Raw genomic sequence first — 72089 nt, 5'->3', positions numbered from 1 at the left:
TCAATAACTTTTAACTTGTACAATTCGCGATCGCAACGCTCGAGTACGCCGTCTAGCGGGAGCCTGTAAATATCAGACATTAATTTATCACGTTTTCATTCAGTTCCACCAGAATCACTGTCAGAGTCGGTCGCCATTTTCTTTGCACGAAATAAGAAGCAAAATTTCCCTAAGGAAAAAGCCGAAAAACTTGAAAAAACTCTCCAGAACATTGCTAAATCTTTCAGAAACAGAACACGCCAAACATTTGAAGAAAATTCCTCAATAATTTTCAACTTCTATTATCAACAAACTTGCAACTGATAACTTCCGATTTCGCTATGACATACTGTTACAGATGTGTGTTTCAAGGTAAAATGCATTTCTTCTGTCTTCAATTCATTACAAATTAAACTGAAGTCAACATTGCTTTCGTCATTTCAATAAATAAATGTGAATTCTGAACGTCAAGAACAGCAATTGTTATAGAATATTCTTCTTTGTTATAGAACGGTATATATTTCTGTATCTATATAATTCGGAAAACAACAATAAAGAATCATCCAAATTACTTGAAATAGTGTCATTTGTGCTGATGATTAATAAATTTTTTTATCGTTTTTTTGGTAAGTATTTCTTAGTTTTGAAAGAATAGACAATTTCAACTAGAATTCAGCTGTTCTGTTTTTAAGCTACATATTCAAATTCATATCGAGATCTTACAATTATAAAATTTTGATGTGTGGTATGTTATCTAAAAGTAATAAAGGGATAATCTATGTACATATTATTTGAAAATAAAACTTTCAAACGAAGAACATTTCGTTTGGAATTCTGCGGATTTTTAAAGAAGGTAAGTGTCATGATTTTAATAATAAAAAATTAGCTTGTATAATTTTTTTTTCTTATTTGATAATAGTTCTCTACAGAATGCCTTTTTACGTCTGATTAAGAACTATAAGAATGAAGAGAAAAACAATATGGAAGTCTTTTATTTCAATATGAGGAATTTTTAAAATCGTTTTTTTATCCTAAGATTTCTTTATTTTACTTTTTTTAGTTTATAACTTTTTGATAAAAATTGTTGCTAAAATAATTGTTTTGAAAAATTAAATGGTATAAAATTATGTGCCAATGTATACTTCTTGCATATACTAATGTTTGAAGTAATATGTTTCCGTACTTACGTAATAACGTCACCGCAACTACAGATTTGGCGGTTTTTAAGTGCCACCAATCTACACCAACAAATCATAAAATAAAACACTTTATTTAAAATCAAAGTAGTTTATCGGATTTCGGTGGACAATGGGCAAAATATTTCGCTCCTGAAAAAATAAAATTGCATCTTGTTCTATTTTTGGCAATTCCCAAAGACGAATTTTCATAGCACTAAAAAATGGTAACAAAAATCGAAGAGCAAATCATTTTGGAATTCTTCTGATTTATAAAGCAGGTAAGTGTTGATTTTTATAAAATAAAAAATTTTACTTTTAAGTAATTTTTTTCTTATTTGATTTAAATGATAGTTCTCTATAGAATGGTTTTCTGTGTCCGATTATGAATCAAAAAAGAAAAAACATGAAAGTTGTTTATTTTAATGTAAAGAATTTTTAGAATTGGGTTTTTCATTTTTGCTTTGTATCGTAAGCATTCCTTATTTTACGTTTTTTAGTTTCTAAATAATGATTTTTATTGAAACTTGAAATTTTTCAATAAAAATTGTTTTCAAAAAACCTTTTTTACTGAATTAAATTTCATAAAATTATGAGGCTTATGTATACTTTTTGTTCATTTTAATTTTTGAACTAATATGATTCTTAAAACTATAGAATGTAAAGTTTAAATAGGCCTTTCATGTTATATCATTAAATTTAGTAAAACTATTTTTCGGGCATTAGGTTTTAACTCTTATAAGAATATACATATTTTTTTCTGTTTATGTGCAAATATTTTTCCGATGTGTTTTGGATGTTCCTTCTCTAAAAAAAGAGATACCATTTTGTTTTCGTTTGCATAAGAAAGGATATTAAAAATTTTTCTTTTTTAAATTTAATTGGCCACGATAGAAAAGGAACGTTGCAAAGTTACGTGCTACATTAAAGACGTCTCTAGAGTAACTGAATGACTGTTCATATCGAAATCGCAGGTATCCGTCTCATACAACAACGCCCCCTATAGTTCGTTGCGATCGCGAATAGAACTCTAGCTTAAGTTTAGAAATATGTAGAACATTTTTTGTATTTCTTTTAAGAATTTGGTTAAATAAAATATGGGAGTGGAAGAAATAGGGTATATTTCTTGCCGTATTCAACATTTGTGGTAACCCCGGACTTGATAAAAGGCAATAGTAGCAGGTTAGTTGTAAACACGTTTGTTACGCGATTTATTTCATTGATCAAAATTAAAAGTTAAGTTTAATATCATAGTTAAGAATAGATGTAATATTAAGAAAACGTGGAGCAACAAGAGCTTCCTTTTCCGAAACGTTTAATACTTTATTCGAAGAATTAAATAAAGAGTTACCAGATGATGGAGTATTAAAAATTGAAAGTGCCACGTTAGAACGACTGTATGGAATATTTAATGAATTTGACTCAAGAGTACTAGAAAAAAAAGTTTGAAACTGATGAAGAATTTGAAATAGAACATACAAGTACAGAAGAGTATAGTGAAAAAATGGATCTCGCTCGTGTAGAAATTGCAGACTATTACAATAAGAAAGTTGAACCTTCTTTGGCTTCTCTTAGTTCGTCGCCAAAAGCTAAGCAGACGAAAATTAAAATTACCCAAGATTGAATTGAAACAATTTGGAGGTGACATTAAGGATTGGCTTGCATTCTGAAATCAGTTTAAGCGTATTCACGATGACCTAGAAATGGAAAAAGAAGATAAATTCCATTATTTATATCAAGCTACCGTAGTTGGTTCCAGAGCTAGAAAAATCATGGAGAGTTTCCCCGCCACTGCTGAGAATTATGATAAAGTTATTGAATGCTTAAAAAATAGATTTGGTGCTGAAGAATTATCAATCGAATTTTATGTCAGAGAATTATTGAATCTAGTTATTAAAAATGCCACAGAACTACCGAGAAGAATAAATGTAACTCATTTATACGATAAGTTGGAATCCTACCTTCGTTCTTTAGAGTCAATAGGTATGACCAGTGACAAATATGCAGCAATGTTATTCCCTTTGGTTGAATCGTGCATTCCTGAAGAGATTTTAAGATTAAATTGAAGCAACTGCTATCGTTTCTGAGAAACGAAGGGGAAGGAGAACAACGAATTTCTTTGGTGAAACTGGATTCAAATTTATCGCTGCTGGTACTAAGAAAGAAAGGAGGACTAAAGCTGATCTATTTATACCAACAGCAAATGGGTTATTTTCTGGAAGTAAAAGGTCGAGGACTGTGGTAGATAAAAGCTGTCTATTTTGCGACAAAAACCATGACAGTAAAGACTGTTTTACGGTAGCCAAATTGGCTTACCATCAGAAGCAAGAACTAATTAAAAATAAGAAAGCTTGCTTTATATGCCTTAAGTTTGGACATTAAGCAAAATATTGTTAATCTGTTAAATGTCTAATTTACTCTAAGAGACATTGGTCGATCATGTGTGCAGAATTATCGCCAAACAAGCCGGAAGTAAAAGATGAGAGTGAATGCCAAAATGTAATACTTGCGAATTCCTGCTGTTCTGGAGAGATATTCCTTCAAACTTTAATGGTAAATATTGAGAGTAAAGAAGGAAAATATACTATAAGAGCATTAATTGACACTGGCTCTCAACGCTCATATATTCTGAAGAGCACTGTTGAGGAACTGAAATTTCGTCAAATTGATACTCAAACATTGATTTATAACTTATTTCGAGGGTCAAAATCATGCAGCGAAATTCATAACCTTTTTTTCTATTAAAGTTACCGATTTGAAAAATAGTTATAGTTGTAATATGCAAGTTTTGGATCAACATAAAATTTGCAGTTTTGTTCCACGACTTCATGATGGACCTTGGGTACAAGAAATGGTACTGAAGCGCATCTCACTTAGTGATATTGGGAATCATCGACAGCCTTTTGAGTTATTAATTGGATCCGATGAAGCAGGAAAACTTTACACTCGGAAAGTATGCAATATGGAGTGTGGTTTAACTGCAGCAGAAACTTATTTAGGATGAGTCATTATGGGGAAAATGAAACCCTCAGTAATTGAGGCCAATCATTCGAATATTTTGATTTCTCTATTAACTCAGAATACTGTCATAGGACCTTTGAAAACTTAAAGCAATAGGTATAACAGATGCACGTGAAATAAAAGATCAAAAGGAAATAGAAGACGCAGTTCAAGTGTACTTCGAAAGAACAGTTAAATTGAATTCTGAAGGACGGTATGAAATTTATTTACCGTTGATCAAGGAAGCGAACATCTTACCTGACAATAGAAAAGTAGCCGAAAAAAGATTACTATCTACTACAGCAAAACTTAATGAAGCTAATAGATTTTTCGACTACAATACAGTTTTTGAAAATTGGTGTAAAGAAGGTGTTATAGAAGAAGTCCCTGAACAACTTAAAAGCAGTAGTGCACATTACCTTCCTCACAGAGCATTTTTTAAAAACAGCTTGACAACTCCGGTGAGACCCGTTTTTGATGCGTCTGCCAAGCAGAAAGGATATTTTTCATTAAATGATTGCTTAGCCAAGCAGCCAAATTTGCTGGAACTAATACCCGTTATAATTCTACAATTTAGAGAAAACAACATCGGGGCAATTTCCGATATAAAAGGTGCCTTTTTTCAAATTTCAGTAAGTGATAAAGATCGTGACTACTTACGTTTCTTGTGGTGGAAGGATGATAATCAGACAGAAATAAAACTTTTCAGACATTGTCGTGTAGTGTTCGGAGTAAACTGCAGTCCGTTTCTTCTTGGGAGCAGTTATCAAATTTTATTTGAGACAGTTTGACTCTGAAATTGCCGAGAAGTTATTATCTTCTTATTATGTGGATAATTGTGTTTCTTCAGTGAATACTGAAGTGGAATTGCGGAACTTCATTAATAAATCGACCGAAATGATTGTCAAAGGAAAATTTGACTTAAGATGCTGGGAGCTTACGAAAATACATAATGATGAAGATAAAGCTGAAGTAACTAAAGTATTTGGATTACTGTGGGACAAACGAGAAGATTCCTTGTTTTGTGATGTACCAAAAATGAAGATGAAAGATATAAAAATCACACGGCCTACAGTGTTCAAAGCACACAGTGATAGCTCAAAGAATATTTGATCCACTTGGATTTAGTTGTCCAGTCACATTGATACCAAAATTGATTCTGCAAAGAAGTTAGCAAGAAAAACTAAATTTGGACACCGTATTAACAGAAGGTTTGAAAAAGGAATTCTTAGTTTGGCTTGAGGATTTACCTTTATTATCATCAGTAAGAATTCCTCGCCAAGCAACAGCAGTTAATAAAATTAAGGGTAGTTTGCATGTTTTTGCTGACGCTTCAACGAATTCGTACGCAACCGTCATTTTTCTTAGAAGTGAATCGCAAGATGAAATTAAAGTGCAACTTTTACAGGCAAAGTCAAGTGTTTCACCACTGCGAAAAATTACGATTCCAAGACTTGAATTATTAGCTTGTTATATTGGAGCTAAGTTATCTGAATTCGTCACGAAAAGTTTAACTCTTAAATGAAACATATTATTGGACGGATTCAACAACTGCCTTGTTCTGGATTAAGAAGAATGACCTTCCCTGGGGAACATTCGTTTGTAACAGAGTGAAGAAAATACGCGAATGTAGTGATCCCAAACATTGGAAACATGTTCCTGGTATTAGAGCATCTAGACAGTGCATCCAGAGGATGCACTGTTTCAAAGCTATAAAAACTAAATGGTGGGAGGGACCACTTTGGTTGTTCAAGTCTAAAAAAGAGTTGCCTAATTCTAACACAATAGAAAATGAAGAGGAAATATACTTAGAGCAGAGAAAAGCCGTTGTAGCAACTCTTACCTGCGAGAACACTGAAAATTCATGGATACTAGCATATTTTTCGAGTTACATAAAAATCTTAAGAATTACGGCATGGATTCTAAGATTCCTTAAAAATGCTCAGAAAACAAGAACCGAACGAGAGATTGGTGAGCTGAAGTTGTACGAATTGAATGAGGTTGAAAAAGTATTAATGAAGCAGATTCAGCAAAAGTCATTTAAAGACGAAGTAAGCGCAAGGTTTTATGCATCTTTAAAGACGAAGTAGGTATCATAAGAGTAAGCACCAAGTTAACTGAAAAAGAAGATTTTGAAAGCTTTATCAGTCTTATACTGCTTCCAAGCACACGTAAACTTGTGGAATTAATGATTTTTTACATGCACGAAAGTATGTGCCATGCGGGGATTCAGATATTGATGTCTAAATTAAGAGAACGATTTTGGATTATAAGAGCTCGCAAGACGATTCGCAAAGTTTTAGCTCGTTGCGTGAGATGTAAAAGACACCAGACTACGAGTATCGAATGCAATCCAGGAATGTTACCTGAAAACAGAGTCAAAGATGCATTGGTGTTTCAAGCAACAGGAATAGATTTGGCGGGACCTTTGATGCTTGGAGAAAAATGCAAAGCATGGATAATTATATTTACATGTGCTGTCTACAGAGCCATCCATTTGGAATTAATAACTTCTCATTCAACACAAAGTTTTTTGCTTGGTTTACGACGATTTATAGACAGAAGAGGAAGACCAAAAGTTATTTATAGCGATAATGGCACCAATTTTACAGGAGCTAACAATCTATTTAAATCATTAGATTGGAAAATGATCGAAATCGAAGCATCTGTGAATAGGATTCAATGGAACTTTAATCCTCCTGCTTCTCCATGGTGGGGAGGATTTTGGGAAAGAATGGTGCAAATGGTTAAAAAACTTCTTCGTAGAGTTTTAGGCCAATCAGTTTTAAATTATGAAGAAATGATGAGCGTCCTTTGTGATTGTGAGCAGTAGTAAATTCTAGACCTCTCACTTATGTCTCGGAACAAGGACTCATTCCATTGACGCCAGCTATGTTCTTGACAGAAATAGATGATGTCGGAGTGCCAGATTTAGATCAACTTGATGAAGCAAATTTGAATAAAAAATTAAGGTACCAGCAAAATTTGCGCATTGGTTTAAGAGAAAGATTTCGAAGTGAATATCTTGGGCAATCATTACAACGACCATCAAGGAGTAAACCGGCAGAACCTTTGAAAGTAGGAGATATTGTTTTAATCGAAACTGACGGTAAAAAAAGAATTTTATAGCCAATGGCTAAAATAATTGATGTTTTTCCTGGTAAAGATGGGCAAGTACGAGTGGTTCGCCTTAAAACTCCATCCTGTGAACTGGTCAGGAATGCGCAGAAGATTTTCCCACTCGAAATTTACTCATCAGCTGAACCTAATCTAATAAATAATGAAGCATGTAAGAATAAACCAGAGAATGACTTTCAGGTAGAGGAAGACCACGAGTGTTGAGTACCGGAAGAACGAGAAGTGGAAGACTAATTAAAGTGCCAATTAAATTTTTGAACTGAAACTTGGACTTTCGGAACAATAGTTTTTAACTTTATAATTTTCATTCATTTAATTCATAAAAATATAAATAGTTTTGATTAGTTAAGCAAACCACCAATCAAAACGGTGGGAGGATTGTTACGTTATGAAATAAGAATTAGATAATTTTTGTATTGTGGAGAATTAGGTAAAAGCGTTTACTTATGTCTTCAATAACTTTTAACTTGTACAATAGAACTCTAGTTTAAGTTTAGAAATATGTAGAACGTTTTTTGTATTTCTTTTAAGGTTAAGTAAAATATAGGAGTGGAAGAAATAGGGTATATTGCTTGCCGTACTCAACACTCGTCCTCTCCGTGTAACGCAAATGCGGGTTAGCTCCATCAAAAAGTCCTCCACGAAGGCAAATTTCTCTCAATACTCGATCCAGGAGCTCCCTCGTCTTCTGGATTGGGTTCTAAATTGCAAGAAAGATAGAATTGAACATTAGTAGTGGTAAATCCAAAAAACTGGGTTGGCTGTTCCACGACGGTTATAAAATAAAAAGTGCATGTCCCCTCTGGCTTTGTTTTCCTTTAGTTTAACCTTGGCAATACATTGACCCACTTGTCAAATTTTTTTACTAGAGAGGAGTATAGAGGAGAGGAGGACCTTTTGAAATATATATTATAGTATAAATATATATTTTAAAAATCATGCCTGAAGTTAAACAGAAGAATAACTCAAATTAGGATTTAGGAGATAAAATAAAACGATTCTTTCATACTTTACAGAACATTAGTTATGTTAATTTGGAATTTTTGTATAAATATTTACAGGGATTTTAAAAATATCTGTTTGGGGGTGGATTTTGCGAAAAACACTGCTAAAATACTAATTGTGTAAATCTAAATATCAAATCTATGTAAATTATGACTCCTTGTGTATTCGAAAAATTAAATAAATTCACTCTCCAACAATTGCTATTGAGTTGGTTTTTAAAAAAATTTTTTGTGTACACCATTGTTACAACAAAGCTAAAAGATGTAGTTAAACAATTACAGTGAAAAGAAATAAATATTATTAGCTGTAAAAGTATCCATTGTTGCCAGCTAATCTGAACAATATATAAAAATCATTATTAAGATCATTTTACGTTTGGATTTCGTGTGTGAAGGTTATTTTTTGAAGTTGAGAGAAAGTTTTTGAAGACTAACTGAAGAAATAAAAGATGCCGTTGAAAAAAGAAAATGTAAAGGTTAGAAAGATGGCTTAAAATTGTAAGTCACAGCATTTCATTAAATATTTATTTCATTAAATATAAAAGAAAAAGAAAATAAAGTCAGCCAACGGTTTAATGACATTCACAAATTAATGATATTCTTTCTTTACAATGCATATAACTAATTTTAAAATTAAACTACTTAAGCGTTTGCTTAGTGTTTTCAATAATACAATAGAGCTTAATAAATATAATTAATATATGTGAAACTATAAAAATTACCTAAACGAGCGAAGCAGTAATCATAAAGAAATACAATGATTTTTTTCCTTTTCGTTTAACTTGCAAGCATTTCTTACTTTTAATTAATAACTGTCACTATAAATTATCGACAACTATTTCTGCTTAAGGTGACCAAATTTATTTCTGATATTATAATTCTTCATTTTTTTGATTTACTCTCCTACAGAGAGTAAAGAAGTGGTAAAAATTTAACGGGAGGCAAAAGTATTGCGTTGTTGTTGTTGTTGTTGCTAATTCCCATCTGGTCTGACGGGGTCAGACCAGATCAATGAATCCGTTGACATTCAGAAAATCCGAAATCAGAATGGGAGAGGAATGAATGTCATTCCAGTCCAGCCCTAAACAGTTCAAGATGTGCTCAGGTGATGCCTGGTTTTGTTGGCATTTAGGGCTAAGAGGAAAGATTTTTTGATTTGCAGAAAATTTGAGACTTTTTAGGTGTCCACTGGCCAGTCGGGATAAGCAGGTGTTGGTTTGCCTATCACCAGGGAGAGATAGAGAGAGTCCTGGTCTTTCTGCTTTATACCAGTAGTGAATAGGTGGAAGCAGCCACTTTTGTTTGTTCTGGGCCTTTTGCCTTGCAAAAAGTTCAAGGTATGTAAGCTCTGAGGTGGAGGGAACTGGATGGTCTAGTCCCTTCTTTGCAAGAGTGTCAGCCAACTCGTTGCCGTGGATATCGACGTGGGACGGGATCCATTGAAAGTGGACCTCATGCTGTTGGGAAATGAGCTTTACTTTTTGTAGGATCGAAAAACTGGTTTTATCTCCAATGAGGGCCCAATTTTTGAGGTGTTGAATTGAACTACGGCTGTCAGATAGTATCCAAGTATTTCCAAGGTGCCCTTCACTCAAGATTTTCTCTAGTCCCCTGTTGATTGCAATTAGTTCGCTTCGAAAGACGGAGCAAAAATCGGGGTTTCGTTGATGAAGAGTGTAGTTCTCTCGAGGTGTTTCAATAAATACCCCACTGAAAAGTATTGCGTAAAATGTTTTACCAAAGTCGTATTTTGGTTAAATTCATATTTTAAGGATGACAGTAAACACATATTTTGAGTGTCAAAAAATAAAATCGCCTGTCCATTTAGAACAATTATATGCGTAGAGATAATTATATTTCCTGAATTAGAAAATTAGCGTATTTAAGAAGCACCATTTACATTTTCATTACATTTACATTAAGAAGCACCGTATAACATTTGCAATTTAATATGTGATTTTCCGATTGCAAGATCGAAAATTAACACGGGTTAGTGATCGGAATTAATTTTTTAAGACTAGCATAATATGTAGAAGATTGATAAAATTGTCGACAATTTCGACTTCAATAATGTTTCTCAAAGGATTATTTTCATTAGTACCAGTAGCTACTGATTTTATGTGATTCCCTAACAAACATTATTTTTCAATTGCCATTTCACTACTTTCCAACCTGGGTTGAACAGTTCTTTGGTTTCAACATATATATTTAGTACCAGTCTGCATTAGTGCCAGCAGTTGCAGTAGATCATCGATTTTATGATCCTTAACAAACATTATTTTTCAATTGCCATTTCACTATTTTCCAACCTGGGTTGAACAGTTCTTTGGTTTCAACATATATATTTAGTACCAGTCTGCATTAGTGCCAGTAGTTGCAGTAGATCATTGATTTTATGATCCTTAACAAACATTATTTTTCAATTGCCATTTCACTATTTTCCAATCTGGGTTGAACAGTTCTTTGGTTTCAACATATATATTTAGTACCAGTCTGCATTAGTGCCAGCAGTTGCAGTAGATTATTGATTTTATGATCCTTAACAAACATTATTTTTCAATTGCCATTTCACTATTTTCCAATCTGGGTTGAACAGTTCTTTGGTTTCAACATATATATTTAGTACCAGTCTGAATTAGTGCCAGCAGTTGCAGTAGATTATTGATTTTATGATCCTTAACAAACATTATTTATCAATTGCCATTTCACTATTTTCCAATCTGGGTTGAACAGTTCTTTGGTTTCAACATATATATTTAGTACCAGTCTGCATTAGTGCCAGCAGTTGCAGTAGATTATTGATTTTATGATCCTTAACAAACATTATTTTTCAATTGCCATTTCACTATTTTCCAATCTGGGTTGAACAGTTCTTTGGTTTCAACATATATATTTAGTACCAGTCTGCATTAGTGCCAGCAGTTGCAGTAGATTATTGATTTTATGATCCTTAACAAACATTATTTTTCAATTGCCATTTCACTATTTTCCAACCTGGGTAGAACAGTTCTTTGGTTTCAACATATATATTTAGTACCAGTCTGCATTAGTGCCAGCAGTTGCAGTATATCATTGATTTTATGATCCTTAACAAACATTATTTTTCAATTGCCATTTCACTATTTTCCAATCTGGGTTGAACAGTTTTTTGGTTTCAACATATATATTTAGTACCAGTCTGCATTAGTGCCAGCAGTTGCAGTAGATTATTGATTTTATGATCCTTAACAAACATTATTTTTCAATTGCCATTTCACTATTTTCCAATCTGGGTTGAACAGTTCTTTGGTTTCAACATATATATTTAGTACCAGTCTGCATTAGTGCCAGCAGTTGCAGTAGATTATTGATTTTATGATCCTTAACAAACATTATTTTTCAATTGCCATTTCACTATTTTCCAACCTGGGTTGAACAGTTCTTTGGTTTCAACATATATATTTAGTACCAGTCTGCATTAGTGCCAGCAGTTGCAGAAGATTATTGATTTTATGATCCTTAACAAACATCATTTTTTAATTGCCATTTCACTACTTTCCAACCTGGGTTGAACAGTTCTTTGGTTTCAATATATATATTTAGTACCAGTCTGCATTAGTGCCAGCAGTTGCAGTAGATTATTGATTTTATGATCCTTAACAAACATTATTTTTTAATTGCCATTTCACTATTTTCCAACCTGGGTTGAACAGTTTTTTGGTTTCAATATATATATATTTAGTACCAGTCTGCATTAGTGCCAGCAGTTGCAGTAGATTATTGATTTTATGATCCTTAACAAACATTATTTTTCAATTGCCATTTCACTACTTTCCAACCTGGGTTGAACAGTTCTTTGGTTTCAACATATATATTTAGTACCAGTCTGCATTAGTGCCAGCAGTTGCAGTAGATTATTGATTTTATGATCCTTAACAAACATTATTTTTTAATTGCCATTTCACTATTTTCCAACCTGGGTTGAACAGTTTTTTGGTTTCAATATATATATATTTAGTACCAGTCTGCATTAGTGCCAGCAGTTGCAGTAGATTATTGATTTTATGATCCTTAACATACATTATTTTTTAATTGCCATTTCACTATTTCTTACCTAGGTTGAACAATTCTTAGGTTTCAGTTTATAAATTTAGTACCAGTCTGCATTAGTGCCAGCAGTTGCAGTGGATTATTAATTTTATGATCCCTAACAAACATTATTTTTCAATTGATATTTCACTATTTCTTACCTAGGTTGAACAATTCTTAGTTTTCAGTTTGTAAATTTAGTCCAATCTGCTGGCAAGTATCAACATTTGTTGTAGCTACTGATTTTATGATCATTTACATACATTATTTTTTAATTACCATTTCAATATTTTCTAACCTAGGTTGAACATTTCTTTCGTATCAATTTACTGTTTTTCAAATTTACTTTTTTTTATTTTTTCATTTCACCTGTTATTTCAGAGTTAATTTTTTAAAATCTAATTTACCAGTTTTGTACTTACAACGAGAATCGTCTTTATGTATACAGATACTTCATTATATTACTTATTATATTATATATGCTTTATTATATACTTTTTTACCACTTTATTTTGCGTTGATACTTTTTATTGATGCCTTCATTCACTTTAATTTACTTAATATGTAATCAACCTAATCAAAACGTGCTAATATTTACATTTGGCTACATCTTCCGAAGCTATGTGTTGGATTTGTTTCAGATGAAGATTTAACAAAAGCCCATTCTCTAGTTAACATGTTTGAATTTTGATTATTCTTGCAAAGGGATTCAATACTAGCACAAAATAAATCAATGATATCTCTTATCAATTGATATCTGAGAACAGATGTTGGCCGAAATCATTGAACAAATGCATCTGAAGAAAACCCCATTTTGTGTTCTTCAAGCAATAAAAAAAATCACATAATCACATTTTTCATTAAACTGTCACATTTTACTTCCATTTTTTTTCTTCCAAAAATCTTTCAGTCTCGAGTCGCCAAAATAGGAATGAAATAGAACAATACAAACTAATACATTTTGTATTGGATATTTGTAGCCATCTAAGAAATATAAAATTTTTCTTTACAAATGGATAAAAATTTTGCTATTAAAAAAAATTTAATTCCTGTTTTGTTTAACTTCAAGAATTTTAGATTCAAATAAGTTTAAAGGAAAATATTTTAAGGGCTTTCCGAAATCTTAAATATTTGATATCAGTGTAATTTCAGAGTTTTAACTCAAAAGGAGTGTCAAAATTTATTTTTTTTATTCGGAAAAATATTTAGTAGGTAGGAACTACAGGGAGAAAAATATTCTGGTTAATTTACCGTAGTCTATGGTGATTACTTATCTAGTTTAAAAAATAAAACATAACGCTGATAATAAAAACCAAATAATGCGTTTTTAAACCATTTATTTGGTAGTTTTTTAGTAACTGTTAACCAGAAATTGTGGTTTTCAAAATTGTTGTTCTTATTACCACACATTCTTAAAACCTACAGAACTGAAGAATAAATTATTTTAATGGCACGCTCTGTGGAATTAATATTCAGGAGGTAAAAAGAAGGATTACCTTGTTTCAAATCTTACAGATCATTATCTATTTCTGTCACATCTATTTTTGCTTAACATAAAATAGTTGTTTAATAAACTGATGTTTCTACACTGTATGAAGAGCTGGTAAAATTTAACGCGAGACAAAAGTACAGCTCTGAAATTTTTTCTCAAATTAAAATGAAATCATATAAAATAGGTATTATTAATTTAAAATTATTTTTGCAATATATTATTTTTGAGAAAAATATGTTTGCAGTTGCACCAAAACATTTCTCAAATCATGCAATTAGTTTTCCAGCAAAAATGAAATACAAGAAAAGGTATGAGCCTGCAACCTAGATTGCTTTTACTAATTTTATTTAGAGTCGTATTTTAAGGACCCATATTAAGTAAACCCATATTTTGAGTGCCAAAAAATGAAATTGCATGTCTGCTTAGAACAATTATATAATTGGATAATTATAATTATATTTTCTGAATTAGTAAATTAACGTATATAGGACGCACCGTTTCATATGTAACATTTTCAATTTAATATGTAATTACCCGATTGTAAAGTCGAAAATCGTGACAATAGCCTTCCTGATGATCGACATATCCAAAGCATTTGATAAAGTATGGCACACTAGCACAATATATAAACTCATACAGCTAAATTTTCCAACCGGCATAATCAAACTCCTATCCTGTTATCTTTCTAATAGAACATTTTAAGTCACCATCAAAAGCAAAAAATCTACAAAGAGAAACATCACAGCCGGAGTACCTCAGGGCAACATTCTGGGACCGATTTTATACATATTATACACTTATGATTTTCCTATAAACAAAGCCGATTATAACAGCATAACAGCCTATTACGCAGATGACACCAGTATTATTATTAAATCCAGAAACCCAAATCATGCTCTTCAAAAACTACAGGACCATATATATGAAATGGAAGACTGGTGCTTAAAATGGAAAACTGCGGTAAACGCTGGAAAATCAGAAATATTAATTATACAAAAAAGAAGAATTAAAATACTTCCACAACTTCAACCAAACATTCTCAATATACCAATAATAGTTAAAAAAGCAAATTATCTTGGCCTTATAATCAATAGCAAACTCACCTGGAATGATCATATCAAAAGTACAGTAGATAAAGCAAATGCAGCAATAATAGCCATACAGCCATTAATATATAATCAGAATATGTCACTTAAACTGAAGAAGCTATTATATACAGCAATGATCCGCCCAATATTTACCTATGTCTCACCTGCCTGGACAACGATACCTTAACATCTACTGAAGAGATTAAACCAATTCCAAAACAAGATCCTTAGAAAAATAACCTGTGCAAGATGGTTCATCCGAAATACCAATATACATACAGACCTCAAAATACCAACTCTATCACAGCATATATACAAGCTAGACGCAGATTTTTTCGATAAAGCCATGGAATGTAAAACAGCAAATTTTAATGAAATCTTTAAATTTGAAAATTATATCAAAGATAAAAACTACAGACCAATAGCTGCACATTTCACCTCCGATGCCTCATATCATAACTATCAAAACAAATAATTTCATCAACCCTTCTGAAAATAACGTTTCCATAGACTATAGAGCAAGCTGATCATTTTGTTTTTTTATTCATTTTTAGTTATTCAAGCAAAGTGCTTGAAACATTCATAAAAGCAACTCCACTTCCTGCTTACCTCAATGCTCAACTAAAACAGTGTCAAAATTCCAGATGAATGGGATAGGGGTCGCTTCGCGACCCAGGTGCCCAATAAAATCAAAACACTAGGACTAGGAATTTACTTAATCTGCTACCGACCTAACCGAAACGGGTTTATATTTACATTCGACTTCAACTTCTGAAGCTATGTAACTATTTGGATTTGCTTCAGATGGCAATTTAACAAAGGCTATTCAACAGTTAACATGTTTGAAGTTAGTTTACCCTTACAAAATAAATCAATGCTAGCACCCGTTTCTTTTAGAATAGAATTAAGACAACAATATCAAAAACAACAAATTTTAAGAAACCCGTAACTGTTTCAGTAATAACATCAAGACCCGCTTCTGCTTTATACATTTCAGTTTTTATTTCCAAATTTAGAGTTTTGAAATATCTGACACAGTTATGAATAGTCCTGCATTAAAATCAAACCATCATTACTACTTCATCATCAATTTTTTCATGATACTATCTAACTTCACTTAATTTTTTTAATCTCACAATATGTATAAAATGCATGATTACGAGCGAAAAAGAATTTCTTTAGTTTTTAAAACCATCTGGAAAACGGCATTTTTCTTCTTTTGCTCCAGTAGAAGAAAATTTTGCGTTTCAAGAGTTTTGGAATTTATTTGTTGAAATTTGAGAAGTTATTCATAAATACAAATTATATTTGAAATTTATAGTTTGTATTGGGTTATTAATGCACAATTTTAATAATCTGTTATGGTTCATGATGATTATTATGGTTTTATTATGGTTTCGTGGTAAAAATTGTACCTCTGGTCTTAATCATCCATTACGGTTACTTTGGATTATTGGTGCGGTTTTAAGTTAAAGTTAAGGATGAATGGGAAAGGGAAAACACATAATTCGCGAAATTTTTTAATATTTTTAATATTATTATCGTTACTTAAATGGTTTGGAGAAATTAATGCAATATAGAACACACAAAAATAGTTTTATTTATATACACAGAGATGTCAACTTGCTCCGGACAGCGAATAAATATTTTCAAGTGGTAGTTTATTAATCGTTATTCTTGGTTCAATAAATTCAATTTAGAAGATTTTTATCCACCACTATTTCTAAGCAATTCGTAAGCTTATACAATTCATCACTTTCTTCAGATATGTCATGTTATACCCTTTAAAAACCCAGCAAAATCTGTCTAATATTTGCAAATTCAATTTGTAGTTAGTTACCGTTTGGTCAGACGGGCAAGCAATATAAAATTAGCGTGGCATTCAACGTGTTAATTAAATTGTGGTGCAAAATGTTCAAAATTTTTGAATTCTAAGTGATACCCAATATTCTGAGTCAACTTTTAATATATATATATATATATTCTCTCTTTCCCCCTTTTTCCTCAGCTTAACTATTGAAGTTAGGTGACCTTGTTGACCTGCCATTTAAATGTCCTCACTATAAAGAAGAATACATTATATTTCGTAATTTTTTTATATATATATTTTCGAATCCTTGTTTAGAGTAAAATAAAAAGAATGACTCAAATTAACATTTAGACAACTATGATAACTAAGGCCCGGATTTTGATGTCATTTGCATTTTTTTGCATTTTTTGCATTTTCGGACATTTTTTGTCCTTTAGAGCATTTTTTTAGATTTATAGGGCATTTTTCATTAAATTTTTTGGCTTATTTTCCATTTTAAGACATTTTTAAAATTTTTTGTTGATTTTTTCCAATTTTTATTATTTTTTTATCATTTTTTATTATTACACTGGCTTCCAAACAGTGAAGAAAATCTCTAGGATATTAACAGGAGAAGCAACATCTTTTCAAATTGAAGAAGAATAGTCAGTAAGTGAGACCGTCTTTTTCAAGTACGCACCAATAACATCAGTAGACGTTGAAAGAAGCTTCTCCAGTAATAAAAATTTACTTTCAGACAAGACATCCTGGTTTACATTTCAAAATATCAAAAAAAATTTAATAATCCAATGTAATTCTGATATTTAGTAATATTATGAGATGGAAGTTGTTATATTCATTAAAGTTTCTATACAAAATGAAAATGTTTTGTACTCAATATATTTTCCTTTTTTTGTTATTTTAGGATATAAAACATATTTTTCAACAAGGACAAGTAATGCATTGCTTTATATTTTTTGAAATGACTCATAATAATTTTAAAAAGTAAAACATTGTTTTAGTTCAATATTTTTACTTTATTTAAGTCATGTCAAAGGCCTTTCTAGCGCAATTTTCGCATTTTTAAGGTCATTTTTCGCACTTTTTAAAGGCATTTTTTGCACTTTTTAAGGGCATTTTTTGCACTTTTTAAGGGTATTAATTGGGACTTTTTAGGTCATCAAAATCCGGGCTCTAATGATAACCTTATTCAAATCAATCGGTTGTTATGTTATTTTTAATACTCTAATTTATACATATTTTTACTCAGATTCTAAAAATACAAATTTCTAGAGAATCGAAAATTTTGAATTTGTAAATATATCGGAATTTCGTTCTGTGCGTTTTCATATTATCTAGAAATGAAATGATATTGAGTTAATTTTAATTTTTGCTTACCTGTGTACACCATTGTTTCAAGAGAGCAATTAGATGTAAATAAACAATCACTGCCGTTAGTAACAAATACTATTTTATGTAAAAATGTCCATTGTTGCAAACTAATTTCAACAATAAGTAAAAAACATTATAAGAATCATTTTGTGTCTTGAATTCGTGGTGGAAGGTTGTGTTTTGAAAATGAGTAAAAGCTGTGAGAGCCTAAATGATGAAGTAAACAGAAGCTGCTGTCCGATGATTAAAAATTGTGAGTCGAAATATTTAATATAATATTTAGTGAAAAGGAAATAATATTTAAATACATACAGTTAATTACTAATGCATGCACAAGACTAATACATATAATAATAAGTAATACGTGCACTAAACACAAAGATTCAAATAACATATTTTTAGAGCAGTGCTTCTTACTATCGTTAAAGCTTACTGATTTTTTGATCTATCGAATTATCCCACCGAAAAATACAAAAATTATAAATAAAATGAAATAATAAATTTTAATAATGAGAATAATAAGTAAGATCCTTTTATAACAGTATTTTTTAAAATAATTTTGAAGCTTGTTTGATGTTTTTATCTAACAAATTATCATGCAGGAAAAATACAATATTTATAATTAAAATAAAATAATAAATGATAATAATGAGCTTAAAAAGTATTAGAATAAACTAAGCGTACGAAGCTTAATCACAATAAAATTAAAAGTTACTATAAGAGTTAAACTATAATTTATTATGAGTAACTCTATTTTTTGTTCTATAATTTCGTTAAATGTACGAACATTAAAAATAAGTTACCTTATTTTTTTAATGAGAGTAAACAATAAATTTTTAATTATTTTTTCTGCATAAATGAAAAAGTTTTAAATTTTGTGATCATATTCACACAAATTGAATTTACTTTTTTTAGTAACGGTCTCCCTCCCCGTAATATATGGGGGGAAAAAGCTGAAGGTATTATTTTGTGTTTCGTAACACTTATTCAAAACTGTTTCCAATTTAATGTCAAATTTTTTTTTAACTTGACGAAAAAAAAACACCGATTGTAATACCAAAATCTATAGAAGTAAAATCACTATTATTTTCTTATAAACTGATTCAATTCCCGCTAAATTTCTCACTCGATGATTATCCAATTTACTAATATGTCGATTTACTGATTCGCCTAGTCACTGATTCGTTGCATACTTCATTTTCCATCTACGTTGAATTTGATACATCAATTCATTCACCCAACCACCCATTCATTTATTCATTATAAGGTTTCTTTTCGAACAAATTTTATAGTTGCATAGCTTTGAAGAAGGCAGTAAATAGTGTGAAAGCAGTACAAAAGTTCAGTTTTTTGCGCTTTAAAGGTCATTCCAGTTGTTTTAAATCCATATGTAGATTATTTTGCTACTCATTGGTATGCATTCAAAGAAACATGTGCCTTTGTGGATCACTGACAGCACAAGATTTTTATAATTGAAAAAAAACTTTGATTTTTAGATTTTGACTGAAAAACTCTAAATAAATAGCCTTATTCCATGATATGTAGCCTTTCTTAATGACTTTTGACACCAAGGTCTACCGAAAGTATTTATGTCTCAATAGTTAATGTGGAAGTAGTTAAACACAAAATAATTACTCACTCATTAAAATTTCATACATTTCTTAAAAAATGTCATTACATACAAATAGGTATGATTTTCTCAAAAAACAAGATGATCTGCAATTTTTAACTCACCAAAATCTTAAGAAGAGAAAAACTCTTTTTGCCAAAAATTAAAAAGCTAGCATATAAAAAACATAAAAAACGAAACTTGTAATCTTACAAAAAATATTGAAGTTATTTCATCTTAGATTATGTTTAAAGCAAACCATGCTTTATTCTCATTTTCAAAGCTCAGATGGGAACTTTTTCTCCAATTAAGAAAGATTGTCATGGAACATTTTTTCGTTCGGAAGAGAAGAAAGAAAAAAGAAGATCCACTCCAAAGGAAAGAAAATTGACAAGCTTTCTGATGTTGGAGAACTTACTCTTCTGAAGGTATATTAATATTTTTTATATATCATGTTTCTCAAATCAGTTATTTCATCTTTGATCATTTTTAACGCCCAGTATTTTCTATTTAAAGGTTCAAAAGGGATATTTTTCTCCAATTAAGAAAGATTGTCATGGAACATTTTTTCGTTCGGAAGAGAAGAAAGAAAAAAGAAGATCCACCCCAAGGGAAAGAGGAGAACATACTCTTTTGAAGGTATATTAATATTTTTTATATATCTTGTTTTTCGAATCAGTTATTTCATCTTTGATCATTTTTAACGCCAAGCATGTTTTATTTTCTATTTAAAGGTTCAAAAGGGATATTTTTCTCCAATTAAGAAAGATTGTCATGGAACATTTTTTCGTTCGGAAGAGAAGAAAGAAAAAAGAAGATCCACCCCAAGGGAAAGAAAATTGACAAGCTTTCTGATGTTGGAGAACATACTCTTTTGAAGGTATATTAATATTTTTTATATATCTTGTTTTTCAAATCAGTTATTTCATCTTTGATCATTTTTAACGCCAAGCATGTTTTATTTTCTATTTAAAGGTTCAAAAGGGATATTTTTCTCCAATTAAGAAAGATTGTCATGGAACATTTTTTCGTTCGGAAGAGAAGAAAGAAAAAAGAAGATCCACCCCAAGGGAAAGAAAATTGACAAGCTTTCTGATGTTGGAGAACATACTCTTTTGAAGGTATATTAATATTTTTTATATATCTTGTTTTTCAAATCAGTTATTTCATCTTTGATCATTTTTAACGCCAAGCATGTTTTATTTTCTATTTAAAGGTTCAAAAGGGATATTTTTCTCCAATTAAGAAAGATTGTCATGGAACATTTTTTCGTTCGGAAGAGAAGAAAGAAAAAAGAAGATCCACCCCAAGGGAAAGAAAATTGACAAGCTTTCTGATGTTGGAGAACATACTCTTTTGAAGGTATATTAATATTTTTTATATATCTTGTTTTTCAAATCAGTTATTTCATCTTTGATCATTTTTAACGCCAAGCATGTTTTATTTTCTATTTAAAGGTTCAAAAGGGATATTTTTCTCCAATTAAGAAAGATTGTCATGGAACATTTTTTCGTTCGGAAGAGAAGAAAGAAAAAAGAAGATCCACCCCAAGGGAAAGAAAATTGACAAGCTTTCTGTTGTTGGAGAACATACTCTTTTGAAGGTATATTAATATTTTTTATATATCTTGTTTTTCAAATCAGTTATTTCATCTTTGATCATTTTTAACGCCAAGCATGTTTTATTTTCTATTTAAAGGTTCAAAAGGGATATTTTTCTCCAATTAAGAAAGATTGTCATGAAACATTTTTTCGTTCGGAAGAGAAGAAAGAAAAAAGAAGATCCACCCCAAGGGAAAGAAAATTGACAAGCTTTCTGATGTTGGAGAACATACTCTTTTGAAGGTATATTAATATTTTTTTTATATATCTTGTTTTTCAAATCAGTTATTTCATCTTTGATCATTTTTAACGCCAAGCATGTTTTATTTTCTATTTAAAGGTTCAAAAGGGATATTTTACTCCAATTAAGAAAGATTGTCATGGAACATTTCTTCGTTCGGAAGAGAAGAAAGAAAAAAGAAGATCCATCCCAAGGGAAAGAAAATTGACAAGCTTTCTGATGTTGGAGAACATACTCTTTTGAAGGTATATTAATATTCTTTATATCTCTTGTTTTTCAAATCAGTTATTTCATCTTTGATCATTTTTAACGACAAGCATGTTTTATTTTCTATTTAAAGGTTCAAAAGGGATATTTTTCTCCAATTAAGAAAGATTGTCATAGAACATTTTTTCGTTTGGAAGAGAAAAAAGAAGATCCACCCCAAGGGAAAGAAAATTGACAAGCTTTCTGATGTTGGAGAACATACTCTTTTGAAGGTATATTAATATTTGTCATATATCTTGTTTTTCGAATCAGTTATTTCATCTTTGATCATTTTTAACGCCAAGCATGTATTATTTTCTATTTAAAGGTTCAAAAAGGATATTTTTCTCCAATTAAGAAAGATTGTCATAGAACATTTTTTCATTCGGAAGAGAAAAAAGAAAAAAGAAGATCCACCCCAAGGGAAAGAAAATTGACAAGCTTTCTGATGTTGGAGAACATGCTCTTTTGAAGGTATATTAATATTTTTTATATATCTTGTTTTTCGAATCAGTTATTTCATCTTTGATCATTTTTAACGCCATGAATGTTTTATTTTCTATTTAAAGGTTAAAAAAGGGATATTTTTCTCCAATTAAGAAAGATTGTCATGGAACATTTTTCGTTCGGAAGAGAAGAAAGAAAAATGAAGATCCACCCCAAGGGAAAGAAAATTGACAAGCTTTCTGATGTTGGAGAACATACTCTTTTGAAGGTATATTAATATTTTTTATATATCTTGTTTTTCAAATCATTTATTTCATCTTTGATCATTTTCAACGCCAAGCATGTTTCATTTTCTATTTAAAGGTTCAAAAGGGATATTTTTCTCTAATTAAGAAAGATAGTCATGGAACATTTTTTTGTTCGGAAGAGAAGAAAGAAAAAAGAAGATCCACCCTAAGGGAAAGAAAATTGACAAGCTTTCTGATGTTGGAGAACATACTCTTTTGAAGGTATATTAATATTTTTTATATATCTTGTTTTTCGAATCAGTTATTTCATCTTTGATCATTTTTAACGCCAAACATGTTTTATTTTCTATTTAAAGGTTCAAAAGGGATATTTTTCTCCAATTAAGAAAGATTGTCTTGGAACATTTTATCGTTCGGAAGAGAAGAAAGAAAAAGAAGATTTACCCCACCATTTTTTTTAATATTAGATGTTTTTTGAATTCAAAATATTGCCTATTGTTTCCTGTGGGGACTGGGCCCCTTTGTATCCACGGGGCCCTGGGCTGCAGCCCAAAAAGCCCTTAAGTAGATCCGCCCCTTGCCTTGGCCCTCTATGGGCTGTCGCGTCACTGAGTTTAGTTTAAGGTATTGGACTAGATGGTATGTAGCTACTTTATTTACGTCCTACTAGAGCTGCACAATGGGCTATTGACTACTGTCTGGGAAACATCCCTGAGGATGATCCGAAGACATGCCATTGCAATTTTGATCCTCTGAAGAGGGGATGGCTCCTCTGCTTTGGTAGCCCGACTACTTGCGAGTGAAGTGAAGCATTTTACGGTTGAACAATTTAATGAGGACTGATACCGAGCACCCACGGTCCTTACGCAAGCTGATCAAAGTGGTCACTTACCCACTTACTGACAGCAGCCAGAGCTGCTTGACCTCGGTATTCTTCTGGGAGTGTCTTTACGATCAGTCCATGCGGAACAGTGGGCAGGAGAGAAAATATTTTTTTTTCAAAATGTACCTCAAAAGATTAAATATTTTTTTAGTTCTAAACCTTAATAACGTCTGTCATAAATAAAGTCCATATTTTCAACAAGCTGGATCATTTGGTCATTTATTCTCTCTAATATTTAATAGACCCTTTAATAAATCCTTAAAAATATAAGCCACAAATTTACATAAATAAGGACAATTTTTTTCTTGCGCTAAAATTTAACAAATGTACTTAAAATAATTAAAAAGAACGAAAAAATAATGAAGAAACATTTTCAATATAAACAGCAATTAAATAATATCAGCTTACGAAATGTTCTTTTTATTTTTACAAACAGTATTAATATAACGGCCCTCACCTGCTCCAGGGACTGCTGGATTGGGTTCAAAATGACAAGGCTACGGAGTTGAATATTAGTAGTCGTAAACTCGAAATTGGGTCGGTTGTGCAATGACCGTTATAAAATAAACTAATAAATTTGGCCGGGATAGCCTGGTTGATAGGGCGTAAACTCAACATTGATTTGGTTGTTCAACGGCGGTTATAAAAAAAATAATAATAATAATCAAATTGTATTTTCGTGTTTTCTTTCTAACTCTTTGCATATTTTCTACTCGCATTCAAAATTATAGACTTTGTAACGTAAAGAAAAAACAATTGAGAAAAAAATTCGCGAAAAAATGATTAAAAATTGCAAATAAAATATATTCAAAATGAATCTAAAAAAAAAAAAACTCTGTGTCTGCGTTTCATTTCGTAACTTAAAATACCGGCTGCATAAATGCATATTTGAGGGAACCCCTTTAACCATTAAAATTGAGTGTGGCGATATTTATACAATTATAGCCAAATTAGGAGCAAAACGTGGCAATCCTTCCACTTTATTTATGTCGTGATAATAATTTTCTTACATTTGTTTGCGGCTCACAAGCTGTTAGAATTTATGAATTACTGAAAACTCTTATGAATGGTAAAAATACGCATAAATTTAAACATAAATCAAAATAATTAAACTTCCTGGATCATTAAGCCCGTTCACACATCGCCTCTTAAGCATAACATAAGCGGAGGGATACACAGGAAGTTTTTTAAATTTCTTCTGGTTCTGCCATCTGGGGAGAAGACCGGCTAAACCCTTCTCCCTCCTTCTCTTTTCAGTCGTATAGGAATGTACTATGATAATTTCCGATTTCATAATATTTTTCGGTCCTAAATATCCAAAAAAAATATTTTAAATTTCTACGACGCTTTCTTTTGGAACTATGTTGAGTGTAGATTTCAGTTCCATATAGTTTCTTAACTGAAAATTATTAATCTATTAAAAAATAAAGACCGTTGTGTATCTTTAAACAAATAATTAAATAGATGAGTATGATTCTAACATAACGAACGAACACATTTAATAACAACCTGATGAGATACAGAAACCGAAACTAACATAAAACGGTTAATACAAAGTTGCATATGCCACACTTCCTTCTTCTCTGATGGTGAAAGTGTTGCCATAGATAGAGGGTTCGATCTCTTATATACCGTCAACCACCCATCGTATCGTATCTGCTGTGTCTAGATGATCGCAATGCTCGAATACGCCAGACCTCTTCCATGCCTTTGGCCCTTCATCCTTTCTCTCCTCCTCCATTCAGTTGTATAGGACTTTTCATTTTCTTAATATTTTTCGTATTTAACTATTAAAAATATTTTTAACATTTTCTACGACGCTTTCCTTTAGAACTATATTTAATGTAGTTCTCAGTTCCAATACAGCTTAGTAACCTAAAAGATAACAATATATTTGAAAATGAGGACAGAAACTGACGTACTTCCTGCCTCTATGACTTTCCTCACGCTAATGGAGAAAGCATGTGAAGCGTTGCCATAGGTAGAGAGTTCTGCTCTGCGCCGCCTGTGGCCCATTTCAATAACCAAGCTAGCAAAAAAGCCTCATTAATGAAAACAGAAAGCTATAAGCTTAATCAAAGATCTCATCTCACTATACTACACTCATGAAGTTGTCAATCATCAGAATCAGGAAAAATGTGCTCGAAATTTCTGCATCATGTTTTATAGTAATTCTTGATTTAATGTGTGTGAAATATATTCATTGATTTTAGTTTGTTTGCCTTACGATACTTACACAGTGATTGTCGAAAAGACATTGGTAATGAATGTAGAAAAATAATTCAAAGCATTAGATGACAAAAAGTGTTTTAAAATAGTGTAAAACCTTAATGTCTATAAAATGTTTACCTGATACAGATCTTGTTCATATGGCGCCATTATCTTTATACATAAGGAAATCTTTATTATAAATCTAGAGACGGACATTATCATTGCAATTATTATTTAGAATTTCCTTGTACTCGTGACTAAGCATTTGAAACTTTAGTTTAAAAGTTATTTCGGCAGTTTGTGTTAAAGTGTCTAATATACAAACAGTCTCAGGAAATCTCTTTATAATGTTTATGTGAAAAGTTTGTTACTCATGAGAAATATTTTTTTTGAGCAATTTTTGTCTTGCTTGAGCAGTGTTTAGATTAACATAAAATTTTTTTAGTTAGCCTGCTAAGCAACTAACAATAGTACGAGGTTAAGATAACTAAATTTTTATGAGGCACATTGAATAAAATTTTTGTTCACACTAATTTGAGACTTTCGTATCTCTGCATATGATAAAATATTTGTTGAAAAATCAAATTATCAACCTATAATATGTAACTTCATTTTGCCTTAAGTCTAAATCATTAAACTTTCTTTATATTATTAAATTCTTAAGGTTATTTTCTGTTTCATAGTAAATCATATTGCAGCCGAAAAATATTTATATAACCATAATTACAGCATTAAAATTTATTTTTAATGCTACACTGAATAATCAAGGCAGGTTTGATCATTTACGAAGGATAAAATATCGATTACTTTCAAGCACTTTTAATGATACTCCTATTTTAATTTTTAAGTATTATTAATAATTTTAATATTTCTGTTGCCTTTTCTTTATTCTCTCCATATCAATATTAGATATAAAATCAGTCTCAACTTCTTTTCGTCTTATTCAGAAAATCATATTTTTTTTATAAGATATATATTAATTTTTATTCAAATTTAATTGAATTGTTCTGATAAACTTAGCATTTGAAGCATAAGTATATTACATTTCAGTGACATTTTTGACATTAATTATCTACAACTTTATGTAAAGGCACATATTTTTATACAACATGATCTATGAGACTTGGAAGGAATACTAATATTACTAAGTATACTATGACCTTTGAAGTTGGTGAGAAAACTTATTCTTGTGAAACATGTAATCAGAGTTTTTCATAAAAAAAGTCATCAAACTGACCACAATCGAACTCATGCTGGTTAAAACTCTGACTCTTGTAATAATATGCATTAGGACTTTCTTACAAAAAAAAATGAGACTGAATACAGTCGCGTCAATGTTAGTGAAAAACTTTTTTCTTGTAGTATATGCAATAAGAGTTTTTCTTATTTAAAAGTGATCTGACTAAGCATATTACTTTTCATGCTCGTGTGAAGCCTCATTCTTGTAGTATATGTAACAAGAGTTTTTCATATATTAATCACATGATGAAACACAGTAGTGTTCACACAGAGGAGAAACCTTTTTCTTGTAGTATATGTGACAAGAGTTTTTCTCAAAAAAGGTATCTAACTGATCACAGTCGTGTTCACAGTGGTGAGAAACCTTATTCTTGTAGTTTATGTGATAAGAGTTTTTCTCAAAAAAGGTATCTAACTGATCACAGTCGTGTTCACAGTGGTGAGAAACCTTATTCTTGTAGCATATGTAATAAGAGTTTTTCAAACAGAAGTAATCTGTTTGAACACAATCGTGTTCACACTGGTGAGAAACCTTATTCTTGTAGTATATGTAATAAGAGTTTTTCATGCAGAAGTAGTCTTACTCAACACAGTTATGTTCATACTGGTGAGAAACCTTTTTCATGTAGTATGTGTAACAAGAGGTTTTTACATCGAAGTCATCTGAATAGACACTTTCTTGTTCATACTGGTGAGAAACCTTATTCATGTAGTATATGTAATACGAGTTTCTCGCATCAAAGTTATCTAAAAAGACACTTTCGTGTTCACACTGGTGAGAAACCATATCTGTGTAGCTTATGTAATAAGAGTTTTTCATACAACAGTAGTCTGACTGAGCACTTTCGTGTTCATACTAGAGAGAAGCGTTATTCTTGTTGTATATGTAGTAAGAATTTTTCACGCAACAGTAATCTGATAAGACACAGCATTGTTCATACTTGTGAAAAACCTGATTCTTGTAGTTAATTCTTAGTCCTGTATTCATCGTTGACAGTTACCTAACACGAAGCACCCAGTAACAGAACCCTGGTTTGGAGGTAATGATTTATTTTTGGACTGGGGGTTTCACAACTCGCTGTTAACTTGCATTCCGGTGGTAGATTTACAGCCTTATTAGCAGTTTGTTAAGTTTCATTGCTATTTTTGAAACAAATTTTCTATATAAGAATAAAATAAAAGATTGCATTGAGTAACTAAATTTGAATCTCTCTTTTACTGGACAAATGAAAAAAATTTTAAGTTTCGTTTTCCTAACTGACTTGTGTTGAAGAGCAAAGGGATCTGAGTATGTATTATTATTATAATCAGGGTTGGGGTTTTGGCCATCCTAAACTGGTTTTGGACAGGACACATGGGTTTTATTGTCCTAAACTGACTAAAGTGTCCAAAACCTTGAACTTTGGTAAAAGGTAAAGAATCTATAAGTGTAACCATTGTACACATAATAATATCAATAAATATTTGATATTTTTTATGCAATTTACTTTAACTTATTATAATAATATAAATTATATAATATAACAATAGAAAGTTTATAATTTTTGAAGCTCCAAAATTTATTGAACAACAAAAGTGCATACCTTTAAATATAAATATGCTTTTAATACTGATAAATTATGTTTTTGCTTAAGGATAAATAATGCAATATTAAAAATAAAATATTACGAAATAACTGTTATCAAAAATGAAAATATATTAAATATTGCAAAAGTAATAACTCTAAACATATAACTGTGTAAGAAAATGAAACAAATTTGTTTTCAAGCATCAAATATAGAAATGTATAATAATTAAATAAAGGTGAAGGTTGACAACTGAAAATCTGCTCTGATTTAAATACTTTAATGTAATGTAAAATTAAGTTATTGACTTGAGTTATGTAAAATAATTAAAAATGAATTTATTAAATACATAAAATGAAATAAGTATTTAAAGTCAGTAATATTTTCATTGAAATTGGGTTGAAAAGAAAATTTACTTTATAAAGTTTCAAAATAAGGTGTTTTTTATTACATTCTTACTATTTCTTTTTGTATGTTGTATTTTCCTTTCATTAACATTTTATTCAAATTTTATTACATATTAAGCTTATAAAGGTTAAGATTAAACATTGGTAATTGCTCAAAAGTTTTGATTTGAAGAAACTTACAGAATACTGTAAGAAAACATTTAATTTGTGCAAATGATTTTTTTTTTTTTTAATTTTTAATAATGTAATCACTTTTAATGAAATAGAACAGTAAGTATTTTTCGAAAAATCCAATATTTCAAACCAATTATTTATCAGTAGCATCTTTTCTATATATTGTGTATTTTGGATAAATTAAATAAAAATTTTAAAAGAAGAGAGGGACAAAGAGCACTACGCAAATCTGAGACAAACAATATATTAAATTCTCTTTAAAATTCTCACACAACTTTCATACTCCTACATCTATTCTATATTTCATAAATCTTGATTTGACCAAACGTACAGAATATCACAATATATGAAAGGGGCTATACTGCTCTAAACTCAATTATTAGTACTTTCTCATTGAAAAATAATAAAATAGAGTTAAACTTATGTCCAGTGTTAAAATAACATAGAAAAGCAAGCATAATAAAACTGAAAAGCAGCGAATGTCGCATACTTAATAGTCCTGTATTTATTCGGACACATATTTATCTAAAAAAAAAGTAAACCCTTCGACGGACAAAAATATATTAAATTTATTTTAATAAAAAAATCCAAGTTAAATACAACGTCATAAAAATTTTCATTTTACATTTAATGTTTATTCTTTGCCTAATATAAGAATTAATTTCGCAATATTTGTTTTTATTCAGCGCACAATTGAAACTAAGTAATTATAACAAATAAAAAAATTAAAAAGAATTTTTTATACAAATTTTCATTAAAAATGTCATGCCTTATTGCAGAGCAGTCGAATGAAATAAGGATATGAGAGATAAATGTAACAATCATTTTTTCCCAAAATTCTAACCCTACTTTAGTTTTTTTGCATATAAGTAGAAATATCAATCATATTTTACTGTCCCTTAGAAAAACTACATGTCCTCTTTGCCAAGAATTTTGTTAGAACGATTTTATTGAATCGAAAATATTATTGAAATTAAATAAATTGTTAGTAACTTAAGAGATTTAGATCTTAACTTTTCCAGGATTCAACAGCGAATGCTCGGTGAATTTATATATAGTCAGAAATGCATTGATTCTAATAATATCCAAGGGGAGGGGGGAGTGAAATTATTAAAAAAATTTGCTGAACTAGCACAAAATAAGAGTAAATTAGATTTTTTTTTTTTTTTTTAGGAATTGTACGTAAAATAAAGCTAATAGTTATAAATTCGTGTCAAAAGACTTACAATAGTAAAATTTTTGGCTGTGAAATTTTTAAACAAGGTATCCAATGGATGATTAGAACATATGCTACCTTCATTTTCAGTTCAATTTAAAATGGAAAACTAACAAAAGTCTCCTTACTTTATTAAGAGTACTATTGAACACTGATGTTAAAATTAAATGCAAGCTTTTTCGTTTTTGTGTTGAATTTCATTTCATTTCACCTCACCTCAGAAGGGGGCTTCGAGAGAATATCGAAATGCGCCTCTGTGTTTTATCATTATAACAAAACGAATAGATTGTGATGAATGCAGGGGTGTAAATATTCAGTCCTAAAATTTGCTATCTACCTACCTTCAAGCTACAACTTAGGAATGTCCCATAGTAAATTTACAGAAGTTACATACCCTACAGATACCATTGTGATATCATTGATTATATTTATAATTTTCTGAATCAATTTTTGTAAAAAAATCTTTCCTTTTTTACGCCAGATTTTCTTGCCTTCTTAACCCTTGTGTTACGGGCAAATTAAATTTTTATTTGAAGTTGATTTATTTTTTCATTATTATTGAGTATTTTATTAGAAAGGGGAAAAATGGCTTAAAAATGTAACATTAGCAGTAAAATTATTTTAATTATGTATGCAAAAAAGAAATCTCTGCATTATGCTAACACTTAACTGGTGACAGAAGCTTGACTAAACAGGTTCTGGGAGTATTTCCTGTGTGAATATATTAATACAAATTTAAACAATTTTTAATTCGTAAAATCAGCGCGTTCTTTTATAACAATTGTCATAAAAAAGAAAAAAACAAATGAGAAAGGAAATTTAGAGGACTAAAGTTTAAACTCTGTAGCTACACGCGCATTTTTGAAGAACGAATAAAAAAGAAATAAAATAAAAAAGTTCAAAAACTAATATACTTTTTGAAACAAAGCACAAAAAAATATAAATTTAATAAGAAGAAAGGGGAAGGAGAAAGACCGATGACCTATCTACAAATTTCATTGCAAAAAAAAACAATACATCATACTTCATTTGCCCTTTTTTATCTTATAGATAATTTATATATAAGAAATATATTTATTATCTTTCACATGATTTCATCATTAGCGTGTGGAGAGTCATAGAAGCAGGAAGTACGCTGCTTTCTGTCTTCATTTTCAAATATATTATAATCTTTTAGGTTAGTAAGCTGTATGGAACTGAAAACTACATTAGACACAGTTCTAAAAGAAAGCGTCTTGGAAATTTTAAAAATTATCTTTAGCAATTAAATATGAAAAATATTCAAAAAAGAAAAAATATCGTAGTACATTCCTATGCAACGGAAAAGGGGGAAGGGCCAAAGGTATGGAACCGGTCTTTTCCCCAGATGGTGTATTCTGGCAGAGAGTACTGCTTTACCCCACATTCGATCTCCAATATACAGTCAACCTTCCATCGTATCATATCTGTCTATGGATGGTGCTTTCAATAGAAATGTAAACAATCTCGAGCTCGGCACCTACTCTAGTTCCGGTTAAAAAGTTTGTAGCTGCTTATTACATGTTATTCTGATAGACGATGTTTTCAATAAAAGAAATAAATTAGATAATTTCTGAGCTCAAATCTGCCATATTTCATAAGATATTAATGTTAATATGTAATTCTGGTGAGTTTGAAGTGAAAATTTGTTTTAGTTTTTTAGAGATATATTGTTAAAAAGGTGACATGGCTGCTAGATTTTGAATAACTCGCTTTTTTGGCAGTCTTGATATGGCCTCTTTTATTTAAGTTTATTACTGTTTGTTCTTGTTGCAAGCTGTGCACCATCTTACGTTAGTGTTAACACTTTTAGCATTGTAAACACCAGTATTGTTAGCATTGTAAACACAAGTAATAAGTAATCAAAAACATTGTTTGCAAGAATCTCAAGACACAATGATGCCAAATGGCTTTAAAATACAACGGAAACAGTAACCCGGAAATTTAGGCGGTACCGAGCTTGCAACGTTCCCTAGTGTAGAAAACACTATCCACTGGCTATCGCAACGCTCGAATACGCCATCTGGGAAGAGACCGGTTCCATGCCTTTGGCCCCTCTCCTCCTTTTTTCAGTTGTATGGATGGTGTTTTCAATAGAAATGTAAACAATCTCGAGCTTGGGACCTACTCTAGTTCCGGTTAAAAAGTTTGCAGCTGCTTACTACATGTTATTCTGATAGGCGATGTTTTCAAACGGATAATTTTGTTTTCAATAAAAGAAATAAACTAGATAATTTCTGAGCTCAAATCTGCCGTATTTCATAAGATATTAATGTTATTATGAAATTCTGGGGAGTTTGGAGTGAAAATTTGCTTTTGTTATTTATTATTAAAAAAGGTGACATGGTTGCTAGATTTTGAATAACTCGCTCTTTTGGCAGTCTTGATTTGGCCTCTTTCCATTTGTTTATTACTGTTTGTTCGTGTTGCAAGCTGTGCACCATCTTACGTTAGTGTTAACACTTTTAGTATTGTAAACACAGGTATTGTTAGCATTGTAAACATGAGTAATAAGTAATCAAATGCATTGTTTGCCAGAATCTCAAAACACAATTATGCCAAATGGCTTTAAAATACAACTGAAACAGTAACCCGGAAATTTAGGCAGTCCCGAGCTTGCAGCGCTCCCTAGTGTAGAAAACACCATCCATAGGAATGTATACTACGATATTTTCCCTTTATTTAATATTTTTCCTTTTTATTTAATAAAATTATTTTTCTAAACTTCCGTGATGCTTTTCTTTAGAACTAAATGTAATGTAGTTTTCAGTTTCATATAGTTTTCCAACTTAAAAGATCTATATCAAAATCAAGAGAGAAACCAACGTACTTCCAACCTCTATGACTCTCCACACGCTACTGGGTATAGGTATAACATACATTTGCAGGCTTGTGTACTCTTTAAGGCTTATAAACCTTTGTCAAGTAGAAAGACACAGATAGCACTATACAGAAAAGGACATCACAAAGAATACATCCAGGGTTACAGCAGGATTCGAACGCGCCACCTCCACACTTAGCAGAGCGTTTGGCGCGCGATATCGCTCCGCCATGGAGGCCCCACATGCCAATGGGGAAAACATGCGATGTGTTGCCATAGGCAGAGAGTTCTGCTCTACGCCACCTGCAGCCCATATCGATCGCCAATCTAGCTTCACCTTATTAATGAAAATAGAAAGCTATAAGCTTAACCAAAGATCTCATCTCACTTTACTACACTAAATCAGGTGTCAATCATCCAAATCAGAAAAACGTACTCGAAATTTGTGCATCATGTTATATAGCAATACTTGCTTTAATATAAGTGAAATATATTCATTGATTTTAGTTCGTTTGCTCTAAGATACTTACACAATGTTTATCGAAAAGACATTGGCAATGAATAGGGAAGAATAATGTAAAAGCGTAATTTCTATAAACTGTTTACCTGTTACAGATCTTGTTCATATGGCGCCATTATCTTTATACATAAGGAAATCTTTATTATAAATCTAGAGACGGACATTGTCATTGAAAGTATTATTTAGAATTTACTTGTACTCGTGAATAGGCATTTGAAACTTTAGTTTAAAAGTTATTTCGGCAGTTTGTGTTAAAGTGTCTAAATTTGCAAACAGTCTCGGGAAATCTCTTCATAATGTTTATGTGAAAAGTTTGTTACTCATGAAATATGTTACCTTGTCTTGTTTAAGTAGTGTTTAGAATAACATAAAAATTTATGTTGTTCGCCTGCTAAGCAACTAACAATAGTAATAGGTTAGGATAACTAAATTTTATGAGGCATATTGAATAAATTTTTTGTCCCCACTAATTTCAAACTTTCGTATCTCTGTGCTTATGATAAAATATTTGTTGAAAAATCAAACTCTCAACCTATAATATGCAAATTAAAATCAGTCTCAATTGATGTAAAATCAGTCTCAACTGCTTTTCTTCTTATTCAGAAAATCATATTTTTTTTAAAAAATATGCATTAATTTTTATTGAAATTTAATTGAATTGTTCTGATAAACTTAGCATTTGAAGCAGAAGCAATATTACAGTTCAGTAACATTTTTGATATTAATTATCTACAACAACTTTATGTAAAGGCACATATTTTTATTCAATGTGATACATGAGACTTGGAACAAATACTAATATTACTAAGTATACGATGACCTTTGAAGTTGGTGAGAAAAATTATTCTTGCGAAACATGTAATCAGAGTTTCTCATAGAAAAGTCATCAAACTGACCACAATCGAACTCATGCTGGTTAAAAATCTGACTCTTGTAATATACGTATTAGGAGTTTTTTACAAAAAAAAATGAGACTGAATACAGTTGTGTCGATATCAGTGAAAAACATTTTTCTTGTGTGTAGTATAATGTAATAAGAGTTTTTCTTATTGAAGAGTGATGTGACTAGGCATAGTACTTTTCATGCTTGTGTGAAGCCTCATTCTTGTAGTATATGTAACAAGAGTTTTTCATATATTAATCACATGATGGAACACAGTAGTGTTCACACAGACGAGAAACCTTTTTCTTGTAATATATGTAACAAGAGTTTTTCTCAAAAAAGGTATCTAACTAAACACAGTCGTGTTCACACTGGTGAGAACCCTTATTCATGTAGTTTATGCAATAAGAGTTTTTCACATCGAAGTTATCTGAATGAACACAGTCTTGTTCACACTGGTGAAAAACCTTATTCTTGTACTATATGTAATAAGAGTTTTTCAAACAGAAGTAATCTTACTCAACACAGTTATGTTCATGCTGGTGAGAAACCTTATCCTTGTAGTTTATGTAATAAGAGTTTTTCAAACAGAAGTAAACTGAATGAACATAATCGTGTTCACACTGGGGAGAAACCTTATTCTTGTAGTATATGTAATAAGAGTTTTTCAAACAGAAGTAAACTGAATGAACATTATCGTGTTCACACTGGGGAGAAACCTTATTCTTGTAGTATATGTAATAAGAGTTTTTCAAACAGAAGTAAACTGAACGAACATAATCGTGTTCACACTGGGGAGAAACCTCATTCTTGTAGTATATGTAATAAGAGTTTTTCAAGCAGAAGTAATCTTTCTCATCACAGTTATGTTCATACTGGTGAGAAACCTTATTCATGTAGTATATGTAACAAGAGTTTTTCACAAAAATATCATTTAACGAAACACAATCATGTTCACACTGATAAACATTATTCTTGTAGTTTATGTAATAAGAATTTTTTATATCGAAATCTTCTGACTAAACACAGTCATGTTCACACTGGTGAGAAACCTTATTCTTGTAGTTTATGTAATAAGAGTTTTTCACAAAAAAGTCTTCTGTCTAGACATTGTAGTGTTCACACTGGTGAGAAACCTTATCTGTGTAGTATATGTAATAAGAGTTTTTCACGCAACAGTAGTCTGACTGAGCACCTTCGTGTTCATACTGGAGAGAAGCCTTATTCTTGTAGTTTATGTAATAAGAGTTTTTCACACAAAAGTCTTCTGTCTAGACATTGTAGTGTTCACACTGGTGAGAAACCTTATCTGTGTAGTATATGTAATAAGAGTTTTTCACGCAACAGTAGTCTGACTGAGCACCTTCGTGTTCATACTGGAGAGAAGCCTTATTCTTGTAGTTTATGTAATAAGAGTTTTTCACACAAAAGTCTTCTGTCTAGACATTGTAGTGTTCACACTGGTGAGAAACCTTATCTGTGTAGTATATGTAATAAGAATTTTTCACGCAACAGTCATCTGATAAGACACAGCATTGTTCATACTAGTGAGAAACCTGATTCTTGTAGTTAATTCTTACCCCCTGTATTCACTGTTGACACTGGCCTAACACGAAACACCCAGTTTTGAAACCCTGGTTTGGAGATATGGACCACGAGTCAAAAAGTGTATTCTTCATTATTTTTGGACCGTCTGTTTCACAACTCACTGCTAAATTGCATTCCGGTGGTAGATTTACAGCCTGATTGACACTTTTTTTTTTTTCAATTGTCATTGCTATTTTTAAAGCAAATTTTTTAAAAAAGAGTAAAAAAAAGATTGCATTGATTAATTAAATTTGAATCACTCTTTTACTGGACAAATGAAAAAAGTTAGTTTAAAAGTTTAGTTAAAAAGTTAGTTTTGTTTTCCTAACTGACTTGTATTGAAAAGCAAAGCAATCTAAGTATTATTATCATGAACAGGGTTGGGTTTTGAACGTCCTAAACTGGTTTTGGACAGGACATTTGGGTTTTACTGTCCTAAACTGACTAAAATTGTCTTAAAGTGTCCAAAACCTTGAACTTTGGTAAAAGTTAAAAAATATATATGTGTAACCATTGTACACATAATAATAACATTTATCAATAAATATTTGATATTTTTTATGCAATTTACTTTAACTTATTATAATAATATAAATTATATAATATAACAGGAAAAGGTTTATAATTTTTGAAGCTCTAAAATTCATTAAACAACAAAAGTGCATACCTTATTCTTTAAATATAAATATACTTTTAATACTGATAAATTATGTTTTTGCCTAAGGATAAATAATGCAATATTAAAAGTAATAATAAATCTTTTAAAAAAATAATCAATTTGTTTAAAAATTAAACTTTATTTTTCACAATATTTTTTTTAAAAAAATGTTACAATTTCTGCATCAGGATGATAAAAAAAGACATATATTTTTAAAAAAAATTGTTTTTAAATATAAATTAAAACGATCCCCAGTAGTTTAAATTGGATATACAAAATAACTGAAAAATGTATTAATAGTTTTGAAAAGCATAACATCAGTTTCAGTTACTGACACTGGTGATGTATCACCACTATGCTAAAAGAATTGAACATGAATGAAATAAAAGTATTCTTAAATAGTACTATGGATAAATAATCATGTTTATGACTTACCAAACACTTAGTCCCTAATAGCTTAACCTGTATGGCAAGGTCAAACTTCACCAACAAAACTATAGTAATAAACAATATTAATAAAACATTATAATTTTAAAAACAAATATTCTCTAGTATAGATTTAATTATCAACATTTTATTAGTTCTATATTTATTTTACCTTTTAAATATTGTTCAGATAAAATTGTGACATAATTTGAGTAAAAGGGCTTTGGACAGGACGGTTTAAACTGTGGGTTAATCCATTCTGTCCCAAACCTTACCAACCCTGATTATGAATATAGGTATTTTCTTATTATGGATATCATGAAGCTGCAAACAAACATAGAAATATTACTGAAATTCAATTAAAAATACTTTTATTTCACACAATTATTTAATACTTTTATTTCAAACAACACTCAAAGGGATTATGCTAACCTCCTCCTCATTCTTATTTGCACATATTTAATAATTTTTTTTCCTTCATAACATATTGTCGATAACTTAAACCATTGAAAAGAATTTTCATATTTTAAACACTATAAATGAAATTGTATAAAATAAACTTCTCAGCTCAGATAAGCATAAATCACGACATTCCTATTATTCAGAAGTTATAAATAACTATTGTGCTGTCATCTGCGGATGATATCGAGAATCACCGTAGAGGGTATGATTAATAAGATGACGATTTTTTTAAAGGCAAATGTCATAATCTGATGCATTTTTCATTAGAAAATTAAAAAAAATTTTGGTCAAAATAAAAATAATAAAATATCTTAATGAAAACATATGATATGGTAATGATGTCAAGACTTTTATTATCTATCTTCTTTTTGTCAGCTTCACTAAATTTTATTCTTAAATTCTTGACAAATGGGATTGATTGAACTTTATCTATTTGTGTAATTAAATTTGTACTATTGCTGAATCTAAATCTGCTCAAGAAGTTTAGTAAACAACGCTAGACAGCATTATTTGGTCAAAAAATAAGTTAGTCTTGAAATGTTTTTAGAGTGGCACCACTGGTCATAAGGTGACCGGGCCATATATTTAAAAAAAAAATTTATTGAAAGTCTCCATTTTAACTTCATGTTGCATTAAGTAATTAATCTCTCCCAAACGATTCTATTTTTTCCAAATGTTCAGCTGATTATTTTATGGTTGTAAAATTCTAAATGGTTATTAAATTTATTTTATGCAGATTATTGTGTAGTTTAAATGCTACCTCGGATCAAGATTTGTATTGATTACATAATATTTACATACCCTCCAACTGCTACGGAATTTCCGTAGTTTCAGATATCTTCTTTTCAGACGGTAGCAAAATTAATGTCTTAATATTTAAAAAAAATTAATTTTAGCGTAACTTGTCCACTATTTTTTATAAAAGTGCAGGCCATATGGCTATATTCTTAAGTTCTGATAAAAGTTTTATGAGAGATCCATTTGCTTTAAAAATTTTTACTTTGGTTCGCTACCGCTAGAAAGAATTATTTTCAAAATAATCATAAGTTGGAGGGTATGTATTTATTTCAGCATAAGTTTTAATGTGTATTAAAAATACTGTATATGTTTTTAATTTTATAAATAGTTTTATGTTAAGGATAAAAAAAAATTTAATCTAAAACATTTTTTATGTTATCTTTATATCTAAATATTGCAAATTATTTTGCCTGTTCATCTCTAAACTATTTTATTTTTGGGCAAGATCTATCATCTGGATAGATATTATCAAGGTAATATCTATCAATCCAAGATAATATCTATCATTTTATGAATTGTATTCTTTTTTATATTTCTTTCAAGCATCGACTGTTTTTTTTGTTTTTTTTTTTTTCATTTAAAAAAATAAAGGAAAGCTAGTTAAATTATTTAGAATCTTAATTTCTTACGCTAGTCTTGTGAATTATTATTATGAACACGATCTGTATTATCCACGATTTTTTTTCTGAGTGAAAAATAATTTAGGTGCAGCAACGACTGGTAATAACAATTTGAGAAATATATATAATATCTTCTATGGAACATATTAAATCAGGAAAACTTAATATCCATTTTATTAATAAGCATTTATTTGATATAAATTAATTATAGTTACATCTAGTAATAACTTGACCTCACTGAACATTAAAAATAAGCAACCGAACATCAAAAATGTTAATTTTGAACACATGAATAAATAAAAATTCGCCTACTGCTCACAAGTGGTTGCTCAAACCAGGAAAATCTTCAGGTTAAAGTTAGTTAACTCTAGGTCCAACTGAGACGCAGTTACGTGCATGGTGAAATGAAATTATGGAATCTAACCTGGAATTGCTTTCATAAAACCTAAGGGTTAGTTTCCATGGTGAATACGGGTAAATATTTTTATTCTCACTGTTCTGTTCATACTACTGACTAATTCATTCTCGTTGTAAGTTTATACAGATAATGTTCAAATGATCTGTTCACTATTATTTTCATTTTAGTTATTATTCTCATTGTCTAACTTTATTTAACAATTTTTATAGAAAAGTATTTTAACTGTCTTATCCAGAGCTTTTAATATCAAATCTATTTGTGATTTTTTTTCTTTTAATACAATTGGATATAAGACATTCAATATCATGAGACTTAAAAGTAGAGACTTTACTAATGGTGGCTATAATTGGCTGAATGTTAGGTTTTCTTGCCATGACATTCTGTTTAACAGCCAACTGTTGTATACATTTTCAGAATACTTCTTGCATATGTTACAATTGGAATAAACAATTTTTTATAAAAATTAGTCTGTGATCAAATTTTAGCTGCATTTGATAAAACTTAAAACTGTGTAACATAAAAGTTATATCTTTTTATCAGAGTGTTTTATACAATGTCTTAAAACTGTAATTAGAATTCTTTTTTTTTTTTTTAATGTTTTTGAAATGAATTAAGAAATAAATTATTTAAAATAAATAAAGTATCGTAATCATTTAGTTTTAAGCAGGTAAAATTTCATTTTATCATTTTTTTATTTAAATATCCTGAAAATTTTATCATTTGTTCTTCCAAATATAATGTACGTGTCTAGTAAATATTCTGTTGTTAGCATTCCTTCCTGATGTTGTAATTTTAACGGCCAGTTGTGTAGAAGTAAGAAAACTATTTCTTTCTAAAGCCTTATGCTGAAAATATCTAAAACCCAATCAAAATGTTTTTAATACCTTTGTAATTATATAAAATATAATGAGGCTTTCGAATATAAATAATAATATTGTTAACTTTTAAACCGTTACATCCTTAAACATGACTTTTTTTTACCTGAGCATGAGCTTTAAATCATAATTTTCAAAGTGTTGGAGAAAGGTTTTTTTTTTTAAATACAGGATAAAATAAATGATTCAGTTATTTTTTAAAATAAATCAATTAGATTTTTAAACAAAATTATTAAATGATAAAACTAATACTGCTGCGTGGAATTAATTGTACTTTTTCACACACAAGCCTTGCTATAGCAGCTCTCAAAACATATAATGATAATGCGGCTTAAGTGTGAAGTTGGGTTCGAAAAAATACAATTAAATCCTCTGTCGGGAAATTACTTTCCGAACAACCCGATAAAATACGATTTTAAACACTGAAATAAAAATTATTTAAAAGATTCGGAATCAAACTTTTATTTAAATTTGCTGATTTTTGTAACTTTTTCTCTACATACTTTACAATTCAACACATTTAACGTAAGGTTTAAAATAATATTAAAACATTAACATGCATTATTTGATAAAATGATATTTTACTTACTAAACTGATATAAAAACATTTGAAATGTTATTGAAAATATTTATGGCCATTTAGATCGCACGAATACCCAAACTTTGCGATGCACTCTGCTCAAAACAATTAAAGGATATTGTATAAAATAAGTGTATAGGTCAATTTTTTTGTGTACTGAAGAAGATAGTCACAAGTCGAAACTTATTTCCTAACTTTGCATTATACAAATTTTGAGTTCGACGTCGAAGGTGACGCTTTAGCGGCAGCTAATTTGTTTTGACTTTCATGTAAGACAAAGCCGAAAAAAATGATCGACATTCGGTAATCGCTTTGTTTCGATGAGTGCGTTGTCTCTTCTTAATCATTTCACTGAATCGGAAGCTTAAAGAGTTGTTGGCCGGTTAGAGGGTTGACCAAATACAAGTCGAATTAGCAGAAGCCACTGGAGTTTTACAAAGTGTGATTTCCAGGATCAGGAACCGTTTCTTGGGGACTGAAAGATCAGGGCAAGAGCTTAGACATGCAACAACGCGCAATGAAGACCGTTATTTTACGCTAACGGCTCGGAGACATCGAAATATAAATACCCCTCTTCTTCAACAACACATTCATTCGATTACTGCAATGACCAGTGGCGTACGCCGAATTTTTTCAAGGGGGGTGTTCATAATTTTCTGAAACTACTAAAAGAAATTCGAGTCTGTAATAAAGCACTATCATTTCCCTAATTTAGACAGCTAGACAATTTTGACTTTTTACTTGAACAACATTGTTTAGTTAAATTTTGATTTGATTTTTTAAGTTTAAGAACATAATGTAATATCTTCTGAAAAAAGTCCAATGTCATATGGGTGGGAAGTAACACTTAGAGGGCCACTTTTACATTCATCAGATTTTGTTATGCTAGAAATGTTTTCTTCAACGGAAGTATCAAATTTCTGTACAACAGAAAAACGTACATTGGTACTAGATGCTGTCACCTCACTAATTTCAAGTCGTGATTTTTTCTCAAAGTAATTAATAACTGTTAAATTCTTCTTGCCTTTTGTATATATATAGACATATATTTATTATATATATATATATCGACATATATTTATTATATATATATCACGTGATTTTGGTTTCAAAAGTACAACCCTATTATAGTAAATATTTTTTTTGTATTCTGAGAAATATCATGAGAAAAAAAAGTAGGCAAAAGGCACATAAAAATATCGCATAATTTCTACTAAAATTTTTATTTTTGCCATTTTGTCTGAGCTCAAGGGGGGTGTTTAAACCCCTCCCTTGCGTACGCCACTGGCAATGACGTATGTAAGGGAATTGTAATTGGAAATATTTTCTCTAACTATTTATATTTTAGTTTAAAAAAATTTTTCTTGAACTGATTTCATTAGGTGAAAAACAACACTTTAAAAATCATTCTGTGGCATCGATATAAGGCTCTTCCTTGTTTAAAAAAAATTTAAAATATTTGTTCTTCCCTCACAAGCAACACTCTGGACGATAACCAGTATGTCCCTGTCGTTTACTTACCAGGGTGCTTAGCGTTTTTAAAATGTGCTTATTTTCGTTTTTTAAAAGCCCTTAAAGGTGCTTTTTTTTTCATTGTTTTTAAAATCGCTTAATTTAACCTTTTTCAAAATTAGATTTTTCCCTTACTATGTTGATTTTCGCTTCGAATTATGCAAAAAGACATTGTTCTATTCAACGTTTTCATATTTAATTCAACCCCAATCTATTTCGGCGTATTGTCAGTCAGTAATTTGAAAACGCCATTCATTTAGCGTGATTCAAAATTTCATGATTTTTGACAACTGTCAAAAACAATACCAAAAGAATTTTTTTTTTTTGACATAACGGTTCAAACAAGATAAAACCGTCAATTGTCAAAAACTTTCCTACCCTGCCTAATTATATTTTTTTGAAGTGCTTATAAAAATATTTTTTTAAGGTGTGTGAAATATCTATGCCGGCTATCTACTGGAAGTAGGGAAAGATAATTTGTTTGTTTGAATCTGTTTTTAAATGCTTCATAGGGACTTTTTCCTAGAATTTTGGGGGTGCCTTTTTAGGATTAAAATAAGATGTAACCAGTGAATAGAGGGTGTTCTAAGAGTAGTTCTAACTGTCAAATGAAACACTTTATCGTCATTACAGTCAAAAGGCTTTTGCTATGATGTGCTCAAATTTTGTTCTAACTCTCTGGTTCTCTTCAAAACTTTTAGTATATTTTTAAGTACACTTATATTTTAATTTAGTGGACAATTTCTAATTGTATTTTCCTTTTATTAACATTTTATTCAATTTTTATTGATAATTTCTTTCCTGCGTTACACACTTTGCTGGTAAAATGATTTACTAATTTTATTTTTAAATGGTGTTTTTATAATCAGTTCAAAAAACACCCTCAAGGAATTTTATTCCTTTGGAGGTAAGGTTACATTTAATTCAATTACATATGATGTATGTAAGGGCTAATCCTGGATTAGATTTGAAGTACCAATATATTTCATAAATTAGTTCTCTCTATGGTTTTTGTAATCGTCATATTGTTATATTTATTACAAAATAACTATTATCAAAAATAAAAAGATATTAAATTTTGCAAAAGTATTAATTCTAAACATATAACTGTTTAAGAAAATTAAACAAATTTGTTTTCGAGCATCAAAGCGAAAAATTTACAATAATTAAATAAAGGGGAAGGTTGACAACTGAAAATCTGCTCTGATTTAAATACTTAAATGTAATAATGTAAAATTAAGTTATTAACTTAACTTATTTAAAAATGAACTTATTAAATACATAAAATGTAATAAGTATTTAAAGTCAGTAATATTTTCATTGAAATTGGGTTGAAAAGAAATTTTACTTTATGATAAAGTTTAGAAATAAAGTGTTTTTTGTTACATAAATTTACATTTTTAGCTTATGAAAGTTTCTTTTTTAATGGCGGGCACTTGGAACTATTGTCCATTGGCCACAGAAAGTGCCAGAACTGCTAACTCTCTTTTCGTTACTCAGTGGGGCATCTGTGGCGAAGCCACGGCGGTGGAGCAGCATCGCCCACGTCATTTACACACAGAGGAGAAAGGACATGGAACGCAGATAGAGAGAAAGAAACATCCATGCCCAGAGCGGGATTCGAACCCGCAGTCAGGCACGCTAACCACTCGCAGTCACGCACGCTAACTCTTATAAAAGTTAATATTAAACATCGGCAATTGCTCAAAAGTTTTGATTTGAAGAAACTTACAGAATACTGTAAGAAAACATTTAATTAGTCGCAATTGATTTTTTAAAATTTTTAATAAGGTAATCACTTTAAAAGAAATAGGACAATGGATGGTGTTTTCTACACTAGGGAGCGCTGCAAGCTCGGGACTGCCTAAATTTCCGGGTTACTGTTTCAGTTGTATTTTAAAGCCATTTGGCATCATTGTGTTTTGAGATTCTTGCAAACAATGCATTTGATTACTTATGTTTACAATGCTAACAATACTGTTTACAATACTAAAAGTGTTAACACTAACGTAAGATGGTGCACAGCTTGCAACACGAACAAACAGTAATATACAAATGGAAAGAGGCCAAATCAAGACTGCCAATAAAGCGAGTTATTCAAAATCTAGCAACCATGTCACCTTTTTTAATAATAAATAACTAAAACAAATTTTCACTCCAAACTCCCCAGAATTACATAATAACATTAATATCTTATGACATACGGCAGATTTGAGCTCAGAAATTATCTAGTTTATTTCTTTTATTGAAAACAAAATTATCCGTTTGAGAACATCGCCTATCAGAATAACATGTAGTAAGCAGCTGCAAACTTTTTAACCGGAACTAGAGTAGGTCCCGAGATTGTTATTGTTTACATTTCTATTGAAAACACCATCCATAAGTACTTTTTGAAAAATCCAATATTTCAAACCAATTATTTATCAGTATCTTTTCTATATATTGTGTATTTTGGATAAATTTAATAAAATTTTAAGAAAAAGAGAGAGACAAAGAGAACTACGCAAATCTGAGCCAAACAGTATATTAAATTCTCTTCAAAATTCACACAAAACTTTCATACTCCTACATCTGTTCTATATTTCAAAAGTCTTGATTTGACTTAAAGTACAGAATATCACAACATATGAAAGTGGCACTACTGCTCTAAACTCAAATAATATTACTTTCTCAATGAAAAATAATAAAATAGAGTTAAATCTGTGCCATGTGTTAAAATAACGGAGAATGTCACTTACTTAATGGTCCTGGGACCCGCTTTTATCTAAAAAAAGGCTAAACCCAACGACGGAAAAAAATATTTTAATTGAAAACAAATTTATTTTAATAATAAAAAAATCCAAGTTAAAAATAACGTCATAAAAAAGTTCATTTTACATTTAATGTTTATTCTTTACCTAATAAAAGAATTAAGTTCGCGATCGCAACACTCGAATACGCCATCTGGGGAGAGACCGGTTTCATGCCTTTAGCCCTTCCCTCTCCTCCTCTTTTCAGTTGCATGGATGGTGTTTTCAATAGATATGTAAACAATCTCGAGCTCGGGACCTACTCTAGTTCCGGTTAGAAAGTTTGCAGCTGCTTACTACATGTTATTCTGATAGGCGATGTTTTCAAACGGATAATTTTATTTTCAATAAAAGAAATAAACTAGATAATTTCTGAGCTCAAATCTGCCGTATTTCATAAGATATTAATGTTGTTATGTAATTCTGGGGAGTTTGGAGTGAAAATTTGTTTTAGTTATTTTGTTATTTATTATTAAAAAAGGTGACATGGTTGCTAGATTTTGAATAACTCGCTTTTTTGACAGTCTTCATTTGGCCTCTTTCCATTTGTTTATTACTGTTTGTTTGTGTTGCAAGCTGTGCACCATCTTACGTTAGTGTTAACACTTTTAGTATTGTAAACACAAGTATTGTTAGCATTGTAAACATAAGTAATCAAATACATTCTTTGCAAGAATCTCAAAACACAATGATGCCAAATGGCTTTAAAATACAATTGAAACAGTAACCCGGAAATTTAGGCAGTCCCGAGCTTGCAGCGTTCCCTAGTGTAGAAAACACCATCCGTAGGAATGTACTACGATAATTTCCCTTTTCATAATATTTTTCCTTTTTATTTAAAAAAAATATTTTTTTTAATTTCTATGATACTTTTCCTTAGACATATGTTTAATGTAGTTTTCAGTTCCATATAGTTTTTCAAGTTAAAAGATTTTAATCTATTCGAAAATCAAGAGAGAAACTAACGTACTTCCTTCCTCTATGACTTTTCACACGCTAATGGGGAAAGCATTTGAAGTGTTGCCATAGGAAAAGAGTTCTGCTCTACGCCACCTACAGCCCATTTCGATCGCCAATATTTGTTTTTATTCAGCGCGCAATTGAAACTAAGTAATTATAACAAATGGAAAAAAAAAGTTTTTTTTATTCAAATTTTCATTAAAAATGTCATTAGACATTTGTAAAATATTTCATACTTAGTTTAAAAGTTTTCGAAATACGTCTTACCTTATTACAAAGCAATAGAATGAGTTAAAGAGATGGGAGATATATGTAACATTCGTTTTTTCCTAAAATTCTAAACCTACTTTAGTTTCTTTGCATATAAGTTGAAATATCAATAATATTTTACTGCCCCTTAGAAATTTATTTGCCCCTTAGATTTTTTTTTTTTTAGGGAATTGTGCGTTAAATAAAGCTTATAGTTATAAATTCGTGTCAAAAGACTTACAATAGTAAAATTTTTGGCTGTGAAATTCTTAGCAAGGTATCCAAGAGATGATTAGAACATATACTAGCTTCATTTTTTGTTCAATTTAAAACAGAAAAGTAACAAAAGTCTCCATACTTTATAAGGAGTAATATTGAACACTGATGTTACATTTAAATGCAAGCTTTTTCGTTTTTTTGTTGAAATAAATTTAATTTAACCACGCCCCAACTGGGGGCATCGGGAGAATATCGAACATGAGCTAACTAACGTAATATAAATTGCTATTACATAGAGCATGCGCAAGTACATTGTATGAACAAAAGTATTATATATATAAACATGATCATGTATGTTCAACATATTTATGTTTTCGCGCAGTAACTGAATTTAAAATTATTCGTTACTTTATGTTTTCTGGCAAAAATGACTACTACTTATAATCGTACATATTGATTACATTGATTGTATTAAGTAAAGGATTTCGGTCACTTGTAATCATATACCAGCTATCGCATCTTCTTTGTGATTACAGGTAATCATAATCACTTTTGATCTTTACTTGTAACTTCTAATAAATAATTTCAAGTAGATTATTACCATGTACGTTTTATTTGAAGTTGTTATATTCGTAATCAATTAGAGCATTCCATGCCCATTTCTGTTGAGCAGTGAAATTATTCAGTTATTCTTGATAGAGCCCAACTTAGCCAAATTGGTGACCGGGACAAAAACTTCTTTCCCCGTCCCCTCCTCTGCTTCACTACTTCAGTAATGAAGAACCAAACTTAATGGTGGTATTGAAATATTTCGCCTCCTTATAGCAAGAAATTTGAATAGAACATAAAATAGTAAGTCCCCCTTCCTCCAATGGTCAGAGGAATTATCGTTCTGTTCATTTTATTGATTTTCTAACAATTCTATGTTCATCATGCCGAATGTAGTTTTCTGATTGTTAACTTTGTCACCTAGCTGCGAAAAATTCATATCCTTGCTGACATTAGGGTGGAATTAAGCTAAATTTTCGCAATGACGATGGCCCAATTAAGCCAATCAGAAACCCTTATTTTTTGAAAACATATCACATTTTGCGATGTGCAAAAATACAGGCATTTCATTGGCCAAGTTTGTCCATCATCATTGCGAAAATTTGGCTGAATTCCGCCCTAAAAAGCCGTAGATTTACGAAATTTAGATTTTTACCGTTCATACTATATAGATAAATGAAGAAACTAACATAAAACTGATGGATTTAACACTGTCCATATATTTTGTTTTAAAAAAAAGTTTATTAAAGAAGAAAACCTAAAATATATTTTCTATTCGATATGGGGCCCCGGGGCAGATGCCCCTTACTCCCCTGCCTTTATCAGGCTCTGATTTTTGACTAAGAATAAAGAATAGTAATTGAAAATATTAAATGATTCATTCAAAATATTTCTGACTAATGAATAAATCTTTATTCAAGAAGATTTCGAATGATTGTTCATTATTTTGAATGACAAATGCCCATCTCTGTGTCATTAGCGATCAAAATGGGCTACAGGTGACGTATAGCGGAGCTCTCTTCCTATGGCAACAGTTCACATGCTAGTTGGTTCTAATGCCATGTTGGCAACCCTGCTTGGTGAAACCGAGCAAATTTAAGGCAGAGTGTGCGATTCTTTTTTTTTTTCCGGGCGCCATCTATGGTGTACCTCTACAAAATTACAATTCACTAGTATACAAGACATGTTACCTCTACTCTATGATGGGGTACCTTTTCATAGATGACGGTTAACATAGTCTGTAACTTCCCTCCCCGCAATGGACAAGAATTCGACTTTTGCCACATCATACATCCATTCATTCATCCACAGATCGTAATTTTGGCCTGAATCAGAGAATGATCGATCTCCAAACCAATACCCCAAGAGGTTTTGATTTGTCATGGGAACATGGAGGACTTTGCGACTCTTCAGAATTTTAAGGTGCATCAGACACCAACTGCAAAGGGAGTCTTCGGTCGGCGGGGTTTGAATTCTCGGACATGGGCCTAGTGCCCTACCGACCAGGCTATCCATGCACTTCACTTTCACCAACAGCTTGTGAAGAGTCATAGAAGATGGAAGTACCTTAGTTTCTGTTTTCATTTTCAGATAGATTAAAATCTTATAAGTGAAGAAACTATATGGAACTGAAAACAACATTAGATATAGTTCTTAAACAGGGCTGTCCGATTGCAAAGAGCCCGCGGGCCAGAATTCCGGTCACTGATCACCTGGCTGGCCGCAGTTTGAAAAAGTTAAACAATAAACCCTTACCTCTTATACAATAACAATTAATAGTTGAATTATTAATTCTAAAACAATGGAACAGAGGGATTATAAAACAATTTGCTTACATTTTAATGGGAAAACTGAGGCCAATCAGCCTAAATAAGAAGTTGGCGGGCCCCACAATATGTGATAACGGGCCGCCAGTTGGACAGCCCTGTTCTAAAAGAAAGCGTCTAGGAAAAATTAAAAAATATCCTTAGCAATTAAATACGAAAACTGTTTAAAAAAAAGGAAGAAATATTGCAGTACATTCCTATACAAATGAAAGAGGAGGAGAGGAAAGGGCCAAAAGTATGAAACCGGTCTTCTTTCCAGATGGCGTATTCGAGAGTTGCTATCGCCGCTTTCGATCGCCAATATACACTCAACCATCCATCGTATCGTATCTGCTGCCTAGCTTCACCCAAAGCCTGTCCCGCAGGGGACTGATCGTTAAGACACGGTTCTCAGCAGATCACCGAAGTCAATCATCACTAGCTACGGTCACTGCGTGGGTCGGTGATGTCTTCGATCAGTCTGCGTAGGGTACGAGGGTGAGCGGTATTAGTCCTCGTTAAACTGTTCTACCATAAAGTGCTCGACTTCGCATGCAAGTCGTCGGGCTACCGAAGAGGAGAGCCATCCCCTCTGCAGAGGTTCAAAATTGTGATGGAATGTCTTCGGATCATTCTCTGGCATGTTTTCCAGACCGTCGCCAATAACCCATTGTACAGCTCTAGTGTGACGTAAATGAACTAGAACTACAATTCACCCAAAGCTTTATTAATGATCATAGAAAGCTGTAAGCTTACGCAAAGATCTCGTCTCACTATACTACTCCCGTTCATTAACCTGAGACCTGAACCATCCAAGCGGAGATATATAAATGTGTTAGAAAATCCGATTCAGGTAAAATGTACATAAAAAGTGTGTATCATGTTATATAGCAATTCTTGCTTCAATATGTGTGAAATATATTCATTGATTTTAGTTCATTTCCACTAAGATACTTACACAATGTTAATCGAAAAGACATCGGCAGTGAATGAACAAAAATAATGCAAAGGCGTTATTTCTATTAAGTGTTTACTTGTTACAGATGTAGTTCATGTGGCACAATTATCTTTATACATTAGGAAATCTTCATTATAAATTTCGAGACGGACATTGTCATTGCAAATATTATTTAGAATATCCTTGTACTCGTGACTAGGCATATATAACCGTAATTACAGCTTTAATAAACTAAGCAGGTTTGATCATTTACCAAAAATAAAATATAGATTACTTTCAAACATTTTAAATGATACTCCTATTATGATTATCCTTTTATAGTTTTATTAATAATTTAAATATTTCTGTTGCCTTTTCTTTATTCTCTCCATAGCAATATTAGATGTAAAATCAGTCTCAACTTCTTTTCTTATTATTCAGAAAATCATAATTTTTATGAAATTTATATGTTAATTTTTATTAAAATTTAATTGAATTGTTCTGATAAACTTAGCATTTGAAGCAGAAGCAATTATTACATTTCAGTGATATTTTTAATATTAATTATCTACAACAACTTTATGTAAAGGCACATATTTTTAAACAAGGTGATATATGAGACTTGGTACAAATACTAATATTACTAAGTATATATTGACCATTCAAGTTGGTGAGAAAACTTATTTTTGTGAAACATGTATTCAGAGTTTTTCATAGAAAAGTTATCAAACTGACCACAATCAAACTCTTGCTGGTTAAAAATCTGACTTTTGTAATGAATGTATTAGGAGTTTTTCACAAAAAAATAAAGTGACTGAATACAGTTGTGTCGATATCAGTGAAAAACATTTTTCTTGTGTGTAGTATAATGTAATAAGAGTTTTTCTTATTCAAGAGTGATCTGACTAAGCATAGTTCTTTTCATCCTGGTGGGAAGCCTCATTCTTGTAGTATATGTAACAAGAGTTTTTCATATATTAATCACATGATGGAACACAGTAGTGTTCACACTGGTGAGAAACCTTTTTCTTGTAGTATATGTAACAAGAGCTTTTCACATCAATGTCGTCTGAATGTACACTATCGTGTTCATACTGGGGAGAAACCTTATTCATGTAGTTTATGTAATAAGAGTTTTTTACTTCGAAGTCGTCTGAATGAACACAGTCGTATTCACTCTGGAGAGAATCCTTATTCTTGTAGTATATGTAATAAGAGTTTTACAAACAGAAGTAGTCTTACTCAGCACAGTTATGTTCATACTGGTGAGAAACCTTATTCTTGTGGTTTGTGTAAAAAGAGTTTTTCACGAAAAACTCAGCTAACTGAACACCGTTGTGATCACACTGATGAGAAACCTTATTCTTGTAGTTTATGTAAAAAGAGTTTTTCACGAAAAACTCATCTAACTAGACACAGTCATGTTCATACTGGTGAGAAACCTTATTCTTGCAATATATGTAATAAGAATTTTTTTCTTGGAAGTAATCTGAAAGAACACATTCGTGTTCACACTGGTGAGAAACCTTATTCTTGTAGTTTATGTAATAAGAGTTTTTCAAACAGAAGTGGTCTTACTCAGCACAGTTATGTTCATACTGGTGAGAAACCTTATTCTTGTGGTTTGTGTAATAAGAGTTTTTTGAACAAAAGCAATCTGGATCATCACAATCGTGCTCATACTGGAGAGAAACCTTATCCTTGTAGTATGTGTACAAAGAGTTTTTCACGCAATAGTAATCTGGCAGCGCACCTTCGTATTCATGCTGGAGAGAAACCTTATTCTTGTAGTATATGTAATAAGAATTTTTTTAACAAAAGCAATCTGGATGATCACAATCGTGTTCATACTGGCGAGAAACCTTATTCTTGTAGTATATGTACAAAGAGTTTTTCACGAAAAAGGCAGCTGACTGTGCACTTTCGTGTTCATACTAGAGAGAAACCTTATTCTTGTAGTATATGTACAAAGAGTTTTTCACAAAAAAGTCAGCTGACTGTGCACTTTCGTGTTCATACTAGAGAGAAACCTTATTCTTGTAATATATGTGATAAGTGTTTTTCAAGCAGAAGTCAACTGACTAAACACAGTCCTGTTCACACTGGTGAGAAACCTTGTTCTTGAAGTTTAAGTAATGAAAGTTTTTCCAGCAGAAGTCAGCTGACTAAACACAGTCCTGTTCACACTGGTGAGAAACCATATTCTTGTAGTTTATGTAATAAGAGCTTTTTTAAAAAAAGCAATCTGGATAATCACAATCGTGTTCATACTGGCGAGAAACCATATTCTTGTAGTATATGTACAAAGAGTTTTTCACAAAAAAGGCAGCTGACTGTGCACTTTCGTGTTCATACTAGGGAGAAACCTTATTCTTGTAGTATATGTACAAAGAGTTTTTCACACAAAAGTAATCTGACCGTGCACTTTCGTATTCACACTGGTAAGAAACCTTATTCTTGTAGTTTATGTAATAAGAGTTTTTCAGAAAAAGGTCTTCTGGCTAGACACAGTCCTGTTCACACTGGTGAGAAACCATATCTGTGTAGTATATGTAATAAGAGTTTTTCATGCAACAGTAATCTGGCAGCGCACCTTCGTATTCATACTGGAGAGAAGCCTTATTCTTGTTGTATATGTAATAAGAATTTTTCACAAAACAGTCAACTGACGAGACACAGCATTGTTCATACTAGTGAGAAACCTGATTCTTGTAGTTAATTCTTACCCCTGTATTCACTGTTGACACTGACCTAACACGATACACCCAGTTCCAACACCCTGGTTTGGAAATATTGACCACGAGTAAAAAAGTGTATTCTTCATTATTTTTGGACTGCCTGTTTCACAACTGGGAGTTTCTTGTTATCCGGTGGTAGATTTACAGCCTGATAAACAGTTTGTATTCAATTTTCATTGCTATATTTAATACAAATTTTCTATGAAGGAATAAAAAAAAGATTGCATCGAGTAATTAAATTTGAATCGCTCTTTTACTGAACAAATGAAAAGTTGTTAGCTTTCGTTTTCCTAACTGACTTTTATTAAAGAGCAAAAGTATCAAAGTATTATTATTATAAATTTAGATATTTTGTTATTATGGATATCATCATACTTTTATTACACACAACTAGGACTGGGCGATATAAGAAATTTTATATCGTGATGCATCGTCAGTTTTGTGTCGCGATATAGCAATGTATCGCGGTATAGTATTTTTGAATTTCATTTACTTGTAAGGCACAGAAAGTCAGATTTCTATCAAAACTCCATACTCAGATTGTTTAAATCAAATTATGTTTTGCTTAAGAAAGATATATTATTTTCCATTTTCTAAAAATGATCGTGCAAATAATGAAAGATTTCTTAGTTTAAAAATAAATAATAAGTAAAATTGAAATTTATCAATATATTTACCTAACAATATAGAAAGAAAATTTAAAAAATAAGTTCGTTAAAAATTATTTGTATGATTAAAACAAAGTGCTAAATAAATTTTTAAAAAAAAAACGCTTTTAAATCAACACTATATTTTATCATTATTATTTCACATAAATAATTAAGTTAAATTGAATAATTACCGAATTCTGAACGAAAAAACAAAGTAAGGTTTAATTTCTTAAAAATAAAAACAAAAGAATTATGATATTCGATAATATATTTAACTGACAATATTGAAAGAAAATTAAAAAACACGATTATACTCTTTAAACAAACGAAGTGCTAAATGATTAAAAAAAAAAAAAAGAAGTCTCGAACTAATTTTTTTGAATAAACAAAGTTGATTGACTTATGCCCAAATCCAAAAGAGGAAAAATAAGTTTTGTTATAATTTTATTTATAAAAGTTAAAACAACTAAAGATTTATAAATTTAAAATCAGTAATAAAAACCCACTTAAATTATTAGAAGTTTTATCCAAAAAAGTTTTTAATAAATTAAAATAAAGTAAAAAATAGCCTAACAAATTTAATTACTTTGTAATTTAATTCTTTGTGGGCACCTTAAATTAGATTTCCGATTGTAATAAATTCCATAATGTAAAAAATTACTTAAACATATAATGTCAAAATTAATTTTCACATTTAAAAATAAAAATTTTGTTTAAAAAAAAAATAATACCTAATTAATTAAGAAACACTTCTTTATATATTCTTTTCAATGATAGATTACGTTCAAAACAAGGTTACGACGGCCGTGAGTCCCACTGAAAATAATCTACAAGAAACGATATCAAGTCACGACAAAGGAAAACTATGAGGCGAGCATGCGAGTTCACTATATATATTCTCAAAACTATGGTTCTGATTCTACCACTCATCATTCAAGGCCATTTCAACATAACGAAATGAACATCGTCTTCCACAGCGCGAGTCGGTATCAGTTGCAGGAAGATCCTTGTGCGTCTTATATCGATACATTGTTTTGTTTTCGTCGTCTTTAGTCTACGGCTTAAATCAGTATTATACGGTCAAAAAATAAGTTAAGTCTTGACATTTTTTTAGAGTGGCACCTCTCATCATAAAGTAGCCAGGCCATATATTTAAAAAAATTTTAATTTAAAGACAGCATTTAATTTCATATAGTATTAAGCAATTAATCTCTCCCAAATGATTCTATTATTTCCAAATGTTCAGCTGATTATTTTATGGTTATTTGATGCAGATTATTACGTAGTTTAAATGTCACCTCAGGTCAAGATTTGTATTGATTACATAATATTTATTTCATCATAAGTTTTAATCTATATTAAAAATAATGTTTATGTTTTTAATTCTATGAATAGTTTTATTTTATGTATTAAAAAAAATTTAAAATGCCATTCGTTATTTAAATATTGTAAATTATTTTGCTTGTTCATCTCTAAACTATATTTTATTTTTGTGCAAGATCTATCATTTTGATAGATATTATCAAGATCTGTAATTATTTTATGAATTATATTCTTTTTTTATATTTCTTTCAAGCATTGATTGTTTTTTTTTTTTTTTTTTTCATTTTAAGACTACGCTTTAGCGGCAGCTAATTTGATTTGTTTTTCATGTAAGACAAAGCTGAAAGGAATGATCGACATTCAGTAAGCACTTTCTTCGAAATCATTTAACCGAATCGGAAGCTTGAAGAGTTGTTAGCCTGTTAGAGGGTGACCAAACACACAAGCTGAAGTAGCAAAAGCCACTGGAATTTTACAAAGTGTGATTTTCAGGATCTGGAACTATTTTTTGGAGACTGGAAGATCAGGGCAAGGGCTTACACATGTAACAACACTCAATGAAGACTGCTATTTTACGCTAATGACTCGGAGACATCGAAATATAAATACCCCTCTTTTTCAGAAACACATTTATTCGACTGCTGCAATGACGTAGGTATAGTGCGGCTTTCGTGAGAACTCCTCCAGACATCAGTCTCACGTCGTGGCGGGTACCATGGTTACGAGGAAAAGTCACTTCGAATAGGGGCGTGGGGCAAATACTTTTGTCTTGAACTTGACATAGGTCAGCGAGATTAAACCAATCGACACCTTCATTCCTCCATTGGACCCCCATTAGAAATGTGCTCTTACTCGTTACCATAGCAGCAGACAGCCCCAGACTTTTAGTCTGGAGGACTTTTCTTCAAAGCCGCACTATGAGAGAAGTGGTTCAAACACCCCCCCCCTATTGTAATTGGAAATATTTTCTCACACTATTTATATTTTAGTTTAAAAAATTGTTTCTTGTGTTGATTTCATTAGGTAGAAAACAACACTTTAAAAACCATTCTATAGCATCGATATAAGGCTCTTCCTTGTTTAAAAAAAATTTTTTTTTAATATTTGTTCTTCCCTCACAAGTAATACTCTGGACGATACCCAGTATGTCCCTGTTGTTTACTTCACAGGGTGCGTAGCGTTTTAAAATGTGCTTATTTTCGTTTTTTGAAAGCCCTTAAAGGTGTTTTTTTTTTTCATTGTTTGTTTTTCAAAATTGCTTAATTTTACCTTTTTCGAAATGAGATTTTTCCCTTACTATGTTGATTATCGCTTCGAATTATGCAAAAAAGACTCAGTTCAGATTGTTCTATTCAACGTTTCCATAATTAATTCAACCTGAATCTATATCGGCGTATTGTCAGTCCATAATATGAAAACGCCATTCGTTTAACGTGATTCAAAACTTCATGATTTTTGACAATTGTCCAAAACAATACCAAAAGAGTTTTTTTCTTTTTTTTGACGTAACGGTTCAAACAAGATAAAACCGTCAATTGTCAAAAACTTTCCTACCCTGCCTAATTATATTTGTTTGAAGTGCTTAAAAATATTTTTTGAAGGTGTGTGAAATATCTATGCCGGCTATCTACTGGAAGTAGGGAAAGATAATTTGTTTGTTTGAATCTGTTTATAAATGCTTCATCGGGACATTTTCCTAGAATTTTGGGGGTGCCTTTTTAGGATTAAAATAAGATGTAACCAGTGAATAGAGGGTGTTCTAAGAGTTGTTCTAACTGTCAAATGAAACATTTTATCGTCATTACAGTCAAAAAGCTTTTACTAAGATGTGCTCAGATTTTGTTCTAACTCTCTGGTTCTCTTCAAAACTTTTAGTATATTTTTAAGTACACTTATATTTTTATGTAGTGGACTATTTCTTATCGTATATTGTTTTTTCCTTTTATTAAAATTTTATTTTTATTGATAATTTCTTTCCTGCATTCTCTCCTTGAAAACCAAGAAAACGCTTTACTAGCAAACTAACAGGCAATAATGAGACTATATCTCAGCAATTATGTATTATCATTTTCCAATTTCTTGTGCGTTATACGAAATTTAATGTTTGACTAGCCTGGAAAGTTTACTAAAATGTTCTTTATTTTATTTGTTTTTTGTAAGTACATAAATTGCATTTTATTTTATTTCAAATATTTGAGTTTCAGAATGATATAAAGAATTAAATTTTAAGAACATATTGGTTTTTTTTTTTTTTTTAATTTTGAAATTTACGAATTATGAATCTCTAAAAAAATGTGTCATAAAATTTACGAGTTTCAGATTTTTCTGGCAAAGAGACTGAATGTTATCAATTATTATTAATCATTACAACCTATAAAAAAAAGAACAAATTATGGACAGCTGCTATAACGAAACAACTGCAATAAAGAAACACCGCAGTTCACTAGAGGGCGTAGATATAGAATAAAAACTAGTTACTAGACCAGTGATGCCAACGTTCACTGTGACGTCCGTTTGGTCGAGTGATTGATCTTTCTGCCTTTATATCTATGGTCACTTCTAACCATATACCAGTTATTGCATCCTGTTGTGATTGTAGGTAATCATAATCACTTTTTACCTGAAATCTTTACTTGTAACTTATAAAATAACAACCATTGAAGATCGAAATGAGCTAAAGGTGGCGTAGAGCAGAACACTCTACCTATGGCAACACTTCACATGCTTTTACGCCTAGCGTATGAAAAGTCATAGGAGAAGGAAGTTCTTTAGTTTCTGTCTTCATATTCAAATAAATTAAAATCTTTTAAGTGAGGAAACTATATGGAACTGAAAACTACATTAGACCTAGTTTTAAAAGGAAGTGTTTTGGAAATTTAAAAAAATATCTTCAGCAATTAAACACGAAAAATATTCAAAAAGGGTAAAATGTCGTAGTACAATCCTATACAACCTCAAAAAAGGAAGATGGAAGGGCCAAAAGCATGGAATCGGTTTTCTCCCCAGATGGCGTATTCGAACGTTGCGATCGCCTATAGATACACAGTACTACTAGACGCCACTTACGATCGCCAATATACACTCAACCATCCTAATGACGATCGCAACACTCGAATACGCCATTTGGGAAGAGACCGGTTTCATGCCTTTGGCCATTCTCCTCCTCTTTTCAGTTGAGTAGGAATGCTCTACGATATTTTCCCTTTTCTTAATATTTTTCCTCTTCATTTAATGAAAATATTTTTAAAAATTTCTGTGATGTTTTTCTTTAGAACTATGTTTAGTGTAGTTTTCAGTTCCATATAGTTTTCCTACTTAAAAGATTTTAATATATATGAAAATCAAGAGAGAAACTAACGTACTTCCCTCCTCTATGACTCTCCACACACTAATGGGGAAAGCATGTGAAGTATTGCCATAGGTACAGAGTTCTGTTCTATGAGACCTGCAGCCCATTTCAATTGCCAATAGAAATGTGAACTACGATATTTTCCTTTTTATTTAATAAAAATGATTTTTTAAATTTCCGTATTGCTATTCTTTCCTCTTCTTCCCATTGGCACGACAGCCCAGGATGGGCCCTGGCCTTCTCAACAAGCCTATGCAAAGACATTCATCCCTTAGCCAAGGTTCTCCAGTTTATTATTTTTAAACCTTTTCAAGGCAGTCTAAAAATCTTAGGTTTGGTCGTCCTCTTTTCTGTACCTCTTGGCCTGGCACTAAAGACTTTTTTGGTTGTTCTGCTATCCTCCATTCTCACAATGTGGCCTGCCCATTTAATCCTTTAAATTTTGGTAAATTTAATGCCATCAGGTTCTTTAGATGCTTTGTAAAGTTCCGTGTTTGATCTTCTAAACCAGGTACCGTTTTTACTTATTCCACCAAAATTGCTTCGCAGTACTTTTCTCAAATCTAGCTATCATATTTTTATCTCTACGGGTCATTGTCCAGGTCTCACAAATGCTTACATAAGCACTGATCGTATAAGACATTTATAGAGTACATAACATTTTTGTTTTTCTTTTTACTAAGATATTTTCTTAGACCATAAAGACACTTATTGGCCATCGTGAAATGCATTTCTTTAGAACTATTATTAATGTAGTTTTCAGCTCCATATAGTTTGCTAGCATTAAAGATTTTAATCTAATATGAAAATCAAGAGAGAAACTGACTTCCTTCCTTCCTCTATGTCTCTCTAGAGTGCCTGTATTGAAAAGAGTGATGACAATATCCAAGAGCGCATGCGCTGCCGTCATATTTTTGTCCAAGGGAGTTGCCAGATGATACACCGAAATTGGCGCCACTCACTCATTTGGTGTTATTCTGAAGGTTCTGTTACTCTAAGAGTATATACTAAAGAACTAAAGTATCAATAATATAAACTTTAAGATTGGAAAGCACATGACATTACAGATATTTTAAGAAACATTGTAAGAAAAATTAGCTTCTCACATTGTTAAAAAATTTACGTCAGTGATAAAAAAAAGACTTATGAAAAGACTTCTGCTTTAAATAAATGCCTTAAATAAAATAAAAAAATTAATAATGATTATGTTATTCATTTCAGAAATAATAATCAATAAAACAAATAACATAATTTATTATTATTTATTACTTCTTCAGGAAAAAATTATCGCATATTCACCTAAAAAGGTATTGCTTATTTCAACAAATTGTAAACAAAAATTTTGATAATTAGTTGAAATTTGAAACAAACTAGCATTTAATCACATTGGTAACGAAAAGTAAGTAAATGCTACTTGGCGAACATTTTGTAACGCGCCAAAATTTCAAAATAATATTGCCAAACTCTGCACTTCTGAAGTTTTGATAAAAAAGATGCTCAAATCTTAAAATTTATAAGTAATTTAGATAGAAATTATGTTTATTAAAAGTAAATACATTTATTCTTATGTAATCATTAGTTATTTCATCACCTTGTTCTCTTTACAATGAGATAAACAAAACTTTATATGCACGCAAGTAAGTAATAATAAGGATAAATTCAAATAACTATCCAAATTTTCAGCCATAATTTTTACATTTACTGTGACCGTGAGGTTTCTTATAGAAAAAAAGTAAGTAATGAACCATGGAGTCTAGAGTATCTTATGGAGACCCAGCTTAATGTAAAATTCCCCCCACAATGTGATTCGTCAGAATTTTATGGATAGCGGATGCAAAACTGCCGCTAGGTGGCATCTCAATCCCCAGGTGTTGGAATTTTTCACTTGTTGTTAATACACGTGCATGTTATTACTGCACGTGTTAATTATAAATTTATTGTTCAATCGCTTATATTAATATTGTTTTTTAGCAGCATCCTAGTATCAGCTTGTTTAAGTCCCTAAATGTAAGTTTTTACTTATGATTTCGTTTGTTTGACTTTTATGCTATTAAACTTTTACTTATTTTATGCTTTCAATAACATCGTAAGGATATTCTCTTCTAGAATGGTTTTTTAAACATCAATGTAAATAAATTTTGTTTTAAATCTTCCAATTTGATCCACAAGTGTATTCTTTCCTTCTTATCTATTTAATTTGTTTATCAGTTGGTGATTTCTAAACAATTAGAGATTATAAAAAGTAATTCTAAATACTTGCAGATTTTTATTAGAACATGTAGTTAACAGATTGAAAGTTATGAAACACATTGTTAAAAATAGAATAATTTTACACATTAATTTGAATTATAAGGAACATTCATTTATATGGATTTGTATGGCTTTCACTTAATAATAAATGAACTGAATCAGACAAACATATTGTGATATCATTTATTTATTAATTATGGTAAAGGATCTAAGGTTTTGGATTTTCCTTATGTTATGGTAAAATTTATTGTTATAGTTGCTAATTGTAATATAGAATACTGTTAACTCTATCTCTTATCATTTCATCTATTTCATTAAAAAATATTTTGTAAATATCAACACACTTCATGTATATTGTTTATACACCAAAAAGTTACATGAGATTATCTGAAAAGAATTTATTGTGTTGAATGTTTACATAATTTATATTTTATTGAGGGAGGTCACTATATTTAATCAACTCAATTATTGTTGTAGAATTTATTGCCCTTTGAATGTTTGATTGTTTTTATTTTCTAAGCAGAAAAAAATATTATATCGTTGAGGATGAAGATTGTTTTTGATAATTTCTATTTTGAAATTTTTGTACTTATCTGCTTTATAATTAAATGCAGTAATTCAGATGAATCTGTTTAATATTTTAAGAAAGTGTTCACATAAGTTTTGATAAAAAATTAAAGTGTGATATCACTATTTAGAATAATTTGATCATAATTTTTTTAAGCAAGTTTTTTTGTATTACTTAAGTAAATGACAATTATTTTAATTAATTCTGTATTATTTATGAAATGACGATTCTAATTTACGATGAGGAATCAGATATAGTTCTGTTGCGTGCTAATAAAGTGTATGTTAAACGAATAATTGTTCAATAATATGTGATAATGTTATCCATTAAAGAATACTACATTAGAGTTTCTGTTGTTGTAGAAGTATTACGATTTTTAGAAATTAAAGATATAGTTAATGTTCTATATATTTTAATGAAATATCTGTGTGTAACAATATTTACTTCACATTATCATTCTTTCATCAAAGTAATATTATTATCAACTCATATCAGATATAATTTTACTTGTTTGAATGACAAAGTATTTGTTTGCCATTGTATGACTTCTTTGCCAGTATTTAGAAATTAAATAATTTTTTAATCACATATTAATGTTAATTTCTTTTAATGTACCTATCGAAAGGCCCATTATCAAGTTACATTACCTGGCGGGGTAAGCTTCATGTTAGTTTAATTTTGGGCCATGTAATGATATGTCAATCGTTAAGATATAATATGAATGTTTCATGTCAAAATGTGTTTTTTCTAGGTACTTATATTTTGTTAATTGATTTATCCTTGATCCCAAAATTGAAAAGAGTTGCCAGGTTTTTTATTCTGCACCTTGTAATCCATTTCATTGATTTATGTAATTTATTTATTGGATTTATTAACCTGCTGCTCTCCAGTATTTCCCAAATTTAATACAATTCATGTATTCTTCTGTGATAACAGAAAGAATGTGTTATTTCATATTTTTGTGTGTTTATTAATTTTAATTTATGGCTAATGGTCTCTAAACATGAAAAAGAAATTTTAATGTAATCTGTTAAATTTTTTTTTCTGGCATTTGCCTGGACATTTTACATTTCATGTTTATTTTGCCCTTCATAAATTTCTTGTTTAACACATTTACTGGTTTTAATTTATACCTACTCTTAAGATGAAGTAGAGATTGTAATATGGTGTATAAATTTTCTTCTGGCATAAGTAATTTATTTATTATTATTATTTTTTGGCTTTTATAAATTTTATGCTTGAAGTATTAATCAATTTCCGTTTCCAGCTGGTGGTCTTTACAGATGATTTCTTTTCTGGCTTTTGCCAGGAACTCTTTTTTTTTTCATTTTCTTACATGTCATGTTTGACTTATTAATTTATTCTTTAAAGATATATTTCAGAAATTAAATCAATATAGTTGTTTATTTTTATAGCTAGTGCTTCCTAAACGTGAAGAATAAATTGTAATAGGATATATTAACCTGCAGTTTTCTTTGCTTCTTTAGATTTTTCTGACATTGCCCTGAAATTTAAATATTTTCTATTTTTTGCCATTCCATTCATAGATTTCATGTCTGAAGTATTAATTATTTTTATAGCTAGTGATCTCTAAAGATGAAGAAATTATAGTGTGGTGAATTAATATATATTTTCTTAAGTTTATTTGAAATTACTCTAAATGTTTTGGATCCTAGAGCTTTTTTTCCTCATGAATAATGTGTGAAGTATCATCCTTTGAATCATCAAAAAATGTATTGCTAAATAATTGACTCCATTGAAGCTGATGTTTAGTGAAACTATGCAGCTCTTTGGGGTCAGTCATATTTGGCCAAGAGTTAATGAAGCAGAAGCAAGAGTGTTCTTCCGATGATAATTGCCACGGTATGACTTTTTTTTATCTATTAATATGTAGTTATCCAGCATATTAGTCCAAATTTAAAGATTGATATTTCTTTTTTTTTTAATTATTGTTAAAGGTATTTAATTGTTTCAGTCATGTTTTCCTAAACTTTTTATGCTTGCCTTTTTATTATACAGAAATTTATTATTATTTTTTTGACAAAGTAGTTTATTAAAAGTTGTTAAAGTTTCTAAAATTAACTATTTGAACAGAGGCAGAGTTTCCTAAAAAATTGCATCAAAGGGCAATAAAAGCATAATTTTTATTTAAAAAGTATTAAGGGAAAAACAATTTTAATACAGTTCCTTCAAAGTTTAACATTCAATTAATTAAAATCAATAGCTATCCAATTGAATTTATAATTAATTTTTATTTTAAGTTTAATTAATTTTAGAACTACTAAAATAGCATTTAACTTTGTGAATTTGTTTTAGAAAAATGTAAAAAAAAAGGAAATAATGTCTGAAAGATAACTTCTCTTTTACCAAAAAACTAAATTAATAAATGTTTGCTTTTGCATGATGTATGCCCTGAGAAAATTCTATAACATCACTATAAAACCAAGCAATATTTAATAATAGTTTTGACTAGTCTGAAATAATAAAAATGAAATTGGCACATGATTTTATAGGTTCGTTTCAAAAAATTTCAATAAAATAATCATCAAAAAATGTATCTCAAAAAAATATATTGGCCTGCTTAATCTTATGTAAATTCTTTGAAATCACTGAAAAATCAATCGAATCAATTACGTAAAAAAGAAAACCAACAGATTCTTTCATTATTATTTAAATGAAACGGACTATTTCTTTAAACGTTTTTACAGTACTTAAAATTAGTAATCATCCCCTGATGAGGAGAGGGACGGAGACTTTTCTTCCCCCTCACCCAGAACTTGTTTTTGCCAGAGCTTTTACTCTGGCCGTTAGGCGGAGTTCTGTAGCTAGGTACAAAGTTTGTTTGGGAGGGTGAAAAAGATCTGCTTCCGTTTTTTAAGCGCGAGCTGGATATCCTACCGCTTTAGGATCCATGTAATGAACTTATAACATGCCTTTATTACTGCAGAACATAAATTTTTTGAGGCAGATAATTTTCACTCCGTGTAATTCCAATGGCGAAATTTCCACACTCGCCTCCGGCGGTAAAGTTTTTCTTTCCACCAATCAGGAATCGTTTCTCCCTTGTCCACACTCTTTTACTCCACACGCTACAGGGGAAAGCATGTGAAACGTTGCCATAGGTAGAGAGTTCTGCTCTTCGCCACCTACAGCCTATTTCGCCAATCTAGCTTCACCCAAGGCCATATTAATGCAAATAGAAAGCTATAAGCTTAAGCAATGATCTCGTCTCATTACACTGCACTCTTGATGGTGTCAATCCTTCAATCTAAACAGTCCGAGCTTAGATATAAATGTATTAGGAAATCCTAAAGAGGAAAAATGTGCTCGAAATTTGTGCATCATGTTATATAGCAATACTTGCTTGAATATAACAATTCTTGATTTAATGTGTGTGAAATATATTCATTGATTTTAATTTGTTTGCACTATGATGCTTTCACAATGTTTATCGAAAAGACAATGACAATGAATGAAGAAAAATAATGCCAAAGCGTAATTTCTATGAGCTGTTTACCTGTTACAGATCTTGTTCATATGGCGCAATTATCTTTTTACATTAGGAAATCTTTATTGTAAATCTAGAGACGGACATTGTCATTGCAAATATCATTTGGAATTTCCTTGTACTCGTGACTAGGCATATATAACCATAATTACAGCGTTAAAATTTATTTTTAATGCTGCACTAAATCAACTAAACAGGTTTGATCATTTACCAAGAATAAAATATCGATTACATTCAAACATTTTAAATGATACTCCTATTATGAATTTTAAGTATTATTAATAATTTAAATATTTATTTTGCCTTTTCTTTATTCTCTCCATAACAATATTAGATATAAAATCAGACTCAGCTTCTTTCCTTCTTATTCAGAAAATCATATTTTTTTTATAAAATATATATTAATTTTTATTCAAATTGAATTGAATTGTTCTGATAAACTTAGCATTTGAAGCAGAAGCAATTATTACATTTCAGTGACATATTTAATAATAATTATATACAACAACTTTATGTAAAGGCACATATTTTTATTCAATGTGATATATATTAGACTTGGAACAATTACTAATGTTACTAAGTATACGATGACCATTCAATTTGGTCAGAAAAATTATTCTTGTGAAACATGTAATTAGAGTTTTTCATAGAAAAGTCATCCAACTGACCACAATCGGACTCATGCTGGTTAAAAATCTGACTCTTGTAATATATGTATTTGGTGTTTTTTACAAAAAAATTAAGTGACTGAATACAGTCGTGTCGACAGTAGTGAAAAAAATTTTCTTGTGTGTAGTATATGTTATAAGAGTTTTTCTTATTCAAGCGTGATCTGACTAAGCATAGTACTTTTCATGCTGGTGTGAAGCCTCATTCTTGTAGTATATGTAACAAGAGTTTTTCATATATTAATCACATGATGAAACACAGTAGTGTTCACACAGACGTGAAACCTTTTTCTTGTAGTGTATGTAACAAGAGCTTTTCACATCAATGTCGTCTGAATGTACACAATCGTGTTCACACTGGGGAGAAACCTTACTCATGTAGTTTATGCAATAAGAGTTTTTCACTTCGAAGTCGTCTGAATGAACACAATCGTGTTCACACTGGGGAGAAACCTTATTCATGTAGTTTATGTAATAAGAGTTTTTTACATCCAAGTCATCTGAATGAACACAGTCGTGTTCACAGTGGGGAGAAACCTTATTCATGTAGTTTATGTAATAAGAGTTTTGCACATCGAAGTCATCTGAATGAACACAGCCATGTTCACACCGGTGAGAAACCTTATTCTTGTACTATATGTAATAAAAGTTTTTCAAACAGAAGTAATCTTACTCAACACAGTTATGTGCATACTGGTGAGAAACCTTATCCTTGTAGTTTATGCAATAAGAGTTTTTTACAAAAATCTCACCTAACTAAACACAGTTGTGTTCACACTGGAGAGAAACCTTATTCTTGTAATATATGTAATAAGAATTTTTTTAAAAAAAGCAATCTGGATGATCACAATCATGTTCACAATGGTGAGAAACCTTATTCCTGTAATTTATGTAGTAAGAGTTTTTCACAAAAATTTAATCTGTCTAGACACAGTCGTGTTCACACTGGTGATAAACCTTATCTGTGTAGCTTATGTAATAAGAGTTTTTCACATCAAAGTCATCTGAATGAACACAGTCGTGTTCACACTGATGAGAAACCTTATTCTTGTAGTATATGTAATAAGAGTTTTTCACGCAAAAGTAATCTTACTCAACACAGTTATGTTCATACTGGTGAGAAACCTTATTCTTGTAGTTTATGTAGGAGGAGTTTTTTACAAAAAACTCATCTAACTAAACACAGTTGTGTTCACACTGGTGAGAAACCTTATTCTTGCAGTTTATGTAATAAGAGTTTTTTAAAAAAAAGCAATCTGGATCATCACAATCGTGTTCACACTGGTGAGAAACCTTATTCTTGTAGTTTATGTAATAAGAGTTTTTCACAAAAATTTAATCTGTCTAGACACAGTCTTGTTCACACTGGGGAGAAGCCTTATCTGTGTAGCTTATGTAATAAGAGTTTTTCATACAGCAGTAGTCTGACTGAGCACTTACGTGTTCATACTGGAGAGAAGCCTTATTCTTGTTGTATATGTAATAAGACTTTTTCACGCAACAGTAATCTGTTAAGACACAGCATTGTTCATACTAGTGAAAAACCTGATTCTTGTAGTTAATTCTTACCCCCCGTATTCACCGTTGACACTAACCTAACCCGAAACACCCACTTCCGACACACTGGTTTGGAAATATTGACCACGAGTCAAAAAGTTTATTCTTCATTAATTTTTTGACTGCCTGTTTCACAACTGGGAGTTTCTTAACTCGTTGTTAACTTGTAATCCGGTGGCAGATTTACAGCCTGATTAACAGTTTGAGTTTTTGTTGTTATTTTTAATGCAAATTTTCTATGAAAGAATATAAAAAAGATTGCATGGAGTAATTAAATTTGAATCACTCTTTTACTGGACAAATTAAAAAGTTGTTAGGTTTCGTTTTCCTAACTAACTTGTATTGATGAGCAAAAGGATCTAAGTATTATTATTATGCATTTAGATATTTTATTATTATGGATATCATCAAGTCATATGGATATCATAATACTTTTATTTCGCACAACTATTTAATACTTTTATTTTAAACAGCCATCAAGGGGATCATGCTAACATCCTTTTCATCATTATTCATGTTTTTAATATTTTTTTTCCATCATAAAATATTATTGATAACTTAAACCATTGAAAAGAATTTTCTTTTTTTAAACATGTTAAATGAAATTGTATAAAATAATCTTCTCAGCTCAGATAAGCATAAATCAACATATTCTTATTATTCAGAAGAAGTTATAAATGACTATTATTGTGCTGCCAATGATAGAGAGAATCACTGTGAGGCAGTGTTCCCAAAGTGTGGTACGCGTACCCTCAGTGGGAACAGTTTAGCAGCGGTACGCATTCTTATGCGAAATATGTTGCAACTAACGAAAATTTTAAATAATTTTATTTAAAAACTGAGCTATCCATGAAAATTTACGATTACGTATTTTTCTATTGGCTATTTTTTGCAGAGATAACAGTTAATAATTAGTGGTGTCAACAGCCAGTTGTGATTTTTGTCTTCTGCGCAATTTTTTTATAGTAAAAAAAATCATTCCTTTTTTTATTAGTGGTACTCAGCATTACGAAAAATTTAGAAAGCGGACACAAAAGTCATAAGTTTGGGAAACACTGCCACAGGGGATATGATTAATAAGATAACAATTTTTTTAATGGCAAATGTCATAATATGAACATATACTCCAAAACTTTAAAAAAAATCATACATTTAATAATTTAGTTATTTAAATAATTTGTAAATGGAAATAGATGTATATGCCCCAGATGTCATAAATATGGGTGCCACTCATCAGTCCTGGGGATTGAAATCAGACTTGAGAAAAATCAATGTGCTAATAAATTGTATCAATTAAATTAAATTTTCTTTCTTTTTTTAAAAAAAAATTTTGATCAAAATTAAAAAATAATGTGTTTTAATGAAAACATGATAGGGTAATGATATCAGAATTTTATTTGTCTTCTTTTTGTCAGCTTCTCTAAATTTTATTCTTAAAGTCTTGACAAATGGGATTGATTGAACTTCATCTACTTGTGTAATTAAATTTATAGTATTGCTGAATCTAAATCTGCTCGAGTTTGCTTCCTCCACCTTAACCTTTTGTCTTGCTGGCCAAAGTTAAATCAAGATTTTTTTTTTTTTAAAAAAGAAAGAAATTATAGTGCTGGAACGAAAGATAAAGATATGAACGTTTTCAGGTTGTTCAGTTATAGTTGTAAAAAATTATGCAAGGTTAACTGTTGTTTTCGTTTTGTTTGCTAAAAAAAAAAACATAAAATAAAGAAAAACATTTTTAGAAAAATAATCAAATGATTGATTTAAGGCTATTATCAAGAAAAGGTAAATTTCGGTGTCTGTGAGCTATAAATTTCTAAAAGTTTGGTAAACAACGCTAGACAGTATTATTGGGTCAAAAAATAAGTTAAGTCTTGAAATTTTTTTAGAGTGGCACCCCTGGGCATAAAGTAGCCAGGCCATATATTTAAAAATATTTTAGTTAAAGACTGCATTTTAATTTCATATAGTATTAAGTAATTAATCTCTCCTAAATGATTATATTATTTCTAAATGTTCAGCTGATTATTTTATGGTTATTAAATTTATTTTATGCAGATTATTACGTAGTTTAAATGTTACCTCGGGTCAAAATTTGTATTGATTGCATAATATTTATTTCAGCATAAGTTTTAATATATAGTAAAAATAATGCTTATGTTTTAAATTTTATGAATAGTTTTATTTTATGGATAAAAAAAATTTAAAATGCCATTCGCTATCTTTATATCTAAATATTGGAAATTATTTTGCCTGTTCATCTCTAAACTATATTTTGTTTTTGGACAAGATCTATCATCTCGATAGATATTATCAAGAGCTATAATCATTTTATGAATTGTATTGTTTTTTGTATTTCTTTCAAGCATCGATTGTATGTTGTTTTTTTTTCATTTAAAAAAATAAATAAAAGCTAGTTAAATTATTTGGAATCTTAATTTTTTACACTATTCTTATGAATTATCATTAAGGACACAATCTGTATTATCCGCAATTTTTTTTTTTCCGAGTGAAAAATAGTTAAAGTGCAGCAACGACTGCTAATAATAATTTGAGAAATATATAAGTAAAAGAATACAAAATAAAATAAAAACCAAATCTTTAGGATAAATACTAAAAATAAAATCATAATTATCACAATTAAACAAAATCAAATCATCAGTATATTGTTATAGAAAGTAACTTTGATGTTTTGGATTATATCAATAATAATGTAATTTCTAGTATTAATACTTTTGATTTCGAAAGTTTGTACGCTAGTATTCCACATGCACATATTATTGAAATTTGTGGTGGCATTTTTGATAAATATTTATTTAATGAGAAAATTGATAATTTTATTGGTTGGATTTATTATGTAGGTTTAATCTTTTTGAGAATGTACTTTTTAATGGTCTGGATTTTTATAAACAAATTATTGGAATTCCACAAGGTAATTCCTTTTCTGGTGCTTTTGCTAATATTTTTTTGAAGCTAATTTTCTTGAGTTTAATGCTTTTAGATATATTGATGTTCTGATTTTGTTTAATTGTGATAATTATGATTTTATTTTTAGTATTTATCCTTGGTTTAGAAAAAAACTAATGAGAATTGCTTAAATGTTTAATATTTAGATTTTAAAATTGATATTGTTGATAAAAATATTAAAATTGATGTTTTTGATAAACGGAAGGCTTTTAAATTTAAAGTTATCTTTTCTGTAACTTTAATACTAATTTGTGCAATAAAATTTTCAAACAAAATTTTTTTTCTCAATTGCTTAGAGTTAAAAAAAATTTGCTATAACGTTTAATGTTTTCAGGAGGCTGCAAATAGTTTGTTGAGAAATAATGATTTTCCTTATAATTATTGTAATGTTAAATTTTTGAGTAGGAAAATGATTGAGGAATTTTAGTTTATTTCTTCTTTTAACAGGGCAAAATTAAAGTCTTGACTGAGCAGCCCCAGTTAAGCATTATATTAATCTGTTACGCAATCCTTACCTTCCCTATCCTTTTTTTCTTGGACTTTTGCAAAACCTTCGGGGTACTGAAAGAGAAAATTTTGACATTTGTCCGACTCTTTCGATAGAAAAGGTTTTGTTTTATGGCTTCCGGAGTCCATTGTTTTTTTCTTTATTTCTTCTATTGAGAAATATATATATAATATCTTCTATGCAATATATTGAATCAAGAAAAACTTAGTATCCATTTTATTAATAAGCATTTATTTGATATAAATTAATTATAGTTACATCTTAATAATAATTGGTAATAAATTAACCTCACTAAACATATTAAAAAAAAAGCAACCGAACGTCAGAAGTGTTAATTTTAAGAACATAAATAAATAAAAATTCGCCTACTGCACATCAGTCGTAAACCAAACGGGGGAAATCTTCTGGTTCAAGTTAATTAACTCTGGGTTCAACTGACACGCAGTTAAGCACATTGTGAAATGAAATTTCGGAATCTAACTTGGAGTTGCTCTCATAAAACCTGAAGGTTAGTTTCCAAGGTGAATACGGGTGTTAGAATTTATCTTTGTTAAGGATTTTTATGCTCACTGTTCTGTTCATACTACTGACTAACTTTATTCTTGTTGTAAGTTTGTACAGATAATGTTTAAATGATGTGTTCGCAATAATTTTCATTTTAGTCAATAATCTCATTGTCTAACTTTATGTAACAATTTTTATAGAAAAGTATTTTAACTGTCTTGTCCAGAGCTTTTAATATCAAATCTGTTTGTGATTTTTTTTCTTTTAATTCATTTGGATATAAGACATTCAATATTGTGAGACTTAGAAGTAGGGACTTTACTGATGGTGGCTATAATTGGCTGACTGAGAGACTTTCTTACTACGACATTCTGCTTGACAGCAAACTGTTGTCATGGGTCTGTCTCGTTTTTTTTTAGAGGTACCTATTTTTTCAATTTAGACATAATTTGTGAAATTTAAAAATTATATTAACCTTTTGCTTAAGGCTGGTACAACAGGTGAGCCAGAATAGCAGGCTTCATCATATTAAACGCCGTAAACAAAGGGTTAAAAAAAACTTAACACAAAAATATGGTAAAATAAGAAATTATTTTCAAAAATATTTAAATATTTTTCGAAAATATGTTAAAAGTATTTTACGAAGCTACTAATTTTCGTAAAATTGATTTCATGAAATTTCCTCAAAACAGCAGTAAATTTGCCCTGGACCGACCCCTGATAGTATACATTTTCAGAATACTGCTTGCATATTTTACTATCAAAATAAATAATTTTTTATAAATATTTATTTTTGACAAAATTATTTCTGTATTTGATAAAACTATCTAACATAAAAGTTATATCTTCTTATCAGAATGTTTTATAAATTGTCTTAAACTGTAATTAGAATTAATTTTTTTATTGTTTTTGAAACGAATTAAGAAATAAATGATTAAAATAAAGTATCGGAATCAATAATACATTATTTACGTGTCAAATAAATATCATTCTGTTATTTGCATTTCTTTCTGGTGTAGCAATTTTAATGGCCAGTTGTGTAGAAGTAAGAAAACAATTTCTTGTATAAGACTTATGCTGAAAATGTCTAAAACAACCCGCTCAAAACGTTTGTAATACCTTTGTGCATCTAAAAATATATAAAATATAATGGGGCTTTCGAGTATAAATAATATTATTAACTTTAAACCATTACATCTTAAAGCAGGATTTTTTTTAAATCCAAGCATGATCTTTAAATCATAATTTTCAAAATGTTGGAGAAGTGTTTTTTTTCCCTAAAATGCAGGAGAAAAGAAATATTCAGTTAAATAAAAGCATTAACATGCATTATTTGATAGAATGATATTTTACCTACTGATCTAATATGAAAAAATTTAAAATGTTATTAAAAATATTTATGGCCAGTTTGGGTATTCATGCGATCTAAAATATTTAGATCGCATGAATACCCAAACTGTGCGATGTACTCTGCCCAAAACAATTAAAGAATATTGTATAAAATAACTGTATATGCCAATTTTTTTGTGTACTGAAGAAGATAGTCACAAATCGAAATTTTTCTTATTTTCTAACTTTGCAGTATACAAATTTTGAGTTTTCGA

General features: G+C 30.3%; 6 protein-coding genes and 1 long non-coding RNA gene across 7 annotated transcripts; all 7 read left to right on the top strand.

Annotated features, from left to right (window-relative positions):
• Positions 1 to 4154: 4154 nt before the first annotated feature.
• On the top strand, positions 4155 to 5267 carry LOC147812081 (uncharacterized). The gene is made up of 3 exons (XM_087162325.1): positions 4155 to 4185; positions 4272 to 4916; positions 5005 to 5267. Exons 1-3 carry the CDS (start codon positions 4155 to 4157, stop codon positions 5265 to 5267), a joined length of 939 nt encoding a protein of 312 aa, XP_087018451.1.
• A 1099-nt stretch (positions 5268 to 6366) lies between these two features.
• LOC147812080 (uncharacterized) lies at positions 6367 to 6987 on the top strand. Its single transcript, XM_087162324.1, has one exon. It carries the CDS (start codon positions 6367 to 6369, stop codon positions 6985 to 6987), a length of 621 nt encoding a protein of 206 aa, XP_087018450.1.
• A 13480-nt stretch (positions 6988 to 20467) lies between these two features.
• Positions 20468 to 21305, top strand: LOC147812079 (uncharacterized). Its single transcript, XR_015432893.1, has 4 exons — positions 20468 to 20614; positions 20710 to 20855; positions 20951 to 21096; positions 21192 to 21305. It is a non-coding gene; the product is annotated as an uncharacterized LOC147812079 (long non-coding RNA).
• A 4067-nt stretch (positions 21306 to 25372) lies between these two features.
• LOC122272559 (uncharacterized) lies at positions 25373 to 28051 on the top strand. Its single transcript, XM_087161821.1, has one exon. It carries the CDS (start codon positions 27094 to 27096, stop codon positions 27817 to 27819), a length of 726 nt encoding a protein of 241 aa, XP_087017947.1. The 5' UTR covers positions 25373 to 27093; the 3' UTR covers positions 27820 to 28051.
• Positions 28052 to 33237: 5186 nt separating this feature from the next.
• On the top strand, positions 33238 to 52025 carry LOC147812078 (uncharacterized). The gene is made up of 2 exons (XM_087162322.1): positions 33238 to 36022; positions 50777 to 52025. The coding sequence occupies exons 1-2, from the start codon at positions 34717 to 34719 to the stop codon at positions 52021 to 52023; spliced, it is 2553 nt and encodes an 850-aa protein (XP_087018448.1). The 5' UTR covers positions 33238 to 34716; the 3' UTR covers positions 52024 to 52025.
• LOC147812077 (uncharacterized) lies at positions 52024 to 54715 on the top strand (the record flags this gene model as incomplete). Its single annotated transcript, XM_087162321.1, has 1 exon — positions 52024 to 54715. A coding segment is annotated over one exon (594 nt), but the record flags the coding sequence as incomplete, so codon positions are not given.
• A 9003-nt stretch (positions 54716 to 63718) lies between these two features.
• LOC147812076 (uncharacterized) lies at positions 63719 to 70701 on the top strand. Its single transcript, XM_087161820.1, has one exon. It carries the CDS (start codon positions 65201 to 65203, stop codon positions 66512 to 66514), a length of 1314 nt encoding a protein of 437 aa, XP_087017946.1. The 5' UTR covers positions 63719 to 65200; the 3' UTR covers positions 66515 to 70701.
• Positions 70702 to 72089: the final 1388 nt, after the last annotated feature.

Source organism: Parasteatoda tepidariorum, chromosome 4 (genome assembly GCF_982258835.1).
Source record: "Parasteatoda tepidariorum strain Cologne lab strain chromosome 4, Ptep-v5.0, whole genome shotgun sequence".
Classification (NCBI taxonomy): Eukaryota; Metazoa; Arthropoda; class Arachnida; order Araneae; family Theridiidae; genus Parasteatoda; species Parasteatoda tepidariorum.
This window is presented reverse-complemented; position numbering and strand designations above follow the sequence as displayed.

Coding starts and splice junctions, on each gene's coding strand:
- LOC122272559 (XM_087161821.1), top strand. CDS start 27,094: ATGATGAAACACAGTAGTGTTCACACAGAGGAGAAACCTTTTTCTTGT.
- LOC147812076 (XM_087161820.1), top strand. CDS start 65,201: ATGATGAAACACAGTAGTGTTCACACAGACGTGAAACCTTTTTCTTGT.
- LOC147812081 (XM_087162325.1), top strand. CDS start 4,155: ATGAGTCATTATGGGGAAAATGAAACCCTCA. Junction 4,186..4,271: donor TGGGGAAAATGAAACCCTCA/GTAATTGAGGCC, acceptor TTAAAGCAATAG/GTATAACAGATGCACGTGAA. Junction 4,917..5,004: donor TCCGTTTCTTCTTGGGAGCA/GTTATCAAATTT, acceptor GTGTTTCTTCAG/TGAATACTGAAGTGGAATTG.
- LOC147812078 (XM_087162322.1), top strand. CDS start 34,717: ATGATGGAACACAGTAGTGTTCACACAGACGAGAAACCTTTTTCTTGT. Junction 36,023..50,776: donor TGAGAAACCTGATTCTTGTA/GTTAATTCTTAC, acceptor TAATGTAATAAG/AGTTTTTCTTATTCAAGAGT.
- LOC147812080 (XM_087162324.1), top strand. CDS start 6,367: ATGTGCCATGCGGGGATTCAGATATTGATGTCTAAATTAAGAGAACGA.